This window comes from Neltuma alba, unplaced genomic scaffold (assembly GCF_004799145.2).
Source record: "Neltuma alba isolate B1F8T4 unplaced genomic scaffold, ASM479914v2 tig00013737_pilon, whole genome shotgun sequence".
NCBI classification, from domain to species: Eukaryota; Viridiplantae; Streptophyta; class Magnoliopsida; order Fabales; family Fabaceae; genus Neltuma; species Neltuma alba.
In genome coordinates, this window is record NW_021637880.1 from 1 (window position 1) to 55,020 (window position 55,020).

The following is a 55,020-nucleotide window of genomic DNA, read 5'->3' on the forward strand; positions in this document are numbered from 1 at the left end:
TCTGATCAACTAGTTCAAAAACTACCCCACCATTTTGATTCATTCGTAGGTTTGAGGGTTGAGAATGTTCTTCTTCTTCGATGAGTTTTGTTTCTACCTTGCATTTTTCTATTGATTAAAGTTGAATATCAACTACTACCAGAATACTCAAAATACTCAAAATTGGAGGAAACAATTGTAATAGATAAGCAACAAAGACGCCAAGCATGGCTGCCACCACCCTCCGCCTCTTCTTCCACGACTTCATGTTGGGAGACTGCGACGCCTCCATTCTCATCTTCAGCCGCGCCTTCAATGGTAATAGCTTCAACGTGGTCGCACATAAGTGGGATTCTGATATCCAAACATACCCGAAGAAACAGTTGGAGTTCAAAGTTGCGTTGGTTAAAATTGTAATATTAAAAATATGGCATGGGCCATTTAGTCAGAATGTGTAAAATCATTTCTCAGCTGACGGAGGAGGAAAAGGGAGCACAAGAAGACAAAAATTTTTACCAGCCCTCCCCTCCCCTCCCTCTTCCCTACCGGCTACCGCCCCTTTAAAAAAAACCCGAACCAATATTACGTATAGCGAATTAATTTTTTTTCCAAAAAATCTTTGTAAACATTATAATATTTACTTATTTAAGAACACTCATTTTTTTTTTTGCTTTATATTTAAAGAAGAATTACAATGAGATATTAAGGAAAAAAATAATTATAAAAACAAATCTCAAAAGTTATAATTTTTGCCTGAAACTTTTTTTTTTGGGGAACTGATTGAAATTTTACCTATATTTAAGGGAAAAAGTTATGTTTGACTATTGCTTGTACATGAAGTGAAATTTGGTCCACGACATGATTCAGTCTCCAGCCTTCCTATGCTTCTACCTGATTGTTGGTTATAGGTCAACATCATCTCTGGCAGCTCGGATTGCAGGCTCTGCATTGCTGCAACTGCAATACCTAGACAACTCACGTCTCCAAACCTGGCTTCTTGTCTGTCTGCGTAAGATGCAACTCCTATTTAGGCATATTAATAATTAAGCAAAGCTTCTGTGAAGTAATAATCGGTTTAAAGTTATCTTAGCCACCAATATCTCTCAATAACAAGCTTATCATCCACGTCTCTCGAATGATCTGGACGTCCCACTCGGCGCCCTCCTCCCTCGCTCCACGCTTTCGCTCTCTTCTTAGAGCTTGTGCTCGCAATTCCTCTCTCGACACCGGAAAGAAGCTCCACGCCAAAGTCATTGTCACTGGCCTTGTTTGTCTTCCTGATCACTTCCTTCGCAACGCCCTCCTCCATCTGTACGCAGCTTGCGGTTGTGCTCTGTACGCGCGCAAGGTGTTTGATGAAATCCCCCACTCTCACAAGGACTCTGTAGATTGGACCACCTTGATTGGTTGCTCTGCTCGCCATGGCATGCCTAGAGCGGCGCTTAGTTTTTTTTTTGTTGATATGCGAAGAGAGGGCTCAGAGGTTGATGAGGTGGCCATGGTTTGCGTATTCAATGCCTGTGCACGCCTGGTGGATGTTAAGGTTGGACTACAATTACATGCTGGTGCGGTGAAATCTGGTTTAATTAACAATGTGAAGTTGTGCAATGCAGTTATGGATCTGTATGCGAAGTGTGGATTCGTGAGTGAAGTTAGAAGGGTCTTTGAAGAGATGGAGGAACATAGTGTTGTGTCGTGGGACTGGGATTCTGGAAGGAGCCGTAAAAGGGAAGGAGTGGAAAGTGGAAGAGCCGTGTTCGACAGGATGCCTGAGAAGAATGAGGTTGCTTGGACCATTATGATCGTGGGTTATGTAGAAAACCGGTTTACGCGGGATGCTTTTTACCTTCTGAAAGAAATGATTTTTGATTGTGGGATGGGATTGAATTACGTTACTCTTTCTTCGCTCTTGTCAGCCTGTTCACAGTCAGGTGATGTGGCTCTGGGCAGGTGGGTTCATACTTATGCTTTGAAATCAATGGGTAGGGACATGAATATAATGGTTGGCACGAGTTTGGTTAACATGTACTCAAAATGTGGTTGGATAAACACTGCATTGATAGTGTTTAAGCATATGCCACGAAGAAATACAGTGGCTTGGAATGCTATGCTTGGAGGGTTGCCATGCATGGACGGGGCAAAGTTTTGGTGGAAATGTTTCCTGATTTGGTCAAAGAAGCGAAACCAGATGCAATGACCTTTATGTCTTTGCTAAGTGCTTGCAGCCATACAGGCCTTGTTGAACAGGGTTGGCAATATTTCCACAGCCTTGAATCGGTTTACAACATAAAGCCTGAAATAGAACATTATGCTTGTATGGTAGACCTATTGGGTCGGGCTGGTCGTCTTGAAGAAGCTTTGTCCTTCATGAAAAAGATGCCAATTCCTCCAAATGAAGTGGTATTGGGGTCCATTCTGGGTTCTTGCCGTGTCCACGGTAAGTTGCAGCTCGGTGAGAAGATGATGCAGGAGCTGATTCAGTTGGATCCCCACAACACAGAATGTCATATTCTGCTTTCAAATATGTACGCATTGTCTGGAAAAGAGGACAAGGCTAATTCTCTTAGGCAAGTTCTTAAAACCAGGGGTATTAAAAAGATGCCAGGTGTGAGTTCGATATATGTTGCTGGCAAACTCCATCATTTACTGCAGGGGATAAGACACACCTGCAAACTGCAGAAATATATAGGATGCTAGATGACATGATTCGAAGGTTAAGGTTGGCTGGTTATGTTCCCAGTACAGCTTCCCAAGTGTTATCTGGTTGTTCTGGAAGGGATAACTACAGAGAAGAGTTGGAGGAGGTAGAGCAGGTATTGTTCACACATAGTGAGAAGTTAGCTCTCTGTTTTGGCCTGATAAGCACGCGATCTGGTTCCCCATTGTATATTTTAAGAACCTGAGGATATGCTTGGATTGTCATTCTGCTATTAAGATTGCCTCTGACATATACAACCGTGAAATTGTCGTCCGTGATCGTTATCGTTTTCATAGTTTCAAACAAGGATCATGCTCTTGCTCCGACTATTGGTAACTACTAATCACCATTCATTCCTTTCAGAGACTGGTGAGTTGGAAGTGATAATTCATAACACTTGTTTGTTGCTCCCCCCATTCTTTCTTCTAAATTCATGAATGAACGTCTATTATTGGCTATTTTCAGCATTTGATGATGAGAGCAATTTTGTGAAGTCATTTAATTTTAATCGCAAATAAAGACCATAGCCCTTCCATAATATTTCAATAATAAGATGTCTTCAATTATCATTAATGGCTTCAAAAAGTTTGCTATTATCACTTTCCTAATTTATTTCAGTTGAATGTAGAAACCAATTTCTATTAAGGGATTGACAAAGAACAGCTATCCCTCCTAATAATATCTATTTGGATCATGAGTTCTAGCCAAATCTCATCAATATACTTTTATTCTTCATAGCTGCGTTGTCAACTTCTCATAATTAACAAATTATGCATCTTATACATTTTACCACAATTTCAACTTTAAATTCTCATATTAACAATTATAAAAAACAGTTACATCAAACCACCCAAAAAAAAAGTCTTAAGTAATATCTACATGATTTAATTATTCTGAAAGATTATTTGAACAGTGCAAGCGCGCGCGTGTCAATAAGGAATTTGGAAATCCTTATGTATAGTTATGGGTTCTCTTCAATACACTTTCAGTTTCCATCCACTTTATTTTCATTGTGAATTTAGAATGTCATATACGTAACGGGCAGTTATTTATGCTTTACTAATTTTTCTCTATGGTTTTGTAAAACATTAATTTTGAAGTGGATAAAAAGTGTGGCGACGAGAAGCTGTCTTTTATTTGTATCACACTATTTAGGTTTGTATCAAAAATTGTGAAATATTCATAAAAAATTTATATTTAAACTTCATTGAATATAAGAGTAGTTATGAAATTTAGTTATTTTGTCTGTCCCGGTGGACGCAAGCACACATTTTCATGTCGGGGTTTTGGCATAATTTTCATACCGGACAGGCACAGTCCTCCTCTCTTTAACTCGAAGGTTGAGGTAGAAATGATGAGTTAGTCAAAAAGGAAGAAAGTAAAGGGCCGCTGACAGAAGATTGGGGATGTAGCTCAAATGGTAGAGCGCTCGCTTTGCATGCGAGAGGCACGGGGTTCGATCCCCCGCATCTCCATAACTTCCCGTCTTTGTTTCACCCCGTTTGTGGGGCGTTCTCGGTGAATTTCTTGTCTTTTTCTGCGCAGATAAAACCGAAGAAAGTCATATCATACGTTTTTATCATTTTCTAACATCTTTGTATTTGATAAATTAAATTTCGTAAAGATACTTTGGTTTTAAAATTTATTTTAAGGACACTATCATGTAATCATATCTATTGTCCTCTCATTCCTTCTTTTTTCAATAAATTCTATGCATGTCAAGTCCCTTTTTGGCCCATATGTACCTCTATATCTATGTCTATGTCCATGTGCCGTTCCCACAAACCCTTGTTTGCAAAGCTTGCTAGGTTAAATTACAATCTGATAGTTCTCCAAAACCTAATTTTCAGAGGCATCCTGCTTGGTTCGTTATAGATTATTATACCTTCTTAGCTTAAACTTTGCTTCGAGAATAGCATGCAGCAAAATGTCATCCCGTTCAAGAAGTTCAAAATCTGCAGCTAACCAACTTCCCCAGGTTTCAATAATATGACAACCAGAAACTCGTTCGCTGAAAATAATAACCAGTAGAAATATCTCCATGGAAAGAGCATCATCATTCAATAATTTTTATTAATCTTCAGTGGCCACAGCATCATACATAATAATTGGCATATAAATTCCACAAACGGTGGGAATTTTAAGCGCACATGTAATGAACTGATATGAACTTCCTACTATAGTCCCATCTATAATTTTAATTTCTAAGCAGAATATGGAATCCTCAAGGCCATTCTTTGGGCAAGCCAAGGTCTATTAGCATCTGGGTCAATGAAACGATGTGAAAGGAACTGCTCTGCCTCTTCATCTATCAATTCTCTAGCCCATGCTACTCGATTGGATGGGCAGCAACCATGTCCATAACACCTGCAGTTTTGATAACAGACAGCAATTTTTCATGTTAAGACAGGTTACAAGTATTTCGATCACATATGTAGTTCAAACAAGGCATTTCCCAAGTGTCGTGGGTCAAGCAGGTAAGTGCATTAAATGAAAGGAAGTCAAATCCTAGACAACTTTAACGTATTCAAGTCATTTGAACATATTGAACAGTTACATCTGCGTTGGTTCCACTTAGATCTATATTTACATTGATTAAATACTTGGGCCATATATCAGTAACACATAGACTGATTCCATAAGATGCTGGTAGGCATCAAACAGTACAAAATGAAGCTAGACATGATACACCCACCTGTATTCATAAAAGCAAGCCGTTCTCTCTCATTCTCAATTTTATCCCAATTATTCCAGCCATGAGGCCTTATACATCGATCCATATAAGTGTATGCAAAGATCACTCTTCCAAAAGGTCCCCATGGTCGTCCAAGATATGCGTATGAATTATTTCCATTACCCGTTATGACACATCTGCAGTGGCAGCAGCCAACAATGGCCAAAGTCAGTGTATGCAAAGATCACTTTTCCAAATATGAAGATTCTCTCATTCCTAATCATGTACAAATTAATTTGGACATTAATACTATCAGTGGCTGTTTCAAAAAATTTAGGAATTATTCCCCAATAACAACATGTTAGCAACACAATTGCAATAAACCTTTTCTAGGAGCAATATTGCCTCACACGTAGTAAATACTTCCATTCCCTTATCATGTACTCCCTACGTCCTATTTTATAAGCAACAACTACTATCTCCCTGTTGTCCCTAAATATAAGCAACATTTGCAAGTTATCTTAAATTTTTGTAGCGAATTTCCTATTTTGCCCTCATTAATTACTTATTTTAATAGTCAATATATTATTATCTCATTTTCCGAACCATCATCTCTCTATCACACATGCTCTCTTTTCCATAATTCTCTTTATTATAACAATTTACTTATTCTCTCTCTTATACTCTCCCCCTCATAAATAAGGGTATCTTAGAGAAAGAACTTCTAATTTCTACATATTTATTGTCTTTAACTAATTTTAACTAACATTTTGATCTACGTGATGAGCTCTAATGTTGCTTATAAAAAGGGACTGAGGGAGTACTAAATTACATCATGGTGTACCAAATATTTCAGAAACGGATCTTTTCTTGCTTGGACATATTAAGTACTTCTAATGACTAAAGCGTGTGAATAGGTGGGAAGATATAGACAATGGTCAGTTACACACCTTAGGATACATAACCCGTTGTTTCATGAGAAGATTTTCTGCTCTGTGCAGTAATGAAGCCTTCAGACTTGCAGTGAATATGGCAATGTTCCAAAAGAGCAGTGCTATTGCCAAAAATGAAGTCCACGCTTCCTTCAATATAACAATCTTTCAAGTACTGTTTCCCATAGTGTAAGTACAGAGTGTCCTGCATCATAATCATGTCAGCAATTTATCTCCTTGGTACCTCCTCTAGATTATCCTCACATGAAAGAGAACCCACTCACATATAGCACATAAGAGCATATTGTCTGATAAGTGACAACCATGGTCCTAAGTAGATTTAAAGCACAACTCTAAGGTAAAAGTTTAACAACATGACAGTTATAATTTAATATAAACCTCCCGCAACAAAGAAATACTTAATAAATATACCAAAAAGAACATTAAATCAACCAGTTCTGCAAGTCTACATCTCTACATAAAATATTTCAAGAAGCCTCTAAACTATTAGACTAACACATTGAGACAAGGACATACCTGCCATCCCAGGAACCTGCAGTTATAAAAGGCACATCGATCTGCTGTCACTCTGATTGCCACTGCTTGCCCTGAACCCTGCCAAAAAGAGAAGAAAAAAGGGAAGAAAAGTATAAGCTTGTAACTAATTTCCATCTGCCAATCACTTCAGGAGACGCTATTCAAAATTTGGATGCAAATACCAACATGATCATCCAAAAAATTTGCAGCAGCATCTTTGAATAGTGACAAAAGGAAAGCTAATAAGTTTCTACCTTGATTCTTGAGCAGATTCAAAACCTCAAAATTGCGAAACTTCAGAGCAATAGCTTCCCGTAAAACAAAGTTTACACTTGTTGGTAAGGAGACGACTTCCAACCTCATGGGTATAAAAAGGCAACTAGATTCTAAATTGTATATCTTGCTGACGATTGCAAATCATAAATATTTTTAAGTTTATGCGTGAACAACACCTTGGCCGACAATTTTTCAGAATTTATATCATAAATTGTTTATTTAAGCTAACACGGGATTGTAACAATAAACAGTTTTATTTACATATCATATATGCATATTTGTCACATCAACGATAGCTAGTTTATCCTAGATAGGCACAAATTGCCAGTGATGCCAACGAATCTCGCAGAAAACTAATATTTTACACGCATTACCTGAGGGGAGGAATTCTCGAACGTGATGTTCTCGGCAATAAAATCCTCTCCTTCCACAATGGTACTACCACAGCCAAAAGTACCAGTGCCTATTACCCGAGCAGCCTGCAGGAAAAATCACCGCCAAAACGGACAATTCCTACTCTTAAAAAATCAAAATACTCAAAAATTCATATGAGCTGAACAAGATCCATGTTCGCCCACCTGGTGGTGTTCGATTCTGGTGGCGGTATTATTCCACGTAAGCACAGTATCCTCTGGGCACAGACCAGCAAGGGTGATGAAATTCTTAGTCTTGGGTACGTACACTGGCTGCTTGTAGATTCCCGGAGACACTCGAATCACCGTCCGACGGTTGTTTCCCAGTGGGATGGCATCAATTGCTTCCTGCACCGTCCGATAGTCTCCTCTTCCGGTCTGTGAAACCGTGATTACACGAGCTGCCATTGTAGTTCTGAATTCTTAGGAAATCTGGTAGATCTTCTCAGTGTTTCCGAGTGTAGAGTAAGGAGAGAGAGCTTGATCTGTATAGCGGCAACTGGGATCAACAGCGAAGAGATAACGCAAATAAAGAATCATCCGAAGAAAGTTACGCGGACACAGAATCTCGAACCCGAAAATCTGATAGTGGTAACTGTTAAGTAGGAATTGCTTATTGTTATCTCACGGTGTAATTAAATGCATTGCCGCGCAGAAAGGCAATGTTAATATGCGACCGCACAGCCATTTCCGAATCTGCTCCACTTGGCCGCTTCCAGTTCGATTTTGGACATGCCAAATATCTGGAAAACGCCAAAATCTTCTCTATATTGTAAATCTGGTCCGTTTTAACTTTTAAGTGCCCGACATTTTTAATTTTTTTAACTTTTAATTTTTCCTTATTTTATAATAAATAAAAATGAATGTGGGACCCACAGGAAGAGGAAAGTTCAAAAAATAGGATGTAAAAGTAACACCAGCAACTAAAAAAAAAAGTGAAGAATATATCATGAGATTATAAATTTAAGCATGTCACGTTTTCAGTAGTTTAACCACTTATACAATTCATGGTGAAAAAAAAAAAAAACTACTTTATACAATTCTATTCCATGCTATCTAAATACTATTTTTCAAGATATTTTGCTTTTGTAAATCATAAAAATAATATTTATTTAATATGTAAAAAAATTTGAATTAGTTCAAGTTTTTAAAAAATAAAAGTGTTGAAAATTTTTAATTGACTTTGTTATTTCCTCAAATCTAGTTATATCACTATCTTCCATCATTTGTCTTAGTTTCATCTTTTGAATTTTGCGCACCAAATATGCTATCTTTCAATTGTAAAGTATTTTTATTTTTTTTTCTCTTTCAATTTTAAATTATTTTAATTCTTATGTATTTTTTCCCTACAGGTTTTTTTTTTGGGGGGATACAAGTCTAATCTTGGCAATATAGTCTAATCTTGGCAATAAAAGATTGGACCGCCTCATGAATCCAATAATGTAGGGCCCATACCATAATAATGCTGCATGGGGTCGACCTTAGCCAGTTGGATATAATATCGGGTCCACAGAGAAAGCAAACGGGTTCCCCATGTAAACGACTCCGTCGTTTAAGTGTTCCCGCGGGAAACGGGGAGAACATAGAATCCACGTGTTCTCGTCTACTCGCCTAGATGAAGTGTCGTCTACCTTTTCCCAGGCTGCTATAAAGTCACTGCGGATCATTCGGGCAATGGCTACACTGAGATCAGAGATTCAGCTTTAGGAGTGAAAGCAGTCAGCTTCTCACAATGCCGTACTATTCCAGGGGTGATGACGACGTCGACGATTTCGATGAGTATGATCCAACGCCATACGGTGGGGGATACGACATTACTCTCACCTATGGTCGCCCCATTCCTCCGTCTGATGAGACTTGCTACCCGATCACATCTTCGACCTCTGATGAATTCGACTATGATCGTCCCCAGTATACCTCATATGCTGAACCATCTGCTTATAATGAAGAGGCCTTGAATACTGAGTACAGCAGCTATGATCGTCCCAAGCCCAGGCCTGCACCAGCGTTCAATCCCGGCGCAGAACCTGGAGGCCAATACGGGGGGAGGCCTGAGCCTGCTTATGGCTTGGATTCTGATGTGAATAGGCCAGACTACGGTGGATCAGCGTACGGATCTGGGTACGGTCGGAAGAATGAATACGATCAACCTAGTTCAGATTATGGATCAGGCTATGGGCGGAAGCCGGAGTATGAGGCACCTCCCTCGGAATATGGATCTGGATATGGTCGGAGGCCGGAGTATGAGGCTCCCCCTCAGGAATATGGATCTGGACATGGCCGGAAGCCGGAAGCAGCCCCCTCAGAGTACGGATCTGGGTATGGTCGGAGGCCGGAGTACGAGGCACCTCCCTCGGAATACGAGGCGCCGAGTTCGGAATACGGAGCTGGGTACGGTCGGAAGCCGGAATACGAGGCGCCGAGTTCGGAATACGGAGCTGGGTACGGTCGGAAGCCGGAATATGAGGCACCCACCTCAGAATATGGATCCGCTTATGTACGAAGAACTGAGCATGAGACAGGCGAATCTGAATATGGATCCGGTTATGGTCGCAAGCCCAGCTCCGGGGAGGAAGAGGGCGGAGGATATGGTTACGGGGGAAGAACTGAGAGGCCTGCGTATGAGGACGAGCCGCCAAGGAGACCAAGTTATGGAAGGCCAACTTATGAGAGCCAGGAAGGGGGAGAACATGGCTATGGGCGCTCAGAGGAGGAGTACAGAAGACCTAGTTATGAGAGGCGTGATGATGATGATAAGCCTCGTAAGTATGGCTACAGCGAAGAGGGCTATGGACGTAAGAAATATGTAAGTACTCCATTGCTTAATTAAACTTACTACTAATTAGCGACCTTGTGATTTCTGGTTCTGTTAAGTCGTTGATGTGGCTCAGTGTAAGTTTGAACCCGTTGTTTAGGTCCTTGGGATCGTATTCCGTAATGTTATGAAGCTGTTCAAACTAGCTTTGTTAACAAGTTTGTAAGACTAAAAACATTCTTTGCTACTTGGGGTCTTAGTCTCTGCCAATTTAAGACCCTTGGCAAAAGCAACTTTGGATTATCAAATTGTTTGGCACTTTTACTCCTCATGCTTGATAACTCGTATCATGCTGGTAGCAAATTTATAGGCTCTAAGCTTATGAGCAGATAGCTTACTTGGCATTCGCTAGCCAGAAATTGATTGGCTTTTATCTCAGCGGTTCAAACTCTACTGCTGCTAACTTTTCAGGCTCTGCATCTGTTGCTAAGCCATTAGGCCTAACATCCATGATACATAAATTATCAGACACTCGTGACGTATTTTACTATGTTTTTGGTTTTGATTCTGTGCCTGGGGTCCGAATTTCAACATAAGTCGAAAATGAAGATAGCAATATGACTTAAGGCTGAGTGATATGTGTTTGCTGGTTGGTGTAGTTGATCATCCTTTTTTCTTTTTTCTTCTTTAAACTAAGACATGAAATATCGAGTGTAGAAGTCAGGGGGAACAAAAAAATATCTTTTTGTTATTTTTATTTTGGCACAAGTAGATTCAAGAATAGATGTAATATATGATTATAGAACATGTAGGATGCCTAGCTAGTTGTTTTGTTTGCTTTCCTGTGACTTGAGTCTGGATTGTTCCTTGGTTCTTTTGGGTCTAATCTAGTAATGTATCATCTCCACCGGTGTGGGACTATGTGTGACACGATCATATTCCTTGCTCTTTGCGCTGTTTTTTGAGCGAACATTTTCCCCACCTCTATGGCAATAATTGTCATTTCATCAATGCTTTCGGATGAACAATATATTGATGGTTGCCTTGTCTTGATGTTCTCTTGCATAAGTTATGAACTAGCATAGCATTTCCTCACATCCTAAACTCAATACCCTAATCCCAACGCCCACGTACTTTTTAAAGAACCAGTTATTATCAAGAGAATGTCTGCATGTAGGAAGATTTAACGGGCAGTACTATGGCATATATGCATTCAAGTATAGATTCTTCGGAGTATGTAGGAACTGTGATTTTCCTACATAAGCCGGTCTATTTATCTAATTGATGTCGAACAAGAAATTTCCCTCTCTGGACTCCTTTGTGGGTGCTGGTAGTACAGAGACATAGTTTGGGTTGGAAGTTATTGCGGCACAGTATACAGAGTTTGTATGAAATGCATCCCCGCTTCCCTTTAATTTGTCTTTACGAATTGATGTAGGCTATATGAGGCAATCCAGTTTAACATTGGTTTTAAATCTTTTCCTTTCTTGGCAGGGAGATGATAGCGGCGATGATGATGATGGTGAGAGGAAGCACCATCGCCACAAGCATCATCACCACAAGAGTTACGATGATGAGTGATCAAAATGCAGGAGATTGAAGATTTGGCTTGAGTATGAAAATCATTCCAGAATTACCTACTAAATAAACAGCTGGGCCATGTTTGCCTTGCTATGGGTCAGACTGTCAATATGGAGTCTTGTGGTGTTGCCTTGTCCTGTGTGCATTTCTAAGTGAACGGTTTGGGCTTGTTTGCCTTTATGTGTGTTGCTGCTATTGTGGTCTGTGAAGTCTGCTCTTGAATGAAAACAAACTATCAGCATACACTGAAGTGTTGGCGTTGTTTGTCTTTGAAGTTCTAAATAAATCCTAATTATATGGGTTGATTTTTAGAGTTGATAAAATGAAAATATTTCTTGAAAAAAAAACATTTTTAAAGGAAAAAATTGAGAATAGGATAGAGACTCAATTTATTTTTGAAATGACATAAAAAATTGATGGAATAAGAATAATAAATGTATAGAGTACTTTGCAACGATCAAAATGCCTAAAAAAGTCGTTTAAATTTCCACGAGGGGAAAATTGACATCCAATGCACACATTGGCAAATTGCTCTCACCGACTGTCTAAGAAATAACCGAGACTTTTTCTCGCTCATTATTCTTCAAGAGTTTGACTATTGAATTTATGATTTCATAAAGCCTCAAAGCAGATGTTTGATGTCGTTTATACTTCCTCTTAGTTAAAGGGTTCTAGGGTTCTCCCTCGAGTATAACAATTCATTAAGCTTATATTTTCTGGTCTTTTTTCTCTGCTATTCCTGATACCAAACATGGCTGTAGTTGATTCTCCATGCTTTGAAATTAGGTAGGTTTCTATGCATATGGGATGTGGAATCTTAAAAATGAATTATACTTTTACAATTTGGAAAGAAAAAAAAATAGTACGTGTTATGGATTTTATATTTTATTTGAATGATGGGGCGTATTTACAACTTCAACTCTGGTTGTGTGGGTGTGTTTTGTATGCATTGCCACTTCAGCAGATTGTGAGCATTGAATATGAGTAGATGTAATAATCTGATCTCTATAATTCGGCATTTCACATAATAAATTTGAACTGCTAGTCTGCTACGTACGAGAAACTTAATCTCATAAGTTTTCCTTCGACTAAGTGAAAATGAAGGCTTTCTTAGATTCATGAAGGAAATACCAATGAGAGGGAGCTTGACCGAGCAAAACAAGTGCCGTTATGCTAAAAACAACTAACCGGGGAAGGCGCTTGTAGACTTGTGGCTTCCACCCAACTACAGCCAGGAGTTTTTCTAGCTCCACTTGCGAACATGGCTTCCCTCATTCCATGGGCTTCCACAGTCCGACCTGCAGCATTGTATATATCTCTGAGCAGAATGTAGTATCCTCCTTCATCTGGTTTCAGTTCCAACAACTTCTTTATAACCTTCTCCCCCATATCTACATCACCATAGATCCTGCAGGCACCAAGTAGTGCACCCCATATGACGTCGTTGCTTGGAATTGGCATGCTTGTGAGTAAATTATATGCCTCTTCTAGCCTCCCTGCACGCCCCAACATATCTACCACGCATCCATAGTGCTCAATTCTGGCTTCAATTCTATAGTCCCTTTGCATGCTCTCAAATATTCTTATACCTTCATCAACTAACCCCTTATGGGTGTATGCAACCAGAAGGGCCAGAAATGTGACACTGTCCGGCATGACACCAGAAATTCTCATCCATTCAAATAACTTTAAAGCATCTTCAGCATTTCCATGGTTTGCGCTTGCTGTTACCATTGTGTTCCACGTAATTAAGCTCTTCCGATTCATATTGTTGAACAATAGCCAAGCTTGCTCCATACATCCGCATTTTGCATACATATCTATTAGTGCGTTGCAGAGCGAGACCATCCAACCAAACCCATTCTCATATATGTATTGGTGAATCATTCGTCCCGTTTCTACATCACCCAAATTTGTGCAGGCAGATATCACACTCACCATAGTAACCTCATCAGGCCCCACTCCTGCGTGTGTCATTTTCCAAAATAAATCCAATGCTTCTCTTGAACGCTTTGCTTGGGAATATCCAGATATCATAACGGTCCACGAAACTACATCCCTCTCGGGCATTTCATCAAACACCCGTTGTGCCACGTCCAACTCGCCAGCTCTCACGTAAGCAACGAGCAATCCTGCCCACGAAACAACATCGACGCCCACAGTTTCCTCGAAGACACGACGCGCTAAGAGCGGCATTCCCCTTACAGCGTACAAATGAATCAGCGCGTTATCAACGAACAAGTGGGAAGAAAACCCAAACTTCAACACAGCACCGTGTATCTCGTCGGCAGCCAAAACTAAAGGCGGGTCAGTTAATTTCATTCTTGACCGCGACTTGAGTAGGAAATTAAAGGTGTATTCATCAGGAGCTACGCAGTTTTGTCTCATTTGGTTGAATAATCGAATGGAATGTGAAGGCGATGAGCTCTTGGAGTAGCCCCGTATGAGAATGTTGTAGAAGAAAGCGGTTGGTTGGTGGATCTGAGAGAAGAGGCGATGAGCATAAAATAAATCGCCCCCGGGTGATACAGCAGCAAAGCGAAACATCTTGCCGAGGACGATGGCGTGTTGATGGAGATGTGCACGGAGAGCGTAGGCATGGATACGTTTGAGGTCTGCCATGGAAGCACAGGACTCCGCCAAGCCCGCTAGAGTTGCTGCAACATTGGTGGTAGCTTGCCATTGCTGTGGTGGCGGCAAGCGAACCATGAATTGTTAATTCAAAGTTTCAAACATAGTACTGAAGAAGCGCTTCCTTGTGAAGGAACCCGTGCTCTTCCTTCTTTCTTGTTGGTGAGACTGTTTCGCGCGCGTCCAAGACGCCAACTGGTTTTGAGGAAATATATTTAAATATTTAATGATCTCCAGATTTGGATTTGTGTAATTGTTTATTTCTTTCTCTATTTATCTTCCGATACAGTATACAAGAAAGAATGTCATATTTTAATTATAAATTAAAAAAACGTTTTAGCTTAATCTTTAGAGGATTTGTGAAGAGATATTCTATTTTGACCACAAGTAAACTCATCTCTTTTTGGACCAAAAAAAAAAAACTCATCTCTTTAGCAACCCTGTCTATAACCGTCTACTTTTTGTTAATTGCGTAATATGTTTCAGTTGGGGCAAAAGATTATGATGCACTTTTATCCATTACGGGAATCAGAAAAATCATGAAACCGGTACACAGACCGAATCGAAATTCGTATCAAATAACGAGACTGGGAAAAGTTATTACATCTACAGTTTTAGTTTTGTATGACACTACTGTAATTAAAATAACAGGCATAGAATTCTAATGATCAGATCACAAAATCATATGATTATGAAACTATATCATACATCCGGTGGATACATACATCTGGACAACCACTTAACTGAGAATCAAAACCGATGAAACTTCGAGAACAAAAACCGTGCGGAGGAACTCATAGGAGCTTCTTCCTCTCAAAGAACGACTTCAAATGCCATAATTGCATGCCAGCCACAGACAAGCAAACCAGAATCGAAAGGAAACTGAAGGTAAACATCTTGGCGTTAGTTGCTTTGTTGAGGTCTTGCATCTCTTCCTCCCTGTATCATTCAAATGGATGTGGTGTTACTAAATCAAGTGATACATCTGCCATGAGAATGAATAAAAATCTAATACAACAATAATAAGAAGCCTTATCCCATAAAATGAATCAGTTATATAGCGTCATTAAGCTTTTTCAACCATCAATAAAAATCTTATACACCAAAGGAAAAACAGAAAAGTGGTGTCGATTTAGCTTCCCTTCTGTTTTGCTTGTTTCTTCTGTTGAGCCTTAGCCCCTCTGCTTCACCATAAAATAAAACTCATACCCACATAGGATAGATTATCATTTGGACACAAACATTTTACCTTCAAAAACTCAAATAAAATTTGAAGCCTGTCGTCAGCCGCATACAAAAGAGTACCTTATTTCCCTCCTCGACTTGATGGTTATAATGACTTTCGAAGTTTAACATTCAAGGAATGGAATTAATCCAAGAACTTGGTACACGAGTGAAGAATGTTGGTACGATAACCAACAGCAAATTTCAAATGCACTCTAAACTAATAAATGATTATAGAAGTAAGCTGCAGGGTCACATTTTGTTTCGCCTTGGGGAGAAAAGAAAAAAAGATGATTCGCATTAGATACATTCCTGCTAGTCAGTTTGCTGCAAGTATTCAGATTTCACACCAAGGCCATCTAGTAAAAGATCATCCCTACCTCTCTTTCAAGAAGAGAAACATATGAATCCTCAAATAATAGTTTTACATGGTGAGTTTAGGCCACTCTTTAAATTGATTTGATAGAGAATCGCGTTTAACAAAACCAGACAGAGAATAGCAATAATTGATGCAATCATGCATGAACTAATAGGATAATCTCCACATACAGACGGAGTTCTATCAACAGGAGATTTTATTCTTGTTCCGACCGATTAACAATATATTCCACATATTTCCACCTTGAATGGAAACTAGCGATTACTTTTTCTATCAAAAGATCACCAAAGACACCTATCAGGACATAACCAACCAGGGAGGGTTTATGACTATTATACCTTTCACGAAGATAAAACATCTCATCGTGGATGGACGTAACTGTTTCATACAACTTCCTTAACTCAAATTCCATTGCCTAGCAGATGAGAAGAAAACTTGCGTTAGCAACCACTAAGTATCAAAATAAATAGATTTTCAATGAACAATATCCTATAACTTACATGAGTTTGAGAATATATATACATATATATACACACACACTATCACTCTTTTTATATCTTAGAATCAGCCAACAACCTAGGATTCACTACCAATTGTAGGCATAACACAGACTTGCAAGGACAGATTGGAATGAACAAAGAAAAATTCATTATCATGGAGTTTGACATCTTCTGGATGCAAACACCAAAAATACATGTAGTGTGTGTGTGGAACATTTTTAATTGCGTGATATTAAATTTTGGCTCCATTTTGTCGATTCCATAATTTCTCTAGCATGCAAGCGAAACTAACATTCAGATTCCTAAAGAGCTAACACTTTGAAGGAAATTATACACACACACACACGGCCTACCCCACTAGTTCAAAACACGAGCATTGCAACACCGAGGATTCAGTAATTCAGATAACTACTTCATGAATTTGTGATAGCTCAAAACGCTAAAATGATACGAGTTATACTCATATAAATGCGAACCCAGGGATGCTGCTTACTTCAATTTGTCCTTTTTTAGCAACCTTTGTCCAGTCCTTGGCAGCAACGCCAGTTCTCCAATCAAGTTCAATGGTCACAGTTACTGGGGGCTTGTGATCAGGTGCCCAGAAGCAAGCAGTGTAGTCACCAGACTCAGCAGCAGTAAATGCAAAATTACCTGAATCCACTTGATTCCCATAGTGGTAACTGTTCCCGTGAGGTGAATTCACCTGGCAACCATATTATAGCTAAATCAACCATGAAAAATTAATAATGAATAATACAAGAAACCTGTCAAGAAGTAAAACGCTGAACCATTTGAGAATGAACTGATTTTGTTTCCATATTGTTTCCAATAAACTTCTTGCCTTTCCTAAAAGCATATCCCAGTTTAATCAGCCCAATGACCGATTCATAACCGGAAGAGAGGGCCGAACAAGAACATAAAAGGAATTAATGCATACACATCCAGACGAATTTGGCTTACCCTGACAGTGATCTTGTGGGAATCAGGAAGAAGAGACCCCTCGCTTGGGTTAACGACAAAGTACTTGCCAACGGTCATTGCATTGTTCTTGATGTCTTCCGCAATGCATTTGGTATGACCCGAACGGAGCTCAAATCTCATCGCATGACCGAAGCAACACATAAATGCCAGGGTGAGAACAATAAGGAGATTTACCCCCAACATTTCGTTAATGAATTGTCTATTCGTACAAATTGAGATCTGAGAGGAGGAGTTCTTAGGTTTTGCAGAGCGATGCGGTGAGGGACGATGTCACGATGGACATCAAAACGGCACCGGACAAGAGCAACAGCGAACGCGAAGCGGAGGAATGGGAAGAAGAACGACAGGGCCCAGTTTTGTTAATCTGATACCGGTTTCAGAGTGATCTGTCTCTGGAACCAATCAGAATTTGCCATGTCAATCGGGGGTGAGATCCGCCGGTGAAAAATGCTCGTTGAGATTAAAAAGGAAAAACAATGCAATCGTTTGTACAATTATAGTTCTTTCCTCAGTTAAGCTAAATACTATTCCTTTGACCCAAAAAAAAAAAAGGTATAAATACTGCTCCGATTTTAAATATAAAATTTATTTTGAGATGTAATTTATACTACAAAATGAATATCATATTTAGGATAGAATAGTATTACCTCTAATCCTTAATATAAAAACTAGTTAACTAATTTGAGTAGATTAAGAAAATTTGTTAAGTTGGTTATTTGTAATAAATAAGTATTGTATTCTCTAGAATATCCTTACTAATTATGTATAATAACTATAACTACCATTAGATAGAATCCTTTAATATGTGCAATTATTACAAGAGTATAAGGATTACTTTGAAAAATATAGATAAATATAAAAGATAAAGTAAATTAAAATCTTATATTTAGGATCAAATTAAGAGTCAAACTAATTTTTATATTAAGTACTATCTCCTGTTCTTAATCTAAGATCTCGTTTGACTTTTATTTTGGTCCTACATATAAAATCTCAATTCACTTTATTTCTCATATTTCTCCATTTTTTTCAAGATAGTCATTTTAATAATGATAGTTCTAACCAACAAATTTGATTAACAAAGATATTTTAGAAAAAAAACAACACCTATTTATTATAAATAATTAACTTAATTTATTTTTTTAATCTACTTAAATTAGTCAACTAGTTTTTATATTTAGAACCGGAAGTAATATAAGATACAGTATTAGAATTATTTTTATTCCCATGCTCATCTCAAATATCCAATCAGTATCGATGATGTAAACGTGATAATATCTATTTGATGAAATGTCGCTTCAATAGGAAGAAAAAACTACTTTGAAAAATTTAGATTAAAAGCTTTACTTCTGGAGCAGCGTCGAGGACGGGGGAAATTAAATTGGAGAAATTGCAAAAAAAGACCTTGGAATTGTAAAAACACAGATAGGGACCCTTGACAACTTCACTTTGGGTTTTGACAAGAATAATATGCTCTGAAGTTGTCAAAACCCAAAGTGAAGTTGTCAAGAGTCCCTATCTGCGTTTTTGCAATTTTAAGGTCTTTTTTTGCAATTTTTCCAATTAAATTGATCATGGGATTTATTCAAATTTGGATCTATGGTGACTAAAAGACAAATCTGGGATTGATGCCCTAAAATTATGGAGTGGATTTCGTCCTTCGTCCTTCGACTTTTCATGTTTCTAAGTCATGGTTCTACACTTCTGGTCTTCTCCGCCAGGAATTTGCATGAAATTCCACATAATTTCTATCACCTGATCTAAAGGGAGGGTTGCATCCCTTTTTACCTATAATACATAATTCGTCCTATAATTTATTTCTAAATCATCCAATGATTTTGTTCATTTGAGTTTTGAAGCTGCGTGACCCAAAAAAAGTAAAAATTGAAAGCTGCACACACTGCTTGAATCTGGAGTGATAGAATCATGGTGGATTTACATATACCTCTTCAACGCGTGAAAAGAAAAGAATGAGATGGTGCTTGAAACAAACTGATCAGGACAGTTCAAACTGATGAAACCAAACGAAGGAAAAGAAAATATCTACGAATCCGTATGGCTAATATATGAAAGTACCACTATATCATAATCGTTCGTCATTGCAAGAGATTTAGGTGAATGGGCATTGTACGAACCATCTCGGAAAAGCAGGTAAGATCCCAATTAATGCCAATGTAATTCACAACCAGAACACAATTTATTGCATTATCAATGAACATGGCTCCCACTTTTAACTACCAGCTAGCAAGCCTCAGTCCCCCCCCAAAAACAAAAAAACTATCAACTAGCAGGTTCCACTGCAATTTGCAGACGGGGCCCAGCGCGCAGGTGGTCCCTCCATTCCTAATAAGAATTTCCCATAGACACAGAAAATTAGCCAACTTTGCTTTCTTGCTTCATTTATTTCAGAAATTAACAAAGTTTTCGAAGGCCATCCTGGTTCTGGTCACCACATTAACACAAAGATTTACAGCAGAAGACTGACTCTAGTGAGGAAAAATCTCTTGAGGGTGAAAGGATCATTTTTGTTGTGATTCTTAAACTAAATAGACGAAACCCGGTGAATTGAATCTTTCAATTTATATCCTCATTGTGGCTCACAAATGAGCTATTGAAGTCTATGTGCACAAATTTTTGCAGAAGAGATGAAGTTTGGGAAAGAATTTGCTTCACAAATGGTGCCAGAATGGCACGAAGCATACATGAATTACAGCTATCACAAAGGAATTCTCAAGGACATATTACGGATCAGGAAGCGAAATGCACCATCGGCGGCAATGGCATCCGCCCCAAAGGGGTCTCTGAAGAGAAAGTTAACTCTGTCCAGAGCCTTTAGTGGGCTTACAGGTCGACAAAGAGGTTTGACGACGAATAGTAATGACGATGAGGTTATGCTTGTTCGTGAAGAGGAGAAAGAAGGGTCAGAAAGGTTGTATCAGACAATGTTCCTCAAGTCTGCTGAGGAATTGGAGAACTAGAGGCTTTGTTTTTCGGGAAGCTAGATGCTGAGTTCAACAGGGTCCATAACTTCTACAGTATGAAGGTGAAGCAAGTCATGGAAGAGGCAGAGGAGTTTAATAACCAAATGAATGCCCTTATTGCTCTTAGGGTGAAGGTGGATGAAGTGGGAGGTTTCAGAAATCTTGACAGTAGTGGTCCCTCAACTTCGAGTACCATGGAACATCACGTGAATGATGAAAGTCCTAGTAAGATTAGATTTGTTATTTTCGTATTTCTTTCTCAAGTACAGTAGCTGAATAATATCGTAATGAGGTCACTGACGCGTCATTAGAATCGGTTTTCTTTTGAGAAAGATTTTAATTTGAAATCCAATTGAGCATATGAACATTTTGAAGGTAAGTTCCATCCCCACTTGAATGTGATTCAAGAAATTGAGATGAGCAGTGAAAGGCAAGCAGAAGATGAAAGCGGAAATCGTGCAGAACAAGCTACTTCTAAGTTAAGGATTCAGGGCTTTATACCACCTTCATTGAGGATCCTGGATCATGTCAAAATCAACCTTGTTGAACCTGAAACTCCAGTATCAACAGTAAAAGGGCTCCTCCCCTGTTCGACATCTGAATTGTCATTCAGCAAACAAGAGCTAAGGAAGGCAGAGGAACAGCTAAGCAAGGCCTTCAAGGAGTTTTATAATAAGCTTCGGCTTCTAAAATTCTATAGGTGATATGGTTTCCTCCTACCCTTTTCAAATGGTTTTTTTTTTTTTTTTTACAAGTTACTGAAGACGCACTCTATTTCCACGCAGCTTCTTGAACCTGTTGGCATTTTCAAAGATCATGAAGAAGTATGACAAGGTATCCTTATCCTCCTATTTTATATGAAAGACAGTCTTCGACTGCAGTGTTTTGGCTTCCCTGTACATTGACTTGTAATACTGCAGATCTGTTCAAGGAATGCATCAACGGAGTACTTAAAAATGGTAGACAATTCTTTTGTTGGCAGCTCTGAGGAGGTTCTATATAAATCCCGCACTTATCTTCTATTGGTTATTCAAGTTGTACCCCAAGACTTAAATGGTGCCTGCCTCATCATGTCGTGTACAGGTTAATAGGCTCATGGAAAGGGTGGAAGCTGCCTTCATAAAGCATTTTTCAAATGGGAATCACAGAAAAGGAATGAAAATATTGAGACCTACGGCTAAAAGAGAGCGACACAGAATTATATTTTTCTTGGGTAATATCTGAGCTCCAAATAACTGATTATTTATTTAATTGTTATTCTATAGTGTCATAATATTGGTGAAAACGGAAATTACAATTTCTTTTTTCTGAATCATATGATGAATATAAGCCTTCCTTCATTATGCTCGCCATAACTTCAATGTCCTGGTACTTCGGATCCTACACTTCCCTGTCTGTCAATCTGTCAGACAACTTGACATGGTCATAAAAGTACTATTTGAGTTTCCCCTAGTTGTTTCTTCATAAAAAAATGGTGAATCTTCAGTTTACTTTCTCACGGTAGCATCCTTACTTTTTTATTTATCAGGGCTACTTACTGGTTGTTCAATTGCTCTCATGGTGGCCCTAATCATAATTATTCAAGCGAGAGACATTTTAAGCAATTTAAATATAGAGGGGCAAAATGATTATATGGAAAACATATTCCCTCTTTACAGGTAAGTTGGATGTATTTTTTGTGAAATTTATTGCGTGATTTCACACCATTGTGCCTTTGCCTTGACCATACATGTTTTCTGCAATCTCAAAAAATATTACTGAGAACTTCATGTATCTGCAGTTTATTTGGATTCATAATCTTGCATATGCTCATGTACTCTGCAAATATATACTTCTGGCGTCGTTTCAAAATCAACTACTCGTTCATATTTGGCTTCAAACAAGGGACAGAGTTGAGTTACAGAGAAGTTCTTCTTCTTAGTTCGGGCCTTGCAGTGCTCACATGGGCTGCAGTACTCACAAACCTGGATGTGGGGATGGACACAAGAACACAAAGTTTCGCAGTATTTACAGAATTAGTTCCTCTAGGTCTTCTTCTTGTAAGTTTCTGGAAGACATCTTATTCCCAATCTTGTTATTTTGTCATTGGCTATACAATTGATCGTTTGCGGTCTATGCCAAAGCAACAAGAGTTAAAGTTTACCCAAACACAAGCGATCAATTCTATATACTGTGCCATTTATTTGACTGCTGTCAACTTATTCTATTGAATTTCCATCACAGGTTTTGATTATCATCACATTTTGCCCCTTCAACATCATATATAAATCCAGCCGCTTCTTTGTTATCCATTGTATGTTTCATTGCATCTGCGCTCCGCTTTACAAGGTAAAGGAGAAGAAATAATTCGAAGTATAAAAAGATACATACTCTGCTTATGTTAAAATCTTCAGAAATGATAAGATATCCCATGATTTCTTCATTGTTTGTAGGTTACCCTCGCAGATAATATGTTGGCAGACCAGCTTACCAGCCAGGTTCAATATTTCACACATACTGCTGCTTATGCTTACATCTCACACTCACTGAGTCACTGTAATAGAACATGCAGAAATGAGAAACCACTAATAAGTTTTCCTACTTTCCTTCATTCATATTGAGCCAACTATTCTCTCTTTCTGAGTTCAGGTGCAGGCCTTCAGAAGTTTGGAATTTTATGTTTGTTACTATGTGTCTGGAAACTTCAGGACGAGAAAAAACAAGTGCCTCGAAAATAAAGTATATGAAACATTTTACTTCATTGTAGCTATTATTCCATTCTGGATCCGTTTCCTCCAGGTCTGCAAATGACAGACAGGCAAATCTGAGTTCAACTTGTATCCTCTTTGCTACCCTGCACTTTAAACACGGGCTGGGTGATTTTGGTAACCCTAACAAGAACCATGTCGTTATAGTGCCTTCGACGATGTGGTTGAGGAGAGAAATGCAATGCACGGGCTTAACGGGCTTAAGTACATGTCAACAATATTTGCCATAGCCACAAGGACTGGTAATGAGTTGACATTGAACGAAGTATCGACGTGGAAAATTTTGGCTGCAGCTTCTTCAGGCGTTGCTACGATTATGAACACATACTGGGACATTGTAATAGATTGGGGTTTGCTGCGACGAGATTCAAGAAACCCGTGGTTGAGAAATAAACTCTCGGTTTCTAACAAAAGTGTATACTTCGCCGCTATGGTAAGTTACTTTAGGGATCCGCCTTCTTCATTATCTGGGTTGTTTGCAAGCTAATTAACTTGCTTGGTGTTTAATTGTTTATGAACAAAACACCCACCAGGTGTTGAATGTTTTGCTGCGACTTGCTTGGATGCAATCAGTTTTAGGGGTTACACACGCCCCTTTCCTGCATAGAAAAGCCTTGACTGCTCTGGTGGCTTGCTTGGAGATCATTCGCCGTGGCATTTGGAATTTTCATTCAGCAACATGATTATGGCCGGTGGTAATTGTCAGAATGGAAAGGTCTCGTATTCTCATGGGAAATAAATAGAGTAGAAATCACATAGCAATCAGATAGCAATATCTTTCACCTGTCTTTAACTGCATAAATTAACAGCGGGACTATCTGGTTTTTATCCCCACTTGTTATTTATGTGTTACTTAGCGAATAAACCAAAAGAAACTAATCATGTCTTCTTCTTCTTTTCTTTCTTTTTTTTTGGGGGGGGGGGGGGGGGAATCAAGCGAATCCTTATCACCTCGTGGTTCTGGTTGAAAAAACAATTGAAAAACACCACTTGGTATTTGTATTTAATACTCGTCAGTTATATGTAAACAGGTTGGAGAACGAGCACTTAAACAATGTAGGGAAGTATCGGCCATTCAAGTCAGTGCCGCTTCCATTTAACTATGAAGGTGACCAACAGCACACTGCCATATAAATTGTAAACATATACGGTCAAGAGAAAGAGGCAGCCATGAAAATACAGCGATCAGGAAATCAGAAGGAAAATAGCAAGGATTCCGTTGCTACCAAATGGATATATGCCAATGTTAAGTCTGGAATATGCAGCAACTAGTGGCTTTTTGTCCCCCAGAATAGTGACAAAACTGCTTAAGGATGATCTGAGAACTGGGGAAACCCCAATCTCAGACATAATCCATTACAATAGTTTGATTCCGTGCTGTATTGAGGTTTTTCTTTTTTTTGGGTGAAAAGCATTGAGGTATTTCTAATTTAAATTGATGAAGGTTAATGTTATTTGTTGTTAACAAATTCTTCACGCTACCTTATGATAGGTAGCAACACATGCTACACCAGAAAGTACAAAAGCTTTTAAGTCAATAACTCCTACAAAGGTTACCATCAGAGTTTACATTTAAGTTTCCACCATCAATACAAAGTTATCAACACAGGGTAACCGCTCAGCAAAGACACACAAAGGTGTAAAAGTGGATAAAAAAAGGCAGCGAGCAAGTATCATTTTTCAGAGTCAAATGCTCGCATTACACGCTACTTATTGTATATCAATCAATAGATTTTGCTTAGATCCAAACAAGAAGGCAAGCCACTCTAAAAGAGAAGTTGTGCTACACAGAATAGGTTTCCTCTTCATCAGTGTCTTCCCCATCCCACAAGGAAGCTCGAGAATCTGCTGGAGAATTTTCAACTGTGACAGCACCAGTACTATCAGCATCTTGGTTACTAAAGAGGGTTGAAAAGGAAAATGGATTGCAGGTGGAACTAGCTTTTTGAAGGCCTCTTATGGCTTTCATTGCAGCAAGAGTGCTGCGATATAGATACGCAGTTTCCTCACCGAGAGTTGAGGATGCCTCAGGTGAAGTGTTTGCTGCACTATCTACAGGTGATTTAGGTTGATCTCCAGTAGGCCGAGCTGATTGAATTACTTCTTCTTGAAGGGGGAACAGCAGTTCAAGATTTTCCTCACATTCATGTACAAGCCTAGTCAGAGGCTCTGTTGTGAAAAAGGGTTGACGGAGAACAAATTGAGTAAAAGGCAGACGCAACAATCTACCAGTTCTCTTATCATACTTCTTCAGAATTTTAATTAGCCCTGTTGAAGCAGAAATATATTAATGGTTTCAGAACAAGCAATCCCCTAACTCCAATTCCACCAGACACGCACAAACACACAGACATGAATTCTGCACTAGCTGTATCTGTGAAGTCATTACATTAGAAGATGCCACCTCACCGTAAAAGCCCCACCAACAATACATAGGTTTAATAATAATAAGAAGAAAACTAGATGCCCTACCCGCAAAGTTTAAGGAGCTGTAGTTTTTTAGTAGCACCATCTGTCCATGAATGGTGACCAAGTCCTTCCTGATATCCATCATCTCTTCACTGAATTCACTTTCAGAGGCGTACATTTCATTCCTGCTGCTTTTTTCTTTAAGACGCTCAATTCTTTCCTTCAGCACCTGTCCAGAATTGTCGATAAAAATCACAGAAGGGCTACATTAACAAAATATAAAAGTGTGTCAAAGATTCCCCACAGACAGCTTCATGAAGATTCTCCGGCAAGTGGTCAATGATTCCCATTTTACTTTTTCGGCAAACCATTTGACCATTATAAATTGATTTCTCAGATGACAAAAATAATCCCCAGAAGCAGAAGCATTTATCAATTTGTTTTTGTGCTAATTCAACTATGGAGTTGCAAATTATATATCACTTAACTAGAAGAGGGGGGCTCATCTAGCTTGTGGGAATAATAATAATGGAAGAAAACCCATATCATAAATGTTGTAGGATATAAATTATAACAGATTAAGTTCCTCAATTTGAGATATAAGGAAGAAATATTTATATAAATTTAAAGCCCAACGAGTTTGGCCATAAAGGCTTCTGCCATCTTTTCAACCTAAATATTTGTAAGAAATAATCACAATTTCAAGGTTAAAAAAGAGAAGAATATGAATGTGGCACATTGGAGGGGGCACAAAGAGAGGTATCTACACACTCACTCTATACAGTCCAGTAAGATCGTTTTCAATGCCTTTGAAGGCATATTAACCGCCATTGTAAATTAATTGTCATGTTGCACCACATGCGAAACAAGTGAGACAACCAAACCACAATATCTGATGTGGCATGAGATTCGCTTGCCAGGGACATGCAATCTTGGTTTGGCTAAGCTGCAAGAGTTATCGAATTTCTAGATTTAGAACTGATTGAGTTGTTACACGTAGTTAATCTCCTCTGAATAAGTAGCTTATGCAATGGCCAGATTCTATCTTCCCTTTGGTCAAGATTAAATGCAAGAGTTACAACAATCTAAAGACAGTTATCTGGAACAAACAGTAGAAATATATACAAACTGGTGATAACACAACAAACCTTTTAACCACAATCATCAAGAATTGACGGGGTAACAAACTAACAATTATAAAGAAGCCATTCACGTTATTAAGGGGAGGTCTTTAGATCAGCGTCTCTGCCACTTAGAAGCCATAAAAGCAATGATTGATTCGCAAGACATGTAAGGGTACTTATTGTTAGCATTGGAAAAAGACATTCCTAACAGTCCAAGAGTCCAGTACTACAAAAAGAATAAACTATCAAGAACCTTGACCACAAAGTAAGGCCTCCATGCCATACTCCGAGTACCCAGTTGTGCTGACGGCCAGTCATTTGCTCATTTGGATTTACGGGCAATTAAATTTATATTATCTGCTAATACCAACTTCCCGCAAGAAGGGTTGAAAAATAAATGGTATGTGAAGTTCGATCGGTGTGCACCTCGTGTGAATATAAAAGTAAAAACTTTCGCTTGTGGTCCAGAAAGGGTAGGGTGGTAACAAGCTAGAACTTCAAAACAGAGCAAAGATGTTATTCAGTCAGCTGTACCTAAATTAGAAGTTTTAATGATCCAGGACATGAAATTAATGAAGATGCAGTAGTACCAACTTATCATGCCCATAGTAATTCCAAGCCCTACAAAAAAGAGAAGGAAAAGAACCTGGAAGCGGATGACCAAGTCTTCCTCTTTATCAATATAAAAATCATTGAATTTCTCCAGCTCCTCGTTCAGAATTACGATGAACCAGGCCTGGAGGTCCAAATAGGGCCGAGGAGCAGGTTCTGGATGATCCTGATCGGCATCGGATTGCACGGAAGGAACGGGCGGGACGTCGATTGGGGGTTGAAAGATATCATGGCGAAGCGCAATCCCAGGTGTCGGAACCTGCTTAATGAGCTTCTTCAAGGGTTTGTAGCACAAGAACTTGTCTCTCCACTCCGGAATGGTTTCCTCCAAATGCGTCTTGAACTCCTTCCCGAATTTCATCTCCGGTAAATCGGTTTCGACCTGATGATGAATTGATGAAAATCAGAGCTGAAAACAAAACAGGTACCTCTGCTCTCGCATATTTGGGGACGGAAAATGAACGTGAAGACAACTGAGGAAGAGAGACGGACAGAGGAATATTCGAAAAGGGCCAGAAAAGGGGGAAATGGGAATAAATTTGATATGAAACGACGCCGGGGATAAAAGGAAGCAGCGAATAGAAATAAATAATTCAGGGAATATAGGCTTTTGTGTTTGTCAATGCCTGTTAATTATTTTTTTTTAGTTAAAGGGATTTACTAATAATCTAAAGTTAGACACAGGATTCAACTTACCAAGAGTTTCGTGTTACTGGACTACCAAGACCTTGGATATCCTGCCCATTTTATCAGATGATGACAAGATTTTAGGAGTATTATGTATTTGTATGTACTGGTATATTGATGATTCTGACATGAGATGACGGTCAGAATAATAAAGAAGAAGGAGCAACAAACTATAAATAATTAAATATGCATGCGAATATTTCGTATATATTGCATGGGATGGCATACTATTGTGGCCCGTCTTTGTATATAAAATTATTTTCCTTATTTGATCGATTAAAACAGAGCTAGGCACACGTAAGAACAGAATTTTTAAGTGATTTTTGTATCCAGATTTTAAAGAATCATTGCAAGATTTATCCTTCTTTTTTTCAGGACGATAATTACAAGATTCCCTGCTGATTCCATTTCCAATTTAACTTGTTAGTATTAGATTTTAGGTAACTAATAAAAAAATTTTGTGGAAAAAACTGGTTAATTGATAGCGTGCAACTTGTTAAACAAATTTGCTAAAAACAAATTCCTGCACCTTTCATCTGGAGAGTGCATAAAATTATAACTTCAGTGTAGCTATCTGGACTTTGATGGACAGGTTAATTAGCATAGCGATTAGCTTCTTTTAAACGTGATCAAAATTATAATCCAACACCACCATCTGTTGGGAGAGAGGAGAGGTGGTGGAAGATGAGATATTTGTAATATTCATTTATGGTGATGCATTGATTTTTAGATTATTAAAAAAGCCAAAGAAGCATCACAATCCAATTGCCATAAGAAGGTTGAACTTCCTTAACGTACACGAGGAAAGCTTCCTCTCTTTCTTTCTTTCTTTTTTGGAGAAATAATTAACAGTCTCCTTTTTTTAATTTGTTACACACGTGTCTTCATAAAAATTCAACGTGATATCATTATTTTTTTTTGATACACAATATTCATTATTTTTCTAATTATAAACTTACTTTTGCCATTTTTGAAAGTTTAATGTTAAGAGAACCTTAATCATTAAAATAAATTCGTAACACGTAAAGATTTGACAAAACAAAAAAATATTAATAATATTTTTAAATATGCGCGGTAAAACATTGGACGTTGGACCCTATTTAAGAGGGGAAAGAAAAAGCTAAGCGGAATTCACAGGCACTTAGGAATATTTGATTTAACTTGTTCAAATAATTTTGCACTTAAAATATAAATGTGTGAAAAAAAACTGTATCCCGTAAAATATAAAAATAATTGAGAAAATAACATAAAAATAAGTTAAAAATTTTAATATTTCAATTCAGGTACTTAGAGATCAAAATTTCAGGAGAAGAAATTATGCATGATCTGGTATTTTACAAATATAGTTAAATAACAAAATGGTCCTTGCATGAAAAAGTTTATTAGTGAGTTATAAATTGACAATGACTAGTGTTGTGAAACAAATGATAAGAAACGTACTAACAATACAAGTTATTTATTAATAAGTTGTGAACAGACAATAATAAGTGTTGAACAGTTAATGACAATTTTGATAGATTGTTTTTAAAAAAAATGATATAAAGACATTTTAGTTATTTGACTATATTTACAAAATATCAGATGATGTACCACATTTTCTTATAAAATTTTGACTTCTTAAGTACCTGAATTAAAATATTGTAATTTTAACTTTGTTTAAATAATTATTTTTTGGGTTTCCAACACCAACACATAGTCATCATGTTTAATCTGTTTATTTATTTTATTCTTCTTTTCCAGAATAAATTCTTACCCGCACGTAGAGATGGAAATAGACCAAGCGGCTTGTCAAAGACCTGTGACTTGATTTGTATTTGGTCTGACCTAGCCTGGTATTTTTCAAAATAGAAAAAGGCTCGGGTTTTTTTTATGGCCTGTTTAGCCTAATAAGCTAGGCCTTGATGGCCTGTTTAGCCTAATAAGCTAGGCCTAGACCTTTTAGTGCTTGTATCTTATTTTTAATTTTTGTTGTATGCTTATATCTAGTCGTATTTTAAATTTTAATATATAATTATAACTTATTTTCAATAATATTAACTGTAATTAAGATTTAAAATATTACTCATGACATTAAAATTTAAATAAAAGACAAATAATTATTATGCAGTATATATATTTTATATTTTTTATTAGTTTATGTATTTTTTTATTATGTATTTTAAAATTTTAAAATTTACAGATTTTTTTAACAGGCTCAAGTCATGCCAGACCTTTATATAGGTCAAGTTCAGACTGAAAAAAAAAAACTTATTACAGGTCACAGGTCCAGTTCAAACAAGTGTGTTATTAAGCAGGTTTGCCTGTTAGGACAAAACCTCCCTGGCTTATTCCTATTCCTACCCGCACGCGCTCCGAGTTGCAGATCCTGCCCCTAGGACGGCACAGTGTCGGCCGGCGAAGGAGTATAGGTAGAACGACGCACCTACGTACGCAGCTAATGTACAACGAAATTATTGAGTGGGGGGAAAGTCGTCATTAATTCATTATACCTTTGATCTTGGTCTCCCTTCTTCTCAATATATCGAAGCGCATCTTTCTACCAAACCACAGAATCCTCGCCTAGCCGTTTGTGGCTGCGGCTCTGGATTTATCATCATAACGCAACCATCATTGCTAAATTCAATAATATTACTTTCGGATCTAATTATAATTCCTTATTTATAAGGGGAAATCATAAATAAAGACCCTCGAATTAGCAAAATTACTCTATGGTCACCTGAATATGCCAAATTACCATAAGGGACCCGGTCTCAAATTGTAATTATGAAATCATGGCCAAATTACCAAAATACCCCTCTTTAAATTTTTTTTAAAAAAAAGAAAGCCACTGCCTCACCGGAATCCGGCCACCGGAGCTCCGGCGCCGGCGGCCTTCCTTTGTTTTTTTTTTTGCAACTTTTTTTTTTAAATAGTGGGGGAAGTGAGGTTGGGGGGATTTGATCCCCCAACCTAATGCTTCCCAAAATAAGAAATGACCATTGAGCCAATAAATTTTTGTTAACATTATGATGCAAAAAAAAATATAAATTAATTCATTTACTCTTGTTCCAGGTGATAACAACAATACATTTGGAAATAACAAGTTCTGATTGTAAAATAACACGTCTGGAATAAAAATTTAAAAATATGTTTTTTTTATAACAATAAATTTTGTTGCAGGTAATAACAACAATACATTTAAAAATAACAAGTTCTGATTATAAAATAACAAGTTTGGGATTAAAATTTAACAACACGATTTTTTTATAACAATACACTTTGTTTCAAGTGATAACAACAATACATTTAAAAATAACAAGTTCTGCTTATAAGATAATAAGTCTAGGATTAAAATTTAACAACACGTTTTTTTATAACAATTAATTATTTTATACTTTTAAAAAATAAATTGTTTATAACTTATAAAAAATATTTTTAACATATTTATTTCTCTAAAAAATACTTTTTAATCTGTATATCTATACAACTCATTATAAATCAAACTACTTCTTATAAATTATAAAGTATTTATAATAAGGTATTTTTAATCTATTAATCATAGTATAAATTTTATATTATTTCATTCTTTAAATATTAAAAATAGTTTTTATATTTAAAGAATAAAATAGTATTTTTAATTATAAATTAGAGATAAATTTCATTTATAAATTTAAACAGTCAAAAAGTATTTTTAATCCACAATAAATTGTACTATTTATAATTTATAAGAATTAGTTTGATTTATAATAAGTTGTATAGATATATAGATTAAAAATTTTTTAAAAAAAATTAAAAAAGTGTGTTGCCATTTTCCCTAAATTTTATTTATAAATTTGAACAATAAAAAAAGTATTTTTAATCTATAAAAAATTATATTTCTAGTTCTGATTATAAATTGGAGATAAAAATTATTTTTTTAGCAAATTAAATAGATTACAAGTACTTTTTATAAGTTATAAATAATTTATTTTCCAAAAGTATAAAATAATTAATTGTTATAAAAAAAAGGTGCTGTTGAATTTTAATTCCAGACTTGTTATTTTATAATCAGAACTTGTTATTTCCAAATGTATTGTTGTTTTCACCTGAAACAAAGTGTGTTGTTATAAAAAAACATGTTGTTAAATTTTAATCCCAGACTTATTATCTTATAATCAGAACTTGTTATTTTTAAATGTATTGTTGTTATTACCTGCAACAAAATTTATTGTTATAAAAAAAACACATTGTTAAATTTTTATTCCAGACGTGTTATTTTACAATCAAAACTTGTTATTTCCAAATGTATTGTTGTTATCACCTGGAACAAGAGTAAATGAGTTAACTTATTATTTTTTTTGCATTATAATGCTAACAAAAATTTATTTGTGATTTCCCCTATTTATAATCCGTAAAAGTATCAGGTTTTGATTTCTTATATACGGAGAAGCATGAAAGCTCGAGGTCTTGTTATTGCAGTGGCCGTCTGAGTTCTCATCGTTATTTCTCTTCACTGCCTTTTCTTTCAACAGTGTCTCCTGATGACATGAGCCATGTCCTCGCCCCTACAGCTTTTTCTGCATCTCTTTAATAATAAGCCGCCTCCACATTGCACATCATTTGCTTAACGTAATAGTCGCTTAACTAATTCAGGTACACCAACAAAACTAAATAAGTTATTTAATTCCAATAATTAGGAGATGATCTTTCTAAAATACTCTCATGTAACATATCCTGTAACGCTTCCGCTATTCGTCATGAATCAGAAACATGGAAGAGTATACAAGATCTATTTTGTACTGTCAGACCAGCTAGAGGTACATATACGAGGGATCTGTCCCTTTATTTAAATTTTCAAAAAAAAAAAAAAAAGTTTGCCCGAATGGGCAGTCTTCTTGATTGATGTATACCGCATTAATGGTGACTAACAACTAACATTAATCAAACCATAATTAGAGGCCATGATGTGTGCATATATACTTCCTTCAATCGGCATGATAAAGAACAACGTGACTTATTGCTTGCTTGTTTTACACGTGAAATAATTGAAATCGTGACGCCACTACCCCCGTCATGCTACATTTCTCTATTTGAATATAAAGTTTTTGTCCCATTTTTCATGTATGATGATGCTTAATTGCTTGTACATGTGGACCGTTCAATGTTTATTTATTTGGACAGTCTAAATTGGGCCGAAAGGGATCGATTCCAAAAGGATGTGATGTGGCGTGCAGGTTAACGTCCACGAGCAATTAACTGAGTTTTGTTTGACTTTAAAGTTGTGTGCCCACACAGGCTTGACTTTAGCAGAAGACTAAAATGACCGCCTCGTCCTCATTCCTCACCGGATTCGTTGACTTTGTGACACCTCATAGTCCATTTGTTAAGTTTTAAATTTAGAAAGACACGTGTGTCTATCTTATAAATTTAATTTAAGATTTATTTAAATATTTAATGTATTTTTTAATTTTATTCTTAATTATTTATCATCTCTCTTTTGTTATATCCTCGTATCGCATTTTTTCATATGCTCTCTTTTATCATTTTTCTCATATATTATTAGGACAAATTTGAAAATAAAACTATATTTCTGACCTATTTATTATTTTTAACTGTTTTTAGTTATTTTAAGCTTATAAGAAAGACCAGAAAGAGTTCTAAATATTATTTTCTATCATAAATATAAGATCTAGTTTTTAGTATAATTTACACTACAAACTAAATTTTATTTTTAGGACTGAAGATAAGAACTAATGATACTGAATTCATTTCATTTTCATAAACTTCAATTAATCATTTTATATAAGTTGAAAGTAATTAATAAAATATTAAAATTATCCTCAATATAAAGTTTAGTTAAAAGAATTTAATTAATTATTAAAAAAATTTATAGTTAATTAAAAATATTAGGTAGAAGCATTAATACTACAGATAAAACATATATTATATATTATGAAAATCGGAAGGAGAGAGGAGCATTTGTAATAACGATCGGAGATAGTGTTAGGAAAAAAAAAGTTTTTTGGAAGTTTTGTTGTTTAGCATGTAATATGAGACAATTTATAAAATTTAGTTAAATATCTATGAATTATTTCCGAAAGGTCTATACATCATATTAATTCATTCGGATGATACACTCGACATTAGAGTCAAAAATTAAAGTTAGTAATTTTAATTAAAAATAAAGTGGGAAGAAGGAAGACTTTTAACTAATTTCAATCAAGCTTTTCAATTCATGTCATTGTGGTTAATTCAGTGTACTGTAAATAGCACTGGAGGCATTGTGTATGAATTCATAGTGATATAGACACGAGAGTTGGCCTTGAACTCTAAAAGATAAAAACAGGTGAAAAATATATTTGAAGAATGGGTATCATTAGAGTTTTATTTAACTTATCATTAAACTTTTTTATACCATTCATAAGAAAAATGAAGGGGAAATTGCAAAAAAAGACCTTGGAATTGTAAAAACGCAGATAGGGACCCTTGACAACTTCACTTTGGGTTTTGACAAGAATAATATGCCCTGAAGTTGTCAAACCCAAAGTGAAGTTGTCAAGGGTCCCTATCTGCGTTTTTGCAATTCCAAGGTCTTTTTTTGCAATTTTCCCAAAAATGAATTCAATAACACGTGGCGACTTATTTATAAAAGACGAGAAAAGGACAAACGCGACGCCAAATGACCAAAGAACTGAATGAAGGAAATAGCTTGGAAGCATAATGGCGAGTATTGTGTTTCCCTGCTACTCCACCACTACTTGGCCGCCACAGCTGATCAGAGCTCAAGAGAGACATGAAGAACGACGACGACGTCGTCAAAAGCCATTCGTATCATCATCAGCGTCACGATCACGCCGCTGGGTGGTCAACAATCAGAAAGCTTGCACCTTCACTTACAATGTTTCTGATAACGTCCCTCTCCATCACTTTCCTGGTGCTCCTGCGGTATCCTCCCATCCTTCTGTAAATTCTTTCTGTCTTGTTCAAAATACTCGTACTGAAACTTACGAGCTTGTGCATTATAATCTCTTCCATCTGATTTAGTTCCTATAGGTGTGGTTGTGTTTTAAAATTTCGATCGAATACCTCTCCGTGCTTGCTTTCAAATTTTATTACACGAATCGATCTGATTACTTACTTGGAAGACATCAAAGTTATTATGAGTGATTGGGTTGGGCAGAGTTGGTTTGAAGAGTATATGGAGGACACGGGTAGAATAGTGGGAGCTATCATTCCAGAAAGATCAAGTGCTGTGCGGTTGAATCAGGTCTGGATTATCATTTTCTCTCTCTAGTACTGCTTTCCCATCATTCAATGTTTTTGGTTTGATTATTGAGTTTAATTAGTTCTAATTTCTCATCTCTCTTCCAGAGAAGAAAAAATTACCATGTACTTGATTATCTTCACGTCTTGTTTACCGTCTTTGTTTTGGTAATTTCGTCATTTGAGTCCATCGGTTAAAACGTGGAAATTAAGGCTGCCACGCTATTTCTATAGAGACATCTCTTCCCGATGATATGATTATTCCGTGGCTGCGCACTTCGCTTCTCAATTGCTAATCAATACTACCTCCGATCCTAATTATAAGATCCAATTGACTTATTTGAGAAGATTAAAAAAGTAAGTTAAATTAGTTATTTGTAATAAATAAGTGTTGTCATTCCTAAAATATCCTTGCTAATTAAGTATATTGACTAGAACTATCATTATTAGAAGGATTATCTTGGAAAAAAATATATAAATATGAGAGACAAAATGGATTGGGGTCTTATAATTAGGACCAAACAAAAAGTCAAACGAAGTCTTATAATAAAGAGCGGAGGTAGTACAATATTAAGTGCACGTACCCTTTTTACATCGATTCCATTCCATTCCATACGTCACGTCTAAGAGTCATTTATAGGAAAACTTATTTGTCAATTATTATCCTTAGTTAGCATAGAAAGAAAATAATAAAATCTGTAACTATTTTTGAAAAATTTTTTTATAGCATTCTCTCCACCCTTTATCTTTCCATATAACTTCACTCAATCCAAAACAATTGTTAGAGTATAACTATTAGGGGGTGTTTGGCAATCACTTTCCTGTAAAACAAAACAAATTTCTCTACATATTTATTTCATAAATTATAAAAATACTTTTAAAATTATGATTTAGTTTCTATCCAAACACCTTCTTAATCATAAGTTGGCTAGGTGGTTTCGTACTCAATTTGATGTAGTTATGATATGAGTTATAGCATGTACCACGTACGTAGTTAAGTAGGTTGCCGAGGGATATGCCCTCAAATATTATGTTCTCTCCTTTCTGGGACTTTATCGTTTGTCCTATATTAAGATTGTGTGATGCGTTGCCGTTTTTAAGTTTTCCCGCTTCGCATGGACCGGTGTTTACAGTCTGCTTCTGAAAACCCGACACGTATGAGCAAATTTTTGGGTTTTGTGAATAAAGACGGATGGCTTCCAGTGAATATATTCTTGAGAAAACCTTCTTGCGGGTATTCATATTTTTCCTTAATTTTTAATCTGTTGCACATGTGTTTTTTTTCTCTTGATTAAATCCATTAATTTTTTATTTTGTTAGCACCATTGATTTCTGTATAGGAGTTAACAGTGTTAACAAAGCAAAATTAAAGAATTTAATCAAAATATATAGGTGCTTGCAAAATAATTTTTTCTATACTTTTACACTCTTGTTTATGACCTGCTTTGAGTATATATATATATATCTCAACATAACCCGTATTTGAGTGATGTCATTAGTTTTGGGTTGAAATTAAATGGTACATCTCGGTGTAAATTTCAATTAATCAGTTCATTTCATATATCGCTTATTGTGATTAGAAAAAAGATCCAATTATGCCTAATTTCTGTAACTACATATATATATAAGAATAATTAATAATGTGATACAATGAACATCAGGAAGAGTGGAGAGTAAAAATGCCAGTGATGGAAGCCATATTTACAAGGATACAACCAGTGATAGACTTCAGGGTGACAGCCAAATCAAATGGACAAGATTACCCTCCTCATGTTCCTCCTTCGACTCCCAAGCTCGTCGAAGTTCACACTGTAAGCACTTAATTCCTTCTTATATACTACAACCTCCTGTAGTTAATATAAGAAATAATTTAACATTTAATTTAGTCCTAAATATAATATTTTAATCTACTTTGTCTTTCATATTTTTTTTAAAGTTGCCTCTGTAGTAGTTGCATATATTAAAAGTTCTATTAAATGATAATTCTAGTTAATACACATAATTAGTAAGAGTATTTTAAGAAATATAACATCAATTTGTACAAATAACCACCTTAACAAGTTTTTTTAATCTATTTAAATTAGTCAACTAATTCTTATATTAAAAATCAGAAATAGTATATTATTTATTTATTTTCTACGTGTCATTATACATATATATTTATATATATAGCTTTTCATTTCATTTGGTCCTTGGCAGACCAAATGGAAGCTCCAAGGTCTGCATTCGGATTACATGCCACCTTTCTTCGACCTCGAAGCTTACGGAACCCTGTACCCTGAAGCATTACGTGGAACACCTCCAAGCTGCGTTATTAAGAATCATTTGAACGTTAATGCCACCATTGTTTTTCCTCAACTTCTCTCTTGGGTGCCTCAACATGTCCTGGACAGCATCATGCTTTCGGTTGGCCTCATTAATTAATTAATTAATGTTTTCTTCTCTTACTCTATAGCTTATAATTATAATCAGGTTCCAATAACAAGATGATGAGTGTGTACGTGGCTAAGGGTTTGATTAGTTTATTATTAATGAACAGATTATCAGGACAATCGTGGAGGATATCAGGAAAGGATGCACGGTCAGATTGTTGGCAGATTATAGGTCATTCCAGACAAGCAAGTTCAAGAACTTGGATTAGTTCTTTAATATATACATACATATATATTTATATATATAGTATTACTTAACATGGTTCAATATTTCTTTTTTTTATTTAATTTGTTTACATCTACATGGCGGATTACATATTGCCACCAACAATATAATGCAATCACGCTATCGACAAACAAACGTTGTACGAGTGCCATTACATGATTTATCTATATACTACTTCCAATCCTTAATGCATGTAAGACTTCATTTGATATTTATTTTAGTCCTAAATATAAAATCCTAATCCACTTTACTCTTATTTTATTCATTTTTTCTCAAGACAGTCCTTCTAATAATAATGATTCTAGCCAATAAACTTAATTAGCAAGAATATTTTAGAAAAACAGCACTTACTTATTACAAATAACTAATTTAATTTATTTTTTTAATCTACTTAAATTAGTCAACTAGTTCTTATATTTAGGTCCAGAGGTAATATAATATGAAAATGTTAACTAGTTGTATGATGTTTATGATCTATAAATAGGGAAGCTCGTTAGTTTTTCGAACTTCCTGTAATTTATATGACTTTTTCCCCCTACAAAATACCCCATCATAACTGGCAGATATACATTATGTTTAGGCGTCTGTTTAGGAGGGAAATTCTTGGATTTGGGGAACGTCCATTTGGGGACCCTCTAAACATATAGTAGCAGTTAAATGATGCGAATCACTCCAAATTAGAAAATCACACCATTAACTATATATAACGGCAAATTTCCCTTCCATGGTCTAGCCACCAGAAACTGCCTTGCTCACTTCCTATATATTTTATTGGTGCTTTGAACAGAAATATTAACCATGATCTCAATTGCTAGACATTGGTGGTTGGTTTGGTTTTAATTTCCTGAACTGCCCCCAAACACTGCCCTTGTTTTCTGTCGTGTCTTATTATCTGTAAATTCATCTGACCTGGCCTCACTCCAACCTGCTGATGGATATGCAATGAGACTTATCATTGATGAAGAGAACATACAAATATTTATTTCCCACAACAGTAAGTAATGGAAATAATTTAGGCTAGAAAATCTGGGAGAGTGGTGATTAGAGGAAAGTCATCAGTCCAAGTAAGTTGCTGGTCCCAGAATTGATCAGACTTGCCATCTTGCTCCGTCGATGACGTTGATGATGATGTTGATAATGATGAGCCAATTTTCTCTTGACCTTCGTTCTCAATGTCGTTATCATCAAGAAGCAAGCATTTCCACCACTCCACCGACTCCTCATCTACCAGCTTCTGGTTTTGCTCTTCATCTGGCCCACTACCACTGCTTGCACTTTTGTCTTCGCTAACTTCACCACCATCTGGATTTTTATTTCTCCACCAGGACGATGAGCTTCTTGATGGCGATAAGCTGAAAGCTTGAGGCTTTATCACTGTTGGTGTACGGCTTCTCATGGTTGTTTCCTCTGCTTTTTCTTCCAACTCTCTCCCCTGAGATGAAACAAGTCGTCCCTTCTCACTCATATGGGTTTTCCAGTAGTTTTTCACACCGTTTGGTGTTCTTCCAGGAAGCCTTCCAGCTATCAGTGACCATCTACATACATATCAAAAAAATTAACTATACATCGCTCTATATTTGATAACAAAGTCGTTTAAAACGCCATCAGATTAGTTGTAATTAACTAAGACTTGTAAGAGTATAAGGCATATGAACTAGATATAGAGAATGACGTGCCTGTTTCCCAGGAGTCTGTGAAGCCTGATCATCATATCAATTTCATCCTCAGAGAAGTCTCCCCACTTGATGTCCGGTTTCAGATAGTTTAACCACCTCAGCCTACAGCTTTTTCTGCATCTTTTCAAGCCTCCGCAAAGCAAATCACAAAATGGTAATTTGATTTTAATTTGTACGTTTTCTTTTCAAAATTTTGTCATTTTTGGTTTTGTAAAATATATAACTATGCATGAATAGTGAACTCGTGACTGAAATGAGACCCACTTTGTACATACATCAACTATATTCGTCAGTACTCATCTAATTACAACGTGGGTATAAGTGCCTGATAATGAGGGGGGAAAACAAAAATTTAATAGGGCATACCTGATCTCTGAGGAATAAGGTGCCATTTTCCTTCACCATACTTAAGAACACAGGCCTTGAGAAGATCATCTTCTTCTTTACACCACTTGCCAGTTCTCAGTCCTGAGGAGGATGTCTCCATGTGAGAACTTCACGAAAGATGCCCCATTTATTATGTTCAATTAAGTTATTCGGCGTATACTGTGATTATTATTTTTGTTGGTACAGTGTATAGATGGTGGCGCTTCAAACAGAAGGACTTGGGTGCAATCTTAGCACAGCACGTATAATATGATGCGTACGTGGAGAGATCTGAAGAGCCAACGTTCACTCTTTCTTGTCCACAGAATCGAAAAGGTAATTTGTCATTATTTATGCAATGAAGAAGTGGTCCTATACGTACAATTATTTGATTATAGTTGGGCTATGGCTATTTTTGTTGGGATTCAATTCATACGTTGTAACGCGCACAACTAATTTCTTAATTACTAGTCCCATTATAACTGACCAAGGAAAATGAAGCTCATATGCCAGCTGCAAGTTATAATCACCCATGGTATAATTAAGTGACAAGGAAGCCGTCTCAGTGAGCACCAAAAGCTCATCTTTCCAGTTGTAAATTTGTATTATTTGAATCATAAATACTCATAATTTGTCCAAAAGTTTGCATTGTTTGGGTGTTCATCATGCTAAAGATGAGCACTTGAAGCCCATTATATTTCCTTTAGACGGTCTAGATTTAATTATTTTTAATTAATTATTTTCAAATAAGAAATTGTTTTTTAAAAAAGTGACAATCAAAAGATTATAATTATTTTAAAAAATAAAAATAAAAAAAACATTAAATCCGAACGTCCAAACCAGATCTAAGAGATATGAGCACCCAAACCGGTTTTGAGCGGGTTATAAATTTGATAACATTGTTAATAATTAATTTATGAATTTGGTTATTCACGCTATATTCTCCCTAGTATTAGTACTCTGAAAGAATTAATATGGAATGGAATTGTAAATAGAGAATGAATTAATTATCAGTGACTTTCCCTAATAAAGCCTTGAGTTTTTCATCATTGCGCATTAAGAAAAGAAAAAAATTACTCCTCCGGTCCTAATTATAAGACCCAATTGACTTATTTGAAGAGATTAAGGAAGTAAGTTAAGTTGGTTATTTATAATAAATAAGTGTTGTTATTCCTAAAATATCCTTGCTAATTAAGTATATTGGCTAAAACTATCATTATTAGAAGGATTATCTTGGAAAAAAATGCATAAATATAAGAGAGAAAATGGATTGGGTCTTATAATTAGGACCAAATAAAAAGTCAAATTGGGTCTTATAATAAGGACCGGAGGAGTAATTTATAATCCCACACAGTAATTCAATTATTAAAAAAATCTCACAACAACAAGTGAGTAGTATGTAATGACAAATTAAATTTCTGTGGAGGAAACCATAATAGGTGCATGATACTTACTCTGAAATGTTTTCAGTAACTATATCACCAATGATTTTATAGAACAAAACAAAAGACAACCAAAAAAAAAATTACAGAGCCAGGAAAGAGGTTTTGGAGAAAATTTGCCTTTAGAGTAAGAATAGATGAGCCTTGTTTTTTTCAGCGACAACCGAGAATCAAAAAACATGGAGAAAAAACAACCGGAGAGATAGATGAGCCTTTACAGGGCGCCAAGGACAGAGACGAAGGAGAAAGAAAGAAAAAGGTCATTGGGATGCCCAACATCAGACTGGCTCGTACGTGGTCCCTACTATTAGTTGCTTTTCCTATTCGATCCACATTATGGAGCTTCAGAAATATTACCTTTGCTCTTAAAGCCTCATTTATAATCTATAAATGATCTTTTATAATTAAGGCAGTATAAACTCTGTTTTCCATGGAGTATGGATTATGGATATTACCTCATTCCTTACGTGTCAATTCAGATCCAAATGCCACTTCAGTGACTTCAATAAATATTTGAGATTTAATTCTCTTGTCAAAAATGCATTCTTATCCTTTAATTATGCATAAAATTTCAGTCTTATCTCCTAATTAAAAAAAAAAAAGTCTTCGAAACCTGATGACATTCGTCTCAAAATAAATTTTTTTAGTAATAATAATTATAATATATAGATTTTTTTAATATGTAAAATTTCAACGTCAATGGTTTTTTTAATCACACTAGGATCAAAAGACTCTAAAAAGACACTTTTATAAAATTGAAAGACCAAAGCAAAAACTTAAATAAAATTGAAGTATTAAAGGCGTATTTTCGCCAATTAGCTTTTAAAATTTACTCTGGGTTTTAAAATTTTTTTTTTTTATATGGTCCGATCCCACTTCTTTCAGTTTATTTTCTCAAATTTAGATTTCATGATACCTGTCATTGGATATTTGAGTGGATGTATTTAAACAAGAATTTACTAAATACCATTAATCATTGATATTTAAATGTCAAATTCGATGCCCGTTTCGTTTTACACTAGACATTTGTAAAACTAATTTAAAGATGGCTTCCCCCAAAAAAGCAGATATGGTTTCGTATGAGAATTAATCTTTTTTCTTATCATGTTAGAAAATCACCTTGTTTATGGAAGAATTAATAACTGGTATCTTCAAAAGTCAAAACAACTGACAAGGGGTTTTTTTTTTGTCAGCCACAATGGGCCAAGCTATAGCATTCGTATGGGCCTGTGCGTTGCCCATAGAGAGGACGGGTGGCCACCCTGAGAGTTTTGTCAAAATTTGCCTGCTTTCTCAAAGATGATTTTGAATTGAATAAAAGGGACTCGATTTCTTTTGTCAATATTTTGTACGTTCCAGCCTTTTGAATCGATAAAATAATTAGACTATAAGATTTATTTTTAATTAAATTTGATAATATTTACCTTTGACTCACTATATATATATATAAAAATGAACGAAAAATTTTTCATTTAAAATTTTTACTACTTTCTGATATATTTGATGCATCAAAAGTACTGACACAGGAAATAGTAGCACTCCAATTTGAATCAGAATAAAATTTTCAAATATAGATTCTTTTTTTTTTCCGGGTACTAGTTTTGTCATACGCGCACACTCTTTTGTTTGTTGTTTTTTGGGGTTGCGGGGTGGTTTTACTTGCGAAGAGCTTATACGCAAGTTCAACCTCTCAACTTCTTTGAAAGGGAACATGAGAGAAGCAAAGACAAGCCTATTGTGTTCGTGTACAACTTCTCTTCTTATGATTGTTTTCTTTCCTTCCCTAATTTCCTTGTTGCTTTTCCTTTTTTGATGAAATTTACTTAATAATAACTAGTTAATACGACCTCTTTTCTATGTTTTGCTGTATCTAACGAGTTGTTATTTTTCCCCGGCAAATTTAAGATTTTATATCAAAATTTTTCTTCACAGAAAAGATCACTCCAATCCTAGAAAAACCATATCCTTCCCAATAAATTAATTATGATTCAGAGTGAAAATAAAATCTATTAGACAAACTTGACATTTATTATCTAAACACACCACGCCACTAATCATTACAAGCCGGTCTCGCATCCAAACGGGACAAGGGTGATTTATTCACTGATCCCTACGTCACTATCATTCCTCGTTCCTGCATTAATTAGTTTCTAGCTATTACAAAACAACACGTATAAGCAACTGATGTGAACGAAATTAAGCCGTGATAGATCATTAAATATTGATTAATAATTAATGGATGAAAGCAGGAAGAGTAGTGGGAGAATTAAATTAGTAGCAATAAGCTCTACGATGCTCACAGGATGAGTACTGGCATTTTACTTAGTCATGTTATTCTCACATACCTCAAAACCTGGAGAGATCATCGATATTCAATTTTTTTTTCTCTTTTGAGTAGACAAATTAAATTAAAGTTGGTGATTCCAGGTCCCCAAGCAGACTAGCCGATCAGGATAAGTTATAAAAGGCGATCAACCAAAATTTAATTGTTTTCTTTATATATTTCTGTTCAAATAAATTTGATATTATAATTAGTGATGGACATTACACGAGTATGAATTTTATATGCTATTGACTCGTGTATCATGCATTATTGTCTTCTGCTTGTGTAATCCCAGGAGCACGAAATTCACTAACGTGACAAATTATGATTACTAATAAAATAATCATTAAAAAACCTAACATAAACAGACAAACCAATGAATCATGCATGCAACTAAAGGTAGGTCGTCATGTTTACCAAACCCTATTTGCTTTCATGTTATTTTCGTCTTACAAAAAAATTATATAATCATTTGTGAAAAATAAGGTGATTTAAAGATATTGGTAAAAATTAACTAGATACTACTTCCAGTCTTTGATATAAGACTTATTAATTGACTAATTTGGAGATATTAAGAAAATTAGTTAAGCTAATTATTTGTACTAAATAGATATTGTTTCTTCTAAAATACCTTTATTAATTATGTATGTTTGAATTACAAATTGATATAATAACTTCTTAATTAACACATGCAACCACTGCAAGGATTACTTGAGGGCAAAATAAATAAATATTGAAGACAAAATGAATTAAAATCTTATATTTAAGACCAAATTAAAACTCGAACTAATTCTTATGTTAAGGATCCAACGCAATATTTTTCATATCGCGGTTTTTTTTTTTTTTCCTTTGCTTGTGGAGGAAGAAGGATGATATGTCCGACCAGCAGTGGAAGCGGAACACAAGCATGTATAAATAGGAAAACGAAAGTACGGCAACAACTTCACAGGCATGATCATCCAAAGAATAAGGTGACGTTATCGATATTCGTGGGTCATGGCGGCCGCAACCACCGTACTGTTTCCCTTCCAAACCCGTCTGAGCTGCTCCACCGGGTTGGTAGCCCAAATAATGACGACGACGACACAGCTGAGGCCTCGACGACGTCGTCGAAAGGCATTTGTATCAGGACCTCCGTCCCGCCACTCTGAGATCTACAATCGGAAAGCTTGCACCTTCACCTACCGTACCTTTGACAACGTCCCTCTCCACCACTTCCCCGGTGCTCCTCCGGTATGTATATAAATATATATCCTCTTTCTGTCATTTTTTAATATTAGAATCTTTTTGTTTCTTTTCTTTGTTCTGGTTATGTTATGCTCCCTCCGGTCTTAAGCTGGATAACTTTTTATAATTACTAAAGAAGTTATCTAAGTTAATTATCTGTAATAAATATGTATTAGTTTATTTAAAATATCCCTTTTGAGTATTCCCTGTTGATGAAAACCTTTTACATATAATCAAGGCGAATATTTTAACCAATTGTATATTATAAGATTATTAATTATGAATGACGGGTACTTGCAGGATTGGTTTGAAGAGTACATGGAGGACATGGGAAGAGTAATGGGAGCTATCATTCCAGAAAAATCAACAGCTTTACGCCTCAATCAGGTATATACTCTTCAGTTCACGCAACTGCCAAACAAAGCACAAGCAACTTCCAACTCACTCTCGTCTTTCTTTGTCTTTTTCCTCTTATGTGCGTACCAAAATGTTCGGTTTCCCTTTTGTATCGCCCTGAATTTTACAACTCTTAAGTGTACTTCTAGCTTCATGCCAAAAACGCACCAAAGCCATAGGATTTATGGTTTTCAATATATATGATGAGATCACAACGGCAAAGTGCAAAGTGCAAACACATGGTTTATCTACACATATATTGAAGTCACCGGCTGAAATCTCTCTTTACTTGTCATGAAAATAAATTTAAAAAGATCGTTTTCAGATTTAGTTAACCTGCTTTTAGTATTTGATGTTAAAAGAAGTGAATCGCGTTTAGTTGAAGAAATGATGTGATGCAATTAAGCAGGAAGAGTGGAGAATAAACATGCCAGTGATACAAGCCCTGTTCTTGAAGGTAAAGCCAGTGATAGACGTAAGAGTGACAACAAAATCGAATGGACAAGATTACCCTCCTCATGTTCCTTCCCACATCCCCAAGCTCTACGAGACTCGCACTGTAAGCACTTCGTTCTTGTTCGCTCGATAGATCCCTCAAGCTTTTCTTAATTACAAACCCTAATTAATTACAATCTGCAGACAAAGTGGGAGTTTCAAGGTCTGCATTCAGACTACATGCCACCTTTCTTCAGCCTCGAAGCTTCTGGAACCTTGTACCGCCCTCTAACTCATGCAACTGATGATGGTAGCTGCATTATTAAGAATCAGTTAGAGGCCAATGTTACCATTGTTTTCCCTCCACTTCTCACTTGGGTTCCTCAGCATGTGTTGGACAATATCTTGGATTCGGTTAGCCTAATCTTGTCGTCTCTTATGATCATAATCAGTAGGTGATTATATAATGGGTCTGATTAGTTTACTAATGAATGAACAGATTATAAGGACAATCGTGGAGGACATCAAGAGAGGATACAAGTTCAGGTTGTTAGCAGATTACAGATCATTCCAGAGGAGCAAGTTAAAGAATTCGACCTAGCCAGCTAGTTCTCTCATAACGACGACGCCCCATATATATTTATCGGATTTAAGTTAAAATCGCGCTCATTGCTTCTTCTCCTTCTGTTTAATTTTTCACGTTTCAGTTTTTAAAATTCTAATGATAATTAATGGTCAAGGATTGCATCAGACCAGCAAAAGACAAAACATACATACATGCATACGCAGGCAGATTTTGTTGCAAAATGTACAGTGAATGAGCATTTTAAATTTAAAAACAAATGGCAATGTAATGCACGATCGTTTTCCCTCGTCCATAGCGTAGCACTAAGCAAAAGAGAGACTTTGGAGATGCGGGGGATCGAACCCCGTGCCTCTCGCATGCAAAGCGAGCGCTCTACCATTTGAGCTACATCCCCCATTGCAAGACTTTTCGTTCACATACTACCTATTCTTAGTCAATCGTAAGCTCACACGAGCTCCAAAAATAGGGATGGCCCACCGCCTTTTCCAAACTCACCCGACAGCTCGCCCAGCTGCCCAAGTGAACATCATGGATTTATCTTTGGCGTGAGAACGTCATAGAGTTTAGGTCCGGTTTGGCAAGAGCCTCTCTAGTTGACGTTAAAAAAACTAATTTATTTTTAATCTGATTTTTAAAAAAATTAAATTAGCTAAAAAATAGGTTAGATAATATGATTTATATTTGAGTTGTCTTTTATAAATGTTAGTTTGCAAAGTAACAAAGTTGTTTGAATTATGATTGAATAAATAAATGTAATTTGTAGAATAACCAAAATAAGTATCACTTTTATTAAATAATAAAAGATGATTAAAAATATTGATTTCCAAAATATAATAATTTTAAATTATTCTTATAAGAAAAAGTTATATTTAATGAATAAAATATATTAAAATTAAAAATCATAGTAATGTGATAATTTTTTAACCAAATAATATTACGTAATTAATTGGATGATATATTCTACATAATTTACTTAAACATAAAAACATGAAAAATAATAAAAAAATGTCAAAAATTTTGTTAAGGATTATTTTTTATTTAAAAAAAATTAAAAATAAATAACTAAAAATTGCTTGAGAAGCACCAAAAAAATATTAAAAAATATAAGAATAACATAAACATAAAAATAAAAATAAAAAATGTCTTTTGATTTTGAAAAGTTGCTTTTACATGAACAAAATAAGGCATAAGTTATAAAGATTAGCTTAGTTTTTATAGGCAAAATAACTTGCGTACTTTCTAAAAGTTGCTTTTGCCCTCTCCAATCCCTCAACCAAATAGACTCCAAAAATAATAAGCAAGAATTGTAATTAAAATTGAGAAAAACAATAAAAAAGTATTCAATATAAACCATTGCTCACTACTACTCCATTTCTAATTATAAGAATCTTTTGGTCAAATTAAGCTTTTTAATAAAACAACTAAAATTAGTTTAAAATAATTCATATGTAATATGTAAATTTTTTTCCAAATATACCCCCAATAAATATAAGAGAGTAATAATAGATAGAGAGAGAATGTAATATATAAAATTTATTAGAGGTAAAATAAGTAACAATACATTAAATATTCAGACAAACTCAAAAAAACCTTATAAAAGAGACAAATCCATTAAAAAAAAATCTTAATAAGAACGGAGAGAGTACTTAAGATTGAACAAACCTATATAAATAGAAACACCTACATGAATTTTTTTAATTCTAAATAACAAGCAATATCTCAACTTAAATACTGTGTTTTCTTGATTCCAATCCTAAATTCTCACCCACAATTCTCAATATTTCACCACACCTTAATATCATACCCAAGCTTCGTCGCTGCAATACTCTGTTTTGATTTAAATGATGACAGCTTCAACAGAAAAATTTACCCAGTTTCTTACTAAATTATATATTTACATTAATAATATCAATAAATCGATGGATATAATAAATCCTATAAATAGAAAATTACATTTTTTGTTATTCAAATGAAAAAATGTTTGATTTAAACAAAAAATCGTTATAGCTAAAATGCTAGCGCTACAGAAGGCGTGATGATCAAACTCAAATAGATTCATCAAAAATCAAACATCAGATGGAAGTTTCAGAAAAACTAGAGAAACACTGAACCCGAAAATGAAACTGAGATTATTAAAATCCATGAACATAAAGCCTGCAGGAGGCGTGATGATCAAGCTCAAATTGATTCACTAGCAAAGATCAAGGAACCAAATCAATATGGCCTCAGTGACCGCACACTTTATATGGCTTCCAGAGCCTGAAGAACATCCGCCTCCACATCTTCGAAGTCTTCGACCCCAAAGCTGAAACGGACCAGGTTATCGTGAATCCCATACTTGGCTCTTTCAGACTGGGGAAGGTCCCTGTTGCAGGATAAACGTATACGATATCATAAATCATGAAACCCACTGAAGAAAACTTTAGCAACAACCAGATAATAGGACCTTGCCCATGACAAGCAGTGATCAGCTAGGAATAAAACAACGAATTTATAGAGTACCAGTAAGACATGATGGCAGGCTGATCCACAATGCTGTCGCAGCCACCAAAGGACGGAGCAATGTATGGAATCTTCAGTGAATCAACGAATTTACTGGTGGTTTCCAAGTCCCCGTCAATCTGTATGATAAGCAATGGAGATATCAAATATTAACGACATAAATAGCATCAAGCAAAACTTGTTACGAAAGAAAATGACAGCAAGCAGCTGTCCTGCAATGGAAAGAGACAGACAGTACGCACCTCAAAACTGACAACACCTCCAAAACCAGTCATCTGCCTCTTGGCAAGCTCATGTTCAGGATGACTAGGCAAGCCTGGATAATACACACGCTTCACCTGCCAATAGTATTACATCATATCAGAAGCAAGATTTAAGACATGATTTCTCAGGACATTCATCTGAAAACAACAATTCTACATAAAATTCAAATACTCTATTATTATTATTCATTGATGATGTGCCATCAACATAAAACCACATTTGTAATTGTTCATACGAGTAATAATTTTGTAAAAGCAGGGGATACTAAGTACTTCAAGTCATGCGTTTCTTTCAAGAAATTTGAACATTCCCATGCAAAGCAATAGAAACGTTTCCAGTTGGCATCAATATGCATTAATATTGAGTCCTAAAATACTAAACTAATACCAAGAACAGATAAATAGAAATATTATGGAGAAAAATATAATAGAATAAATAAATAGTTTAAAAAGAAAAAAAGAAAGACTGTAAGACATATGCTAGCTTCAACACAATTATCCAGAAGAGCTTGATTAATGACCTACAAAAGATCAATAAGAAATTCACATCAATATGAATGAAGAAAACATAATCAAACATCACTGTCTACTCCAATAAGCAGTACCCATGAGCATGTCAGCCATCGTAAAAAATGTGGGGAAATTAGTTTGGCAGACATACTTTGGTAATTAATAACACATTCAACGGAGATGTAATGTTGATTAAAAAAGGTCATCCTTTCTCATTCACATACTCCTTTCTATCTCATAAAAACAAGTCCTTATCCAAAATCCGAATCAATGGCAGTGACATAGAACATATAAATGCATTGTACCTTAGGATGTGCCTCTAAAATTTTGGCCATCCTCAGCGCTGTAGAATTCTGCTGCCGTACACGAAGATGCAAAGTTTTCATGCCTCTGATGATAAGGTATGCAGCATTCTGTTAAGTGAACACATTTGCATTCTATTAGGCATGGCACAGGAACAATAATTATAATACTCCTTTGGTCCTATATATAAGATACAAGATGTATTGATGTAAATTGTGAATCCAGGTAACAGGTTAAACCGCTAAAGGGCATGGGTTAATATAGAAGACTTACTGGGTTGAGAGTACCACCCAAAACATGATGTAAATTGCGAATTTGGGTAACCAACTTCTCTGGACCACTTATACAGCCAGCGATAACCTGAAACCAGAAAAAATGACTTATAAATTAACCATGAGACACCGATTGATAGTTTTTTTTTTTTTTTTAAAGCCAACTACCTTGTCCGGACAAGATGAGAATGACTTACATCATTATGACCAGCAATGTATTTTGTTATAGACTGCACGACAAGATCAGCCCCAAGGGGAAGGGCCTTCTGGTTCAGAGCTGTGGCAAATGTACTATCAATGCACACCAAAGCTCCTTTTCTGTGACAAAGCTCTGAAACCAGCTGAATATCAACACATCTGAGGAATGGATTGGTGGGAGACTCAGTGAAGAAAAGAGACACCTGCATGCATACAAATAACGCGAAATGAACCATATGCTAGAATTATCATTAACACAGACAGAGAGATACAAAGAGGAATTCATTTATCTCATCACCACCGACATTGTTTTGATTCAGTGCAGCTTCCAAAGCCCCCACATCAGCTGGATCAATAACAGTAGCCTGCACCGTAAAGGGGAAAAAATTGAGTTTTATAACCACTAAATCTGTGGCAAAGATGTAAAAAGGAAGTAGCATCAATTGGCAGCCTAACAAAAATATTTCAATCTACCTTTACCAGAAGCTATCCTCGAAACCCAGTTATTCATTCAGCACATCTTGCTGTAGAAATATTATTTTTAGTTCCCTCTTTCTACTATCAAGACTTCCACAGTGAAGTCTTTTCCTATTAAATTTCTATCCTTAAAAATCTTTTAGGTAAAAACATCTGAGGAAGTTTTACAGGCTACACAAATTTAGAACAACGAGAAAAGAAGCATATTGTTCTCCCTCAATACCAAGAAAAAATTTACAAGAGGAAAATGAAAAGAACGGAAAGGAAGAAAGACCAAGAATGAGAGGAAGCATCATATTACCGTGATGCGCATTTTTGGGAGAAAATTCTCAATGAAAATTCTGGTCTTCCTATAGCAATCTGTAGTGGTGACGATATGCCCGCCAGCTGGAACCAGCGCCATCAAAAGAACGGTGCTAGCACACATCCCAGATGACAGAACCAAAGTTGATTCAGCCCCCTCCAGAGCACTGGTTTAAAAGAAACATTAGTGCTGCTCTAGCACATGGAAAACTTTAAAGATCAATATACCTCCAAATGCCTACCTTATCTTCTTCTCTAAAACCTCCGTCGTTGGGTTACCATAGCGCCCGTACTCAAAACTGAATTGCCGTTTCTCCTGATACATGATGAAAATAGTCCACTCATCACAACGTGCATCAATAACTAACACCATTTTTGCGTGTTTAAGATGTCCTCATAAGTTCACTACTTCCTTCAAAGGAAAATTCAATGACCCAATTTTTTTACCTTGAAATCAATGAGGTCAGCGGTTTTCTTGAAGAAGTAGGCAGTAGTATTCACCACAGGGGTGGTAATGGCATCAGTTACAATACCACGACCTAATCTTTCAGCTGCACAGGCCACATGTAAAATTAATCGGATCAGAAGTTAAATACATGAAAATTAACGTCAAAATTAATCATATTCCAATCAAGACACCATAAGAAGCGTTGTAAAACTTGAGGCTCGACAAAAGAAACCCGGGTACAAAAGGATACAAGTGGATATGAAAAAGACTATAGATGAAGTAAGATCTAGATCTAAGGACAGCCAGATTTGCAAATTTGAAAAGAGAAAAGTCAAGTATAGAGAATACAATCACAAAGACATCCATTGTGCTATCCACAAATCCCCGGAGCCAAAAGATCATACCAACGAATTTGACTCGGAAAATTAATCGATTCAACGATACTTACCAGCATGAATCGCCATGCTTCCATCAGATTTCAAAAACGAAGAATAAGAAGTATCGACTGAACCCTGAAACTGTACAGCTCCATTTCCGTCACAGCCCTCCGAGACGACAACGTCTTCATCGCCCGCAAGCTCCACCGGAGCTACAGACAGGGGAGCTGTGGCAGGGGCGGCATCGACGGCTGACGAAGCAGCCGACGACGCCGGTGCCCCGTGAGCAGCAGAGTTGTTGGACCACGAAGCAGCGACGATTTGCGCCACTCCAATGTTACTGCAGTTCCTCCGAGCCTTGGTGCTGAGCTGACGCTGGAAGTTGGGAGGAAACCTCAGGATCAAGGAAGAGAGCCCATGAAACGCTGCCGTCCCAGCGGCGGCAGCGTTGAGGCGGGCTGTGAATCGTCCTTGACCGAGCTTCTCGAACCTCGGAGCAGCAGAGAAATCGGGATCTGAGCGACACTCGAAGGAGGAGAAAACCCTAGCACAGCTTGACACGGCCATTTCCGACGATTCTCACGGTAGAGTCCTCTCAATCCTTCTCTCTTGGCCCGGGGAATCGAACGAGGAAGGGATATGAAATGGAGAAATAGCGAGTTAAATAAATAAGCGCGGATTATTTGTCCTTTTGTATGCTTTTTTACGGTTGCCTCCTTGCATTTTAAATTGAACTCTCCATTTTTTACCATGGGCTGAAGCCGCGTTCGGTTCGTCGAATATTAACCTCGTGTGTTTTTCTTCGTCATATTATCTCGCCTAAACATTTGGCGGGCAGGTATTAGTACAACACTAATACTAATATTTATCACATTTTGTTGTACAAAATATTTATTCTGTTACACAAAAATCTTTATCACATTGTTATTGTTTATTGTAAATAAATCTATTTACTGTTTTTGTTGGCCGGGGGCGTCCAGACTTCTGGGTTTCGTTCTTTACTATGGGCTCAAGAGAAAACGATATGACACACAATAGTAAAGCACTGAAAAGATCGTTCGTAGCTCTTATATAAAACAATTCCAATAGGTTCAAGAGAATTAAATTTACAAATAATGCAGCTTGATTTGTAAATACGGAAGTTTGTCCTGCAAAACATAAATAATTAAGTTTAACTCATAAATATGATTTTTTTAAAAAAAATTTATATTTAATTTATTTGCCCGACCCTTGCGGTAAACTTTCTCAAAAACCTTCATTTGACGTCATGAATCGGAAGAACCAATTAACGTGGAATCCTCGCACTGTTGGCGGTCTTCTGAGTAATCAGTTATACTCTATTTTGATAATTTGATCACTTTAATTAGGTCAGAACATGTTGCTAAACAACAAATTATGCATCGGCAATGGGCTGCGGGTGGGGTCTTATGTCCGTCAGAACCAATCAATGGGGACGAGTCCCACTTTCCAAGTCCATACAAATCTCTCAAGCTCTTCTTTTTTTTGGGGCTAAACTCCATCTGAGATGCTCCTCTGTCGTTCGCAGAATATAATTTGAGAATTTATATTAGTTTTATATATAAAATTTACTTCATATGTTTCTCAATTTTTTCTAAATAATTTAATTGATATTCCATCAACAATAATCAAATAGGAAATTGAGAGAGAATATTAATAAAAATAATTGGAGTATTTTAAAAAAAGTATCATATTGACTAATTTAACTAATATAATTAATATATTTAAATTAATTAATCAATGAAAGAGGATGTGAATTATAGGGATTTAAGATCAAAATGGTTAATTTTTTTCCTGCTATATGAAGTAGTATTTCAGAATATCCAAATTACTGATCTTTTCATTGGTTCAGTCAACAGTTGCCCATGAATTCACGCCCAACTGCAGAGTAAAGACTGTATTTTTTTTCACTCTATTTTTTTGAGTTAAAAGTATATTTTTAACACTTTAATTTGTATTAAATTTTAATTTGATTTCTCAATTTTAAAAAAATATACTTTTAATTTTTTTACTCTAAAACAGTTAACAAAAAATATAATATTAAGAGCTTAAGTGCTATTAAAATATTTTTAAATACTAACATATTAATTTTAGTTTTTAAAATAATTATAACTCTTACAAAAAATTAATTATTTAAAACTAATTATCGTAGTATTAAATGACTATAAATATATTTTTAAACTTAAAAAATTAAATTAAAATGTCATATAAAGTTAAGAATTTAAATGTACACAATTGTCTTCTATTAACTATTAAGTGGAGTGTGGCAAAAAAAATACATTTTAAAAATGGAAAAAAAAATTACGCTTGGTGTATGACGTGTTTGCAAAATCATTGTTGCTAAAAGAAAGCCTAAATTGTAAGTAATTAAAAAACAACATCATTGACTAAAATACTGATGCCTTAAAGAATCACAGCACTCTGGCAAAAAAAATAAAAATCGCAGCACATCTGCATCGCTTGTTTCAGTAAGCACGAGTAGGCCAGTTGCGTCGGTCGACAAGTGCGACGAATGGTCCCAAAGTTCATCCAACATGCACCTTTACGACTAGACTGCGGGGTTGCCACGTGGAATGAGGCCATTGGTCAATGTTTATTCATGTTTGTACTCGTAAAATATGTTTTTCTTTTGACTTTGGTTTCACAAAAACAAGTCACGTTGGACTTACCACCTGCTTCCAATAGCAATCACCACCTTTTTTTGTCAAGAGTTCAATTAATTTTAATTTTAATTTTAAATATAATATCTCAATTTATTTTATTTTTTATATTTATTTATTTGTTAAGATCATTTTTATAATAATAGTAATTTTAATCAATAAATTCGATTAGCAAGAATATTTTAAAAAAAATAAAATTTATTTATTACAAATAACTAACTTAACTAATTTTTATATGAAAA

The 55,020-nt window shown here is 35.9% G+C and overlaps 9 protein-coding genes, 2 non-coding genes and 2 pseudogenes across 12 annotated transcripts; 6 read left to right on the forward strand and 7 right to left on the reverse strand.

The window, feature by feature from the left end:
• Window positions 1-923: 923 nt before the first annotated feature.
• On the forward strand, window positions 924-3,144 carry LOC114739006 (pentatricopeptide repeat-containing protein At5g15340, mitochondrial-like; annotated as a pseudogene).
• A 935-nt stretch (window positions 3,145-4,079) lies between these two features.
• Window positions 4,080-4,152, forward strand: TRNAA-UGC (transfer RNA alanine (anticodon UGC)). The gene has a single exon. It is a non-coding gene; the product is annotated as a tRNA-Ala (tRNA).
• Window positions 4,153-4,711: 559 nt separating this feature from the next.
• Window positions 4,712-8,045, reverse strand: LOC114739004 (pectinesterase 31-like; annotated as a pseudogene).
• A 1,106-nt stretch (window positions 8,046-9,151) lies between these two features.
• Window positions 9,152-12,156, forward strand: LOC114739001 (uncharacterized protein At5g39570-like). Of its 2 annotated transcripts, XM_028927063.1 has the most exons (3): window positions 9,152-9,728; window positions 9,897-10,315; window positions 11,759-12,156. In XM_028927063.1, exons 1-3 carry the CDS (start codon window positions 9,242-9,244, stop codon window positions 11,843-11,845), a joined length of 993 nt encoding a protein of 330 aa, XP_028782896.1. In that variant the 5' UTR covers window positions 9,152-9,241; the 3' UTR covers window positions 11,846-12,156. The 2 variants fall into 2 exon arrangements, with proteins under 2 accessions (XP_028782896.1, XP_028782895.1); XM_028927062.1 differs by having other exon boundaries at window positions 9,155-10,315.
• A 680-nt stretch (window positions 12,157-12,836) lies between these two features.
• Window positions 12,837-14,808, reverse strand: LOC114738999 (pentatricopeptide repeat-containing protein At5g06540-like). The gene has a single exon (XM_028927061.1). It carries the CDS (start codon window positions 14,552-14,554, stop codon window positions 13,019-13,021), a length of 1,536 nt encoding a protein of 511 aa, XP_028782894.1. The 5' UTR covers window positions 14,555-14,808; the 3' UTR covers window positions 12,837-13,018.
• Window positions 14,809-15,011: 203 nt separating this feature from the next.
• Window positions 15,012-17,873, reverse strand: LOC114739003 (transmembrane emp24 domain-containing protein p24delta9-like). The gene is made up of 4 exons (XM_028927066.1): window positions 17,540-17,873; window positions 17,073-17,282; window positions 16,418-16,494; window positions 15,012-15,415 (listed from the first exon to the last, which is right to left on the reverse strand). Exons 1-4 carry the CDS (start codon window positions 17,741-17,743, stop codon window positions 15,271-15,273), a joined length of 636 nt encoding a protein of 211 aa, XP_028782899.1. The 5' UTR covers window positions 17,744-17,873; the 3' UTR covers window positions 15,012-15,270.
• Window positions 17,874-20,202: 2,329 nt separating this feature from the next.
• Window positions 20,203-23,968, forward strand: LOC114738995 (phosphate transporter PHO1 homolog 9-like). The gene is given in 14 exon segments (XM_028927056.1): window positions 20,203-20,521; window positions 20,524-20,763; window positions 20,914-21,238; window positions 21,324-21,372; window positions 21,459-21,530; window positions 21,622-21,751; window positions 22,067-22,196; window positions 22,319-22,577; window positions 22,762-22,866; window positions 22,971-23,015; window positions 23,167-23,316; window positions 23,433-23,443; window positions 23,445-23,718; window positions 23,819-23,968. Coding segments are annotated over 14 exon segments (2,259 nt in total).
• Window positions 23,969-24,791: 823 nt separating this feature from the next.
• Window positions 24,792-27,950, reverse strand: LOC114739002 (SPX domain-containing protein 4). The gene is made up of 3 exons (XM_028927064.1): window positions 27,465-27,950; window positions 25,758-25,923; window positions 24,792-25,553 (listed from the first exon to the last, which is right to left on the reverse strand). The coding sequence occupies exons 1-3, from the start codon at window positions 27,789-27,791 to the stop codon at window positions 25,069-25,071; spliced, it is 978 nt and encodes a 325-aa protein (XP_028782897.1). The 5' UTR covers window positions 27,792-27,950; the 3' UTR covers window positions 24,792-25,068.
• A 6,845-nt stretch (window positions 27,951-34,795) lies between these two features.
• LOC114738996 (uncharacterized) lies at window positions 34,796-37,979 on the forward strand. The gene is made up of 5 exons (XM_028927058.1): window positions 34,796-35,020; window positions 35,256-35,342; window positions 37,000-37,149; window positions 37,538-37,744; window positions 37,878-37,979. Exons 1-5 carry the CDS (start codon window positions 34,796-34,798, stop codon window positions 37,977-37,979), a joined length of 771 nt encoding a protein of 256 aa, XP_028782891.1.
• A 1,029-nt stretch (window positions 37,980-39,008) lies between these two features.
• On the reverse strand, window positions 39,009-40,166 carry LOC114738997 (transcription factor MYB113-like). Its single transcript, XM_028927059.1, has 3 exons — window positions 40,039-40,166; window positions 39,673-39,802; window positions 39,009-39,531 (listed from the first exon to the last, which is right to left on the reverse strand). Exons 1-3 carry the CDS (start codon window positions 40,157-40,159, stop codon window positions 39,009-39,011), a joined length of 774 nt encoding a protein of 257 aa, XP_028782892.1. The 5' UTR covers window positions 40,160-40,166.
• A 4,500-nt stretch (window positions 40,167-44,666) lies between these two features.
• Window positions 44,667-46,462, forward strand: LOC114738998 (uncharacterized). The gene is made up of 5 exons (XM_028927060.1): window positions 44,667-45,036; window positions 45,331-45,417; window positions 45,836-45,985; window positions 46,066-46,275; window positions 46,361-46,462. The coding sequence occupies exons 1-5, from the start codon at window positions 44,800-44,802 to the stop codon at window positions 46,460-46,462; spliced, it is 786 nt and encodes a 261-aa protein (XP_028782893.1). The 5' UTR covers window positions 44,667-44,799.
• Window positions 46,463-46,768: 306 nt separating this feature from the next.
• On the reverse strand, window positions 46,769-46,841 carry TRNAA-UGC (transfer RNA alanine (anticodon UGC)). The gene has a single exon. It is a non-coding gene; the product is annotated as a tRNA-Ala (tRNA).
• A 1,567-nt stretch (window positions 46,842-48,408) lies between these two features.
• Window positions 48,409-52,731, reverse strand: LOC114739005 (cystathionine gamma-synthase 1, chloroplastic). The gene is made up of 11 exons (XM_028927067.1): window positions 52,172-52,731; window positions 51,723-51,826; window positions 51,518-51,591; window positions 51,274-51,442; window positions 50,801-50,860; window positions 50,495-50,698; window positions 50,299-50,385; window positions 50,028-50,135; window positions 49,192-49,287; window positions 48,950-49,068; window positions 48,409-48,812 (listed from the first exon to the last, which is right to left on the reverse strand). The coding sequence occupies exons 1-11, from the start codon at window positions 52,665-52,667 to the stop codon at window positions 48,689-48,691; spliced, it is 1,641 nt and encodes a 546-aa protein (XP_028782900.1). The 5' UTR covers window positions 52,668-52,731; the 3' UTR covers window positions 48,409-48,688.
• Between the last annotated feature and the right edge of the window lie 2,289 nt (window positions 52,732-55,020).

What these genes read in the sequence shown, in the direction of transcription:
- LOC114739001 (XM_028927062.1), top strand. Translation starts at nt 9,242, where the DNA reads ATGCCGTACTATTCCAGGGGTGATGACGACGTCGACGATTTCGATGAG. An exon ending in GCTATGGACGTAAGAAATAT is followed by an intron (nt 10,316 to 11,758) that starts GTAAGTACTCCA and finishes CTTTCTTGGCAG; the next exon opens with GGAGATGATAGCGGCGATGA.
- LOC114738999 (XM_028927061.1), bottom strand. Translation starts at nt 14,554, where the DNA reads ATGGTTCGCTTGCCGCCACCACAGCAATGGCAAGCTACCACCAATGTT.
- LOC114739003 (XM_028927066.1), bottom strand. Translation starts at nt 17,743, where the DNA reads ATGTTGGGGGTAAATCTCCTTATTGTTCTCACCCTGGCATTTATGTGT. An exon ending in CCCACAAGATCACTGTCAGG is followed by an intron (nt 17,283 to 17,539) that starts GTAAGCCAAATT and finishes TATGGTTGCCAG; the next exon opens with GTGAATTCACCTCACGGGAA. An exon ending in ATGTTTTATCTTCGTGAAAG is followed by an intron (nt 15,416 to 16,417) that starts GTATAATAGTCA and finishes TGAATGATACAG; the next exon opens with GGAGGAAGAGATGCAAGACC.
- LOC114739002 (XM_028927064.1), bottom strand. Translation starts at nt 27,791, where the DNA reads ATGAAATTCGGGAAGGAGTTCAAGACGCATTTGGAGGAAACCATTCCG. An exon ending in ACTTGGTCATCCGCTTCCAG is followed by an intron (nt 25,924 to 27,464) that starts GTTCTTTTCCTT and finishes AATTCTGGACAG; the next exon opens with GTGCTGAAGGAAAGAATTGA. An exon ending in CAGCTCCTTAAACTTTGCGG is followed by an intron (nt 25,554 to 25,757) that starts GTAGGGCATCTA and finishes CTGCTTCAACAG; the next exon opens with GGCTAATTAAAATTCTGAAG.
- LOC114738996 (XM_028927058.1), top strand. Translation starts at nt 34,796, where the DNA reads ATGGCGAGTATTGTGTTTCCCTGCTACTCCACCACTACTTGGCCGCCA. An exon ending in GTGCTGTGCGGTTGAATCAG is followed by an intron (nt 35,343 to 36,999) that starts GTCTGGATTATC and finishes AATGAACATCAG; the next exon opens with GAAGAGTGGAGAGTAAAAAT. An exon ending in TGGACAGCATCATGCTTTCG is followed by an intron (nt 37,745 to 37,877) that starts GTTGGCCTCATT and finishes ATTAATGAACAG; the next exon opens with ATTATCAGGACAATCGTGGA.
- LOC114738997 (XM_028927059.1), bottom strand. Translation starts at nt 40,159, where the DNA reads ATGGAGACATCCTCCTCAGGACTGAGAACTGGCAAGTGGTGTAAAGAA. An exon ending in CCTTATTCCTCAGAGATCAG is followed by an intron (nt 39,803 to 40,038) that starts GTATGCCCTATT and finishes TGCTTTGCGGAG; the next exon opens with GCTTGAAAAGATGCAGAAAA. An exon ending in CACAGACTCCTGGGAAACAG is followed by an intron (nt 39,532 to 39,672) that starts GCACGTCATTCT and finishes ATATGTATGTAG; the next exon opens with ATGGTCACTGATAGCTGGAA.
- LOC114738998 (XM_028927060.1), top strand. Translation starts at nt 44,800, where the DNA reads ATGGCGGCCGCAACCACCGTACTGTTTCCCTTCCAAACCCGTCTGAGC. An exon ending in ACTTCCCCGGTGCTCCTCCG is followed by an intron (nt 45,037 to 45,330) that starts GTATGTATATAA and finishes GGGTACTTGCAG; the next exon opens with GATTGGTTTGAAGAGTACAT. An exon ending in AGCTCTACGAGACTCGCACT is followed by an intron (nt 45,986 to 46,065) that starts GTAAGCACTTCG and finishes TACAATCTGCAG; the next exon opens with ACAAAGTGGGAGTTTCAAGG.
- LOC114739005 (XM_028927067.1), bottom strand. Translation starts at nt 52,667, where the DNA reads ATGGCCGTGTCAAGCTGTGCTAGGGTTTTCTCCTCCTTCGAGTGTCGC. An exon ending in AAGCATGGCGATTCATGCTG is followed by an intron (nt 51,827 to 52,171) that starts GTAAGTATCGTT and finishes TGGCCTGTGCAG; the next exon opens with CTGAAAGATTAGGTCGTGGT. An exon ending in CCTGCCATCATGTCTTACTG is followed by an intron (nt 48,813 to 48,949) that starts GTACTCTATAAA and finishes ATCCTGCAACAG; the next exon opens with GGACCTTCCCCAGTCTGAAA.